General features: G+C 45.0%; 1 protein-coding gene across 2 annotated transcripts; it reads left to right on the top strand.

Annotated features, from left to right (window-relative positions):
• Positions 1-24,773: 24,773 nt before the first annotated feature.
• Positions 24,774-63,179, top strand: GLRA1 (glycine receptor alpha 1). Of its 2 annotated transcripts, none has more exons than XM_083871486.1 (9): positions 24,774-25,174; positions 40,257-40,387; positions 44,513-44,580; positions 53,230-53,453; positions 56,377-56,459; positions 57,130-57,267; positions 57,999-58,213; positions 59,413-59,559; positions 62,801-63,179. In XM_083871486.1, the coding sequence occupies exons 1-9, from the start codon at positions 25,119-25,121 to the stop codon at positions 63,089-63,091; spliced, it is 1,353 nt and encodes a 450-aa protein (XP_083727612.1). In that variant the 5' UTR covers positions 24,774-25,118; the 3' UTR covers positions 63,092-63,179. The 2 variants fall into 2 exon arrangements, with proteins under 2 accessions (XP_083727612.1, XP_083727611.1); XM_083871485.1 differs by having other exon boundaries at positions 62,777-63,179.
• The last annotated feature ends 8,732 nt before the right edge of the window (positions 63,180-71,911 follow it).

Here is a 71,911-nt window from a genome sequence, read left to right as displayed (position 1 = left end):
AGATTTTTCCCTTCTCAGGTGCATGGAACCTGGCTCAGGCTTTCAGCAGGCTTTAGCTACCTCAGGGACTGATTTCCTACCAATCCTAAAAGAAAAAAAGAAAGCAGTGCCTCTCAGAGAATGAGAGGGCTCATGTTTAAAACCCAATTTGTCTGCAGGCAGCTTTCATTGCTGACCCAGCACAGACCCTCCACTCAGGATTACCTGGATGCCACCCCAGGTGTGATTAACCCTGTGCCCTCAAAAAAGTTCACCAAAGCCTTTGTCAGACACGGGGCTGAGGGAGTTTTGTGCTGCTCTGTCATACACTCACCCTCCTTTTGTTCTGTCCCAATTTAATGGAGAGGTAAATGGCTCTCCCACAGTGGAAGATGTTTATTGATCAAATTTCTCTTTTTCCTATTCTTTTGTTTTGAAAGTTTCTTGCTAGAGTTACAGTCTGAAACTTTATTCTCTATTTCCTTTCAAGCAGGAGCACTGAATGAACCTGATTTTCAATATGAAAATTATAGCAGAAATGGCCTCAGTCCTCCTACATGGAGATGAAACGGTTTTGTCATTGTATCCAGGATTCCTTTGTTCCAGTAAGGAAGGAACAACAAGCTTAACTAAATGCATTAGTAATCACAAGATAGTTAAATATCAGTTGGGCATTCAAATAGAGAATGCAACAGAAGCCTAAATAATTGCTGAATTATAAGCATTACCTATTCTGATGCATCCATTAAAGTATTTACTCTTAAAAGGAGGCAATTTTCTTCTGGGAAACAGCCCCCGCTTTGTATTTTTCTGGGTTTTTTTTCTTCTCATTAGGGTTTCTATGGACTTTGGCCAAAACAATTTTCAAAGTTCTGGTTTTGAATTATTATTGCTCTTATGCTGCGTTTCATACATCTTGTTTCTCAAAACGACCCCTGTTAAAATAGCATTTGTTTTGCTTAAAATTTTGCAGAATATTTCACCAGAATCTAATTCTGACAATTCATGTAATTTTTAAATCCCAAAAAAACCCCAACCAGCGCAAATATTTTGGCATTTTAGGTGATTTTTAGAACGGAGAAGAGAAAAATTACTGGCCTGATATTGACCTCTTCTGTCTATCTGCCAGCACACCAGAAAATGCCAGTACACACATTGTCCCAAAACGCCCCTTTATCCACATGTCCAACCTGCCAGAGGACACTTTTCCTCATGAGAGGAGCTGTTTGTCTGCTCTGGGTGTCCCCAGGTAACCCCAGAGAGAATTTCCATCCTTGGGGTGGATTTGAGCAAGATGGAGTTGGAGCAGTGGTTTAACAGCTCCAGCCCATAAAGAAATCCCACACATCCCCTTTCATTTTTGTGCCTTAAATTACTTATTATCTTTTACTGCTTTTTGGTGAATTTGTAATTTGTGAGGATTTATTCCCATTTTAAAGTCATGTATAAATAACACCTTATCAGAAGGGGTTAATAAGGCAAAAAGATTCTTAAAAGAGTTGATAAAAGCTACACAAGATGTCGTGATTTCTGATGCACCATCAGCTGATCTAACCACTCATGTTCACTGCCTCTGAAATACCAAACAAACCATGAAATTAAAAATCCCCTGTGCCCTACCTTTTGTACACTGAAGAAATCAAAGGATGCCAACAGGGGCTTAATTCCTTACTGATAAATGAAAATTGCTTTTATTCAAAAATTCTTTTTGAAGGAAAAAAAAATCCTGTATTCGGTATGAGAAATAATAAAAAAAAAGGATAGCATGGATGTTGTGAGTTAGCTAAAAATATACTGGCTCATAAAAGGTACAAGCCTGGCATTGCTCCATCAAAAGTTAAATTTTTTTGTCCCAGGGAGAAAAAAAAAAATTAAATCTAAGAACATTTTGATCCCAAGGTTAGTTCTAAAGTAGTTTGAAATTTAAGCCATGTAATGGCAATAAATTTCCAAGGCTGTAAAGCATCTAAAATGGGAACTTGAAATATGACTAAATTTCCCATCACCTGGGTTGTCCAGCCCCTTTTTGTCATTGTGACTTCTCCACTTTCATCAGACTGCCCAGTTCTGTGTCCAGCCTGGTCCAGCCATGAAGAAAACACACTTCCACCCTCACACTGTTGTTGTTTCCCTGCAGGAGACCCCTGTGGTGATGGTTGTAGCCAAACCTGGCTAAATGTAGGGCTGACCTTTACTGAGGTGCATGAACTTGGGCAGGATGCTCAGGTAAACAAAAATAGCCTTTTTTTACACAGACATCTCCTCACTGGTATCTCCTTGAATCAAAGCAAATGGAAATTTTTATTTTTTAAAAAATTAATGAGGTAAATAATCTGAATCCTTTGTGTAAGGTGGTAACAAATGCAGGTCTCCAGCATCCATCTCCTGGTGTCCAGATAAAATCAGCTACAAACTGAACCTGCAGGTGCCCCTGAGTGCTCTGTGAGCTCCACCTTCCATGCCCCCACTGATGGCTGACAGGCAGAGTTTTATTTGACCACTCTAGCTCTAACTTCATCTCACTCACATCTTTGAATGAGGCAGGACTCATTAAATCCCTTAATTTCCTGAGTTCTGCTGTTTTTCAGGGCTGCTGCACCATTTTGAGCCTTCAGTGCCATGAGTCTGAGTCACAGGGGCCCATACGGTGTGACACACCTGAGTGACAGAGACCTGGCAAGGACAAGGCTTCAGAAACATCAGATCAGTTTGATTGGGAGGGAAAGAGAACACCACCAAGCTGGGAAAACGCAGGCAAGGAGCTCGGAGTTTGGCAGTACAATATGGAAGGGCAAAGCAAGCAGAATGGTGAAAATGATGTTGCACAGGTGCCAGGGAAAGAGAATTATCTTGCCCCGAGACAGCCCTTCCACAGCCCTGCGTTGTGTGGGGTTTAGCATGAACATTCAGCTCTTCTAAGAGCAGCTTCGGGATCTCCTAAGGAAGTTTAATGATACCAAAGGTCACTGAAAGGACTGCTCAGCACTTCCACACCCCTCAAGACTCCACAGCAAAATGCCCAGCTGACAAGGGAATAAAGTTATTACAAAATTTACTGTATTTTTTGACCATCATAGATATATAAATACCATGGAAATTTGTGTGAAGACATTGGCAACGTCTATCCCAGTTATAATTCCTGCTCCAAGTTCAGGAGATCTGTCATGCTGTCCATTTGACAAGTCTGCAGCTTGCTTGTAAACCAGGCTGTGTTTGTGATGTGCTTGTGGTTGGAACGCAAAACCATAAATCCCCTGTGCTGACCAGCTCAGCTGAACCCCAAAGTGAGTGGAAGTGCAGGCTCTCCACAGAGTCCACAAAGCCAAGGGCAGTATTTACTTGCATAAAAAGAATTAATACTGAAACAAACAAAGAAGTCTGGTTCAGCTATGTAGTGTTGAAATATTAATATTGTTGGCCGAGAGAGTACATGAACCTATTATTTTTCAAAGTGTGGCTGGATACAGTGAAGGCAAACATTGAATAAGTAACGAGAAAATCCAGTTCTTTAACTGGATTTTCTGCTGCCTGTAGCCAGACACACAGATAGTTTATTCCATTCTGCTTCTATAGCTGGAACGGATTTGGTATTAAAACTGCCTAACAGGTTTTTTAAGTATAGGGAAAATCTATTTTAAACCTAGATAATTTCATTTCCAGCATTGAAGGCTCATCTACTGAGCTGAGAACTAGGTGACATTCAATGGGAAGAGATTTGACTGTGGGATCTACAGAGAGTAAATTGTGGCATAATTATTCTGAATTAACTTAAAATAGTAATGTCAAGAGAGTTTGAATAGAGACCTTCAAACTAAACTGGTATCAAACAGAGTAGCTCCACATCACTGCCATCACAGACACGATTTTCCATGTACATCTTCCTCCCTGCACTCCTTGCACATAAAGCCTTGCAGAAAGTGATCTCTGCAAAGTATCCAAGATATAAGGAGTATTCGTCCTTCCATTCCCGTGGTTTTTGATAACTAAATTCCTTTAGAGGAGAGAAAATATCACCTGCAGAAAAGGAAAAGTAGAAATCTCATTATGCAATCAGTGAAAAGTCTCAGTGAGTGCAGCGGAGCCCTAACAATTGCATAGAGTTAAACACTGCTCAGCATCTCAGCAAGTGCTGGCACTAAATTGATTGGATGAGCCCTTTAATCTAAAAAGAATTAATGAAAGACAGGACTAGCACAACACTTAGGCACGGCTTAGCAGGTTATCAGAGATTTGAGCCACATCCTTTAGGTAGGCACTAAACCCCACAAGCATCAGACAATAACAGTGATGTTTTCTTTCATGCCCTGTGCTGCAGGTAAAGCACTGGGATTCAATTGCCCCTTCAACCTGTTTGAATTTACATTTCTGGACACCTCTCCAAGACACCAAATAAACCACAATCCCCCATGGCTCTTGCCCACCAGATGTGGTGTTTTGGCTGCTCAGAACCTGCAGGACTGCCCGACATTGGGGTGAAATGATGCTTATTCCCTTACTGAATATCAAATTACACATAAAGTACACCTACTGCAGCAGGAGTTCTGCCTTCATTCACACGCACAAACCCCTGCCTACAACTTCATTGCCAGCGAAATGTTCTGTGAAACAATTAAAGCAGGTTTGAACCCAGTCAGACGGAGGAAGGGATTAGACTTCAGTCACTCAAAACACTGGGAGAAGGGCCATAACTAAAAACTGCTTTTTAAAGTAATCTCCTACAACCATGAAGATAAATCCTCAAGTAATTACATAATGATCAAAGATGCGTTTCAATTTTTTTCCCTTTTCTTACAATGACAGTGAATAAAAGAGGGTTTTTGTCAAAAGTGGAATTTTGTAAATTTGCATAAGCCTGAAGAGTACGCAGCTCTTTGACCACAAGGATTTGGCATTTGCTACTACAGAACAGACTGAAGTGAATGTATGTCTACATTCACTTCCATACATTTTATTTTCATGGTTTTGCTGCAGGTCAGAGACAATCCCCCTCATGGCTGGACCTGCAGACTGTCTCTCTATGACCATTGGGGTGTTTGCATTTCAGCAGCAGACAAGACAGGCTGGGAAGTCGCAGAGAACTGAGATCCAGCCCAGCTGGAAGGTGGAGTTCACATCCCACCATCCTGCCTGGTCATTTCTGCTGCTCGCCCTTACTCGGGCTGGGAGCCCACAAAGGAATCTGAGCCAGTTTTAAGTCTCAGTAAACAACACAAAATGGCCATATGCTACTTTGAGAGGTACAAAGAGGATCTGTGGCCGCTGCTGTTTGAATGCAGGCCACCTCCATCCCTCATTTTCACCGTGACAGAGAGGTAAATGGAGTTCCTCCCTCCCTCACACAGGGAAATATAAAGCAGAAGATTACAGTTATTACAGCTGCCTCTTGTTTGAAACAAAGTTCAAAGGCTTGTCTTCTTTAATCAATCTTCCAGCAGAATAATAGGGCTGCAAATTTCACTTTCATGGAACTAAAGCACTCGGGCTGAATCAGTTTTTCCCCTCTGTTCCCCCTTCTCAAAGCAGAGCAGGAATGAAGGAGCTCAGATGGGGAAGGTAACTGAGCTGCTGACAGGAGCCACAGCTCGTTCTCCCAGGAAGGCAAAAGGCAGGAAGGTAATAAAACATCTTGGCTCCAATACCGTGTGCTGGCGAAGCACTTTGGGCAGTCAGATATAATGAATATTCAGCAATCTCTGGCTATTGTGGTAAAGCAAAGTGCCTCTGTCAGGGGAGTCGTTTCTGGGGCTGAGGTGAGAAAATAATAGATGTCCACTTGGCAGAGGTAGCCACAGACACCTTAACTCAGAGCCCACGGATCTCCCTGGGTAGGTCTGGCTGGAGATTATGAATAAGTCCATTAATGAGCCTGTTTCCACTGCAACAGAATGGGGAGGGAGCTTTTAGCAAGTGTGTTGCAAGTAACCCTTGGCGTTAAATTTTCAAGTGAAAAAGAAAAAAAAATTTAAATAAAAAGTAAGATAAAAAGGATAGGAACATTCACAAAAATCAGAGTAAGAGGAGAGACTCACCCAAATACATCATACTATTGAACAGCATCCACAAGCATGCACAGAAATGCCTTTTTTCCCCCCCCCAAAGATGCAGTCACAGGCACCAAAGAGCTCACAAATGCACAAACAAAAAGATTCAGAAGCAGTGCTGGAATGAAGGCAGCTAAATTGTGTAATTTCTTTCACCATGTTCACAATAGTCTGGATTTCTTCCAGTTCAGCATCACTAATGATACCATGGACTTTAAATGACCCCTCAAACACCAAGAATAATGGATAGCATGAGAACAAGTCAGAAGGAACAGTTTGAAAACTGTGTCAAATTTAAGGGCATATTTTAACAATCTTGGTCATTTACTGCAGTTTTAAAAAATCACACAAATGTAACAAAACACCAACAAAAACTAACACCTCTACAAATGTTAAGAACCAAATTTATTCTTTTGATTGTTATGATTTAATCCTCCATATTCATTTTATCCTTATTTTTATTAGGTACACAAGTGCCACCCCTCAAAAAAAAAAAGTCCTTATGTAGCTGTGAATGCCCCAAAGCACAGAGTGATGGCTCATACGTGAATGGAGACTGAAGAAAATCTGTTTATCTGTCTCTGAAGGGGCTGCAGTAGGAACTTGATTAGAAAATTACAACTGACACAGCATTTGGCAGAAGTTTCTAGCTCAGGGTCCTGTCTCTGGCAGCCAAAGCAGACAAGATATATCTAATTCTACAGAAAATCAAAATGTTTAGAGCTCAACCACCTTTTCCTCCTCTACACAATCACATCATCAGTGTAGATTTCCTGTCTCTCCACTCTGTCCCTGATCCCTTTTCATGGTGACCCCATGGCAGCCTTGCCTGTGCCACTGACAGGCTCCTGCTGTTGGAGCACCCTCTCTCATTTCTGGATTCCTGTCCTGAGCTACAAAACCTGTGTTTTCCAGAGGGTGACAAGCCCATTTGCCATGTGACATATCCTCTCTGGATGCTTGGCTCAGTAGGTGCAAGAGCAAAAATTAAAGTTGTCTGGTAACATTCATCTCTGCTGAAGTTCAGCACCCAATTCCTCTACTAGTTTGTGAAACCATCTCATAACATGAGGGTTTCAGCCTTGCTTGTTTTGCACTGAGTTTTTTCCTTGCTCTTCCTTTCTTTCTGTATAAATGAGCTCTTAACCCCGTTTTCCCTGAAGGAAATATAAGAAAGCACCGAGTCATGCTCTGCTTTCCTAGAGAAAGACATTTTCTGCATTATTCTCCTGTCAGTTTTCAAGCTTTGCACAGGAACTGGCCCAACATAAACGATTCTTTCATCAGCTCAGGTACATCCCCGGAGGCTGGGCTATTTCTAGAGTTAAAGATAGCCATTATCAATAAGAAACTTGTCTCCCTTCCCCCTCACTGTACTCTCAGAGCATATCTGGAAACAGCTCAGTGCTGCAGAGAGACATGGCTTCAGAGAGTAAACTGATTAGAAGCAAAAGGGGGTTTGTGTTAAATCGAGGGGAGGGAGGGGGTGGGGGCAGCTGTGGGATTCTCCTGGGACAACAGAGAGGGACAGTGCTGCAGCCAGCCCTGCAGCCGTGCCTCTGCAGAGTGCCAGGTGAGCTCCACAGTGCAGCAGCCCACCCTGCCCAGCAGCTCCCTGCACCACAGACACGTCTCCAAACACAAAGATGTGCCCACCACCACCCAAAGGGACTCCCATCAAATCTTTTTAATGTTGAGTGGCTGAGAGGTAGGGACAGAAAGCTTTGGTTTGCTTTTTCACTTGCTGAGCTATTGAGACATGCTGAGAAAGGAGGACTGCACTGCCAGTCCAAGGTGCTGGACTAACACTGGAGTTCAACAATGCCCATCTCTCCAACCTGGGAGTACCAAGGATGTGCAAAGAATGGCATTTTCTCTGCCCCAGCACCACCTGGGTAACACAGAGACTGTTCCACAGAAGTCTGTGCAGATCAATGTGACATCTGGTGAGAAGTTATCCCTGTCCCTTCCAAACATTCCATCAGGGCAACCTGATCTTGTGGGCAGCGTTCCTGGATGTGACAGGAGGGTTGGAACTGAGTGATCCTTAAGGTCCCTTCCAACCCAAACCATTCTGTGAGATACTGGAGCATCCAAGCACTGAGCAGAGCAGAAGAGAGCTGAGCTGGAGTATGACATTTACCATTTTTGCCATGTAAAAAGGGAAATTGTTCACTGTCTCTCACAGCACTCAGAGGGACATCAAATGGACTAGCAAGTGGCAGGTTCAAAGCAGACCAGAAGAGAAGCTTCACACAGCACTTTGTTAAGCTGTGGAACTGCTTGTCACAGGAGGTTCAGGATGCCAAATACTTACCAGGATTCAGAAAACACAAGGAGAAGTTCAGGGGTGAAAACTTCCATCAAGACAAAGATATTGTGTGGTTTAAGCAGCTGCTGAGCTGCAAACTGCTGGAAACCTTTGCCTTGTTCTTCCAACTCTCCCACGAGCATCCACTTCTGATACTGTTGAAGACCAGCATTTCATAGCTGGAGCTTTGTCTGGCTCAGAACAGCTACTGTGGGATCAGCCAAGGAACAGAAAGCACCAGAGCTCTGCAGGGGGTTTTGAGGGAATCTCAGACCAGCTGAGATTCAGAGCTGGCAGAGCTTTCAAACTGCCCTGCCCATGCTGCTGTGGGACTGAGGAAATCCAAACTTGTTGGGAGTAAACCTGCAAGGGATGGTTAGAAACCTCCACAGAAGGACAGTCTGAGTTAGATTTGCAAGATGAAGTTGACAACTGCACTCCAAGAGAGTGGAGGAGTACGGGAACAACACCAGATTAACTTTTTATTATATTTGCTTTAAATACATTTTAGGCATACACTGCTAAACTCAAGAAGACTTAAACTAAAGTAAGATGAATATACTCTGATCAATAACTTATATTGAAAAAAAAGAAAAGGTCACTTTTAAAGCCAGCTGTGGATGTCCACAGAGATGCTTACACTTTTTTGATGAAAGCATTTGGAGTTTGTGCTGTTTCCAAAGTCAGGGCCACATCCTGGCACGGAGAAGCCTCAAATCTCTCTGATGTTTCCTGTCTGCTCAGGGAGTTTGGAATTGCCAGCCCCAGCAAACACAGGGCTCAGGCTCGGAACTGACCACCTGCGGCTCAGGCACACATCTCCTGCCACTTGAAAGCAGCACACCAAAAGGCCTCTTTCAAAGAAACCCCTCAGGCTGCTGCGTTTGAAGAGGCAGAGACAAAAGCTTTTGCAACCAGAGCTTGCAGAGCCTCTCCTGGGCAGGCGACTAAGGGTAGATTTCCCCGGGGAACCCGTTTTTTCTCCCTTCTGCTCCAGTTTCTCCAAAGGACAACTTTGCTGGCAGCTCAGCCAGGACTCCTCAGCTGGGGCAGATGAAGCTGGAACGCCTGTTCTCTGCTTTGGGAGGCTCTGCCCCTCTCTTTGCTGCTCCACAACCAGAGGAGTTACTGCAGGGCACTAAGAACTCAAATCCAACAGAAAAAAATCCTCCCTGGAAAGCCTTTGTGTTATCCAAGAGCAGCTGAGCCTGAGCCTTGGGGTCACTCCACACAAGGCTCTTCTTCACTGAGGGTGCCCAGCTCTGACCTCTGCCAGCCTGTGAATGGTGCCCAGAGCTGCTGGGTCCATAGGATCCAAGGAAGACAAATATCCAACTCACCAGGTACAACCTAAATGTCAGCACACAAATGTGTCCGGGCATCCCACCTCTCATCTGTCACCCCCAAATCCCCTTAAACCATCTCCCTCACAGTGTTTCTGGTCCACAGGCAGCCTGCAAGCACAGCACAGGCTCTTTATGGGAGGAAAGAGCCTTGTGATCTTATTCTCTCGTTGGTGTAAATGTCACATCTCGACTTGAGTAATTACAAATAATTGGCTTTGAACAGGCCACGTTTCCTCTCTCAGCCCCTGCTTGTACCGCACTCCATCCTGTTTGGGCCCTAATTACGGAGAATAATAAATCCAGCTAGAGGTGCTTTTCTGAAGAGCAATTTGGTCTGATTTGTCCCAGCACTAATGAGTTTGTTAATAGAGGGATTTTCCCTCTCCCTCCCCTCTTCTAATCTGTTTCTTTAAATAGCACCACACACATGGTAACAATCCCCTGGCACAGCAGGTGATGCCTCTCCCTGACCCATATTCTCCTCTCCTCCCAGGCAAAGAGGAGCAGAGTATTGCACCTCCCAACCTTCTTCTTTCAAAGGAGGTAAAAAGCAAGCACGATTAATAACTCTTTGTTAACGAGCATCAGGAGGATCACCCACTTCACAAGCGTGGCAGGCAAAAACGCTGGGCTATTCCAGCCTGCCTGGTCAGAACCAGCACTGGGGCCTGGAAAATCAGTGTAGCTGGGGGAAAAAAAAAAAATCTGATCAAAATATCACTTTTTTTTTTTTTTTTTTTTTTTTTTTTCTTTTTTTTTTTTTTTTTTTTTTCTCACCAAACCGAAATTTTAAAGCATCTCATTTCTCTGCCCCAATGAAACCTTTCAAGTGCCCTACAGGAAATATGTTCTACCTCAGTCTCCCCAGAGAGAAGCAAAGGACAGGAAGGGGTAGATGTTCTCAAAAGATCAACAGGTTCTGCCTGGTCCTTGTTCAATAAAAGCCCTGCCAGGAAAAGGAAATGCAGATTTACTTTCCCCTCTCTCTGTGGAGACAAAAAAGAGTTGTACCTTCACTCCTAAGCAAACATTTCCTAATAACAAGGACTTTGTCTGCGACTTTTTGAAAAATCTCAGCCCCAGTTTTTGTTCCCAGAAAATTTAAACAGCATTTGCAGGGACAGATGTCAAACTTCAGTTACTATTAACCCAAACCTGAGAGGAATCCTATCTCATGGTACTGAGGGGAAATGGCTACATGGGTGGCTTTGCCTGCACAGTCCCTGCAAAGTGAACACCAGACCCTGGAATTCCAAAACACATTTTCTATTAAAAAAGAAATATTTTGTATCTTTCATCTTACAGTTGGGAGTCTTGTCAGAAACAATTCCCTAAATTTAACCCAAATTCATAAACAGTTCCAGTTCCCCTCAACTCAGAACATTCCTGGAGTATTTTTATGCCTGTTCTGGAGACATGTCATAGGTCTGTAGGTATTTCCATTCTTAGATCATTGACAGTCTGAATTTAACCTAAAGCATCAAGTCTGAGACAAGGAGAGAAGGTCCTTGATTTGATGTCTGGGGTACAGAGAGGTGCCAGTAATTCTGAAGATTCCAGTTCTGACTTCAAGCTCTGCATTTTTCCCCCCTAAGTGCCTTATTTGACAAAACTATTTTCTCAAATCTCTCTGCAGCCCATTTATTATCCTCTCTATTAATAAACCCTCCTTCCCTGATGAATCACTGCAATTTATCATTAAATTAGAAGATGAAATGGGTCTTTTTTTCTTTAAACAAGGAGATTAAGTACTATCAACAGGCAATTTCTTCATTATAGAACTCCATCTCCTCACCAAATGCAGGAGTATCTTTGTTTGAAGCAGCCCTAAAGGTGATGCAAGGAGAGAGGTTCAGTCAGAGCACTGACATCCTGCAATATAAATATGTGGATCAACCTAAAATTGACTGTGGGAGACAATGCATGTCATTATGACCATGATTCACCCTGGAGTTTTCTAATTGTACAACTATGAAAAGAAAAATGTTTAACTTGAACGTAGACGAGACTGCCAGGGACTGATATGACAAAGCACAGTCTAGACAACAAAACCCATCTGTGCATGCACAGCCCAGGGATTAATCACACCCCAAAAGGTCACTCAGGAGAAGAATTCAGCTAAATATGAAGCAAACTTCTGCTGCAAACCCATGCCTGCCTCTCACATCCTTTTTGTATCTGCAGGTCCTGGGAGCTGTCCCTGAAGTTTAGCACCATCACAAACACAGAATGTACCCTCAGCTCCTCTGTGGCCAGGTTTGAGCCTTGTGACCTTCTCTGCATCATTTCAGCCCCTGGACACATCTGTCTGTGAGATTAAAACTCCATTTACTGTGATGGCTTGGATTTGACCAGCTGTATGAGGGGAGTGGCAAAGCCTCGGTGTTTTCTGAGTTCTCTTTCTGTCCCTCAAGTGGTGCCAGCAAGAGGAAGATAAAAATGTGAGAGGGATGGAGGCCCAGCACACCCTGTGCTCCTCTCCAGGAAACCACTCCACTGCAAGAGCTGCCCTTGGCTGGTGGCTTTTGCTGCAAAAGTCAGCCTTGGGAAGGTGTAACAAAAGTCAGCCAGCACTAGGCACCACAGAAAACAAAAAAATCCAGTATCATTCCCTAACAATCTCCAGATCCAATCCTTTCACACACCTGGTGATTTGATCTCTATCTCCAGAATTACAGAAGTTATTTGATTTTATTCTTGGATGCTAAGGAGATAATCTGTCTTCTGCTCTCACAGGTCTGGCAGGGCAGAGAGAAAATGCAATTAGGATTTTATGCCACTGTCACCGTTTGTCTGTGATGAACTTTCTCCTGGAAGGAACACAGGCTTATCAAGGCAGAGCCAGCCCTGCCAAGCACCTCCCTGTGTGTCAGTGTGCTCCTCTCTCCAGATGTGATCTCTTCTGGAGCAGCACACTCTGCCTGGGCTATTCACAGCCCGTGTCAGCTTTATGCATTGAAGGAATCTATTAATTCCAAGTAGGGGCTCATTCTCAAAAGAGCTGCTGATGAAATAGAACTGATAAAATGGAGGTAATTTAAAGGTCAGATGAAATCCAGCTCATGTTCATCCTGCTTGTAATGGAACATCACCAAGAAGCTTCATCGCCAAAGGGGCATTTATATGTATTTTTATTTTTTAAGAGACATTTTTTATCTGTAACACAGACTCTAAACATCTGATAAGAAAACCTCCCACATTAATCTAACCAACAGCTGGCATCCTCGTGCCTGCCTGGGTGTCCCCTTCTGGAAATTAAATCTCCTATCATCTTTTTATCACACTTTGGAGGGAAGAAATGGGAGCCAAATGCAGCGCTCGGATGAGCAGCAGCAGCAAGGGCTGGAGCTGATAGGGCTGCATTAATTCAGGCGTGCAAGAGGAGTCACTGCTGCCCTCAGAACATCCCTCCCCCTTTGCTCTCCGCCCACAATGCCCAGTCACAAATTTCGGAGGTGAATCCTCAGAGAGGGGGAAGGTCCCTTTCCTTGGCCAGGCTGTGGGTGTGGAGGCACTCAGGACCCCGGGTGAGCAGGGATTTCTGAGCAATGAAATCCAGTCCACAATTCCTCATCTTTTACACACCCTGCCTGAACTCAGCCATGCCCAACGAGTGCATTGGGGGTACACAGAGGAACAGGGTCTGTCTGCAACGCATGAGGGTTCTTTGCTGGCAGCAAAATTCAATTGGTATTTGCTACAGATAAACCTTCCTTCACTGATAGATAAAACAGAGCTCATCTGGCTGCTCTGTTTCCTAGTGCAGAAAAAAAAATCTTGCAATGGGATGTCTCCTTCCCTCCAGTCTATTCTCTGCCTCCATCCTTCACATGCTCCTCCCCCAGTCCCTATAATTAATATTAAATGTTACAGTTTTGTCCTATTAACACAAATTGGCCTTTCCAGAGGCAGATTAAAGAGTTTCCACTGGGGATTTCTTCTCTCCTTTACAATTTGCCTTCTCTGATCAGTGCTGTCTATGTCTCTCACTAGCTCCTAAGGGGAAAGGAGTGGGAGGGAAAGAGAAGACAAACACTTATTAGCAACTCCTTTGAAGAGCTAGAGATTGGGAATTAAACTGATTATTAACTCCCATCATACCAACAAGGCAAGTTTCCCTTTTCTTCCTCCTTCTGCTCCTCCTCTGGGAATGGTAATTGGTAACCACACAAGTCGTGTGCATGAAGTTTCACCTCAATCATTTACAGGGCAGCATAAACCAACAGGCTCTCTCTTAATTTCTTTGGGGAAAGGGGGTTTTGGTGCTCAGTGATAAACACAAAATAGACATAGGCATGTAGACTTACATAGACATGCAAGTGTGAGGTGTTGGCATATTCCCAATTGCATGACCCTTCCAGTTTGGTGCTTGGAACAGGAAAGAAACACATGTGTTGGCCCTGAGGCAGCTCCAGTTCCCTTCCCAAATGGGTCCTCAATGATATTTTAGTCCTGAATCCTTAAGGGGCACACAGGGACAGACCTGACTCATCAGACTTGTGTCACTTGCACTCACCATCACCAGGGCTGGCAGAAATACCACACTAACTGCACCACACACAAACCCAGCCACCACCACAGCCAAACTTCTCCAAGCCCTCACTCTGAACACCTCTTCCACTCTTGGGCTTTTGTTGCTGAGGAGTCAAAATCTCTGGGCACCTCCAAATTTGGTAATCTGTCAAATACACTCCACACCCTCAGCAGATGTGCCTTTCCCAGAGATTCTTCATCCCCAGAGCAGCAGTTCCATGGGACAGGCTGGCCAGCTGATGCCACTGAGGGCTTTGGACATGAAGTCAAACATCTTTGAGCCTGTCAAGCCAAGTGGAAATGAGCACAAATGTTATCTTGCTTATTAAAACATTTCGTAAGTAAATGACTGTTTCTGGGGCTGTGGTGGTAAATGGATAACTGAGTTTAGTCACAACAACACTGAGAAAGCCTGGCCAGAGACAATTCACTGTGACAGCTCACCATACTAATTAAGAAACAGTACCATAATGAGATGTACAATCTATTAAATAAGATGCATGTTTACAGTGAATAAGCTATTTATAATCAAGTTGCATTTATTTAGTGTACAGCAAGCCTCTTATAAAATCTGAATGAAATGCAGAACTACCTGTAGACACATGGCATTTATTTAAAATGTTTCAGGATGCAGTAGCTTTTTCAGCAAAGAGAACTTAATCAGTCCCTGGAGCTTTCCCTTCCTTTGCTAGGACAAGGCTTGAGCAGCTGTATTGATTTCTAGCATCCAGCACTGCCACATGAGCCAGTTTATTGGGCCAACAAACTGTTTAACAGACAAAGTCCCAGAGGGGCCAGGTTTTATCCAGGAGTATAGGCACACCCTCTATGGATAGCTGGTGTAATGGAATTTATTAGACAATAAATACATCACATTGTCCAGTGCCAGGAGCAGAGCCTGTGTGTGTGACTGCCCACTGTAACACTGCCTTTTGTTTAGGACTTTGTCCACCTTCTGTTATGGCAATTCACACTGGATTCCTCCTTAGCCTTCCATCAAAATAGTGCAGACTTTGTGAGGAAAATGTTAAAAAAGCATCTTGTGTGTAATTTCTATTGGCACTAACCTGCTCCCAGTGATTCTGGGTGAAGAGGTAGATCCAGAGGGCTGGGAGATGTCTTACACTCTGTTACACTTCCCAGTGAGACCTGTCCACCTTCAGCCAACCTGTGGGTCCTTGGAAAGCCTCAGTTCCCATAAGTTCATAGAAGTGCTCAGAACTTTCTTCTCCCCTGCAACTGGACAACTGCTTGAGCACATCCTTGGGAGAGCAAAGAGTACCCCAGATGTAATAGACACAGCCATCAAGTTCTCATATGCAAGATTTTGGAGCTTTTTGGAATGCTGAGGCTTGGAAGAGACCTTTCCAGGATTCCCTGGGTTTTTGAGGAACATCAGCTAAATGAGAAGTGGCCCAGCTCCAGGACATGGAGATTATTTGAATGTGGGATAAAGATGAAATAATCACCCTGGCAGTTCACCTCTGGAAGCCCTGAAGTGGTTCAAATCTCAATGTCAGTTCCTTATCCAAAGAGTTGCCCAGAGGAATTCAATAAGTTGGACAGAGCTTCAATTCACAGACTTTAGAAAAGGAGTATTTTCCTGTTTAAAAGTCCAAGATCCATGAAGTTTTTCTAAAGAGATGGTTGTCACTTTTATGTGGGAGAAAGAGACTTTGGAAGTTCTTTGATATTCCTGGGAATGAATGTGAATATCCTCGAGGCAGGACACGTGGCACAGCTCAGAGTTGGAGGTACTTTCCCTGTGAGTCTCCAGAAAATGGCTTGGAGGTACAAAAATATAAGTATATATATGTATGTATGTATGTATATATATATATATATGCAAATGTAGTTTTATATATATGTTAAAATACTTTGGTGATCCCTTCACAGATAATTCAGCCACCTCTCAAATACCAAGAGAAGTACATCAGAATAGCTCATGCCTATGCAATAAAGCTCTTCAAATTTTATTTCAGTAACAAGGCTCTGGCTTTTTGATAGAGTTTTTCCACTTAAAATACTATGAGTACAAAGAGTGCAATATCAGAAATATCTCCAGTGTTTTTGTCCACACAGGAGTCAGGTGATTGTCTCCAAATTTCTGCTTAATATTAAATTAAACTGCTTCAAACCAAGGCTGTTCCTTCCTTTTCTCTCCTTATCACAGCCCACAATGTTAAACAAAATTCTCTACCAGTTGAAGGGACAGATTTTCCCATGGATAAGTCATCTGGGAGGAGAATGGCAGATTTATTTCCATGAGGAAAAGTCTCCTCTAGACCATGATGACATGACGAGTTAAAAAGCTGAGTTATATTTGCACTTCAACGTGCAGGCAGAAATGTGCAGGGACAGGTTTTGGTGTCTGCTATGTTCAGACAATGAGCCAAAGGAGACCACGACATCACAAGCTCCCCCAGCCCTCTTTGAAAGCTGCCCATTGCTTTGATTTACTGGTTTTTGTTTCCATACAGCAGCTTCATAGACTCGGTAATCAGGCAGCAAATGCAAAGTGAGGCCAGTCTGGTCATAGGCATGGAGATTTAATGAGAGGATTGTGATTCCCATGTCTCAGCCAAGCTGTTTCTCACCCCCCCGTGTTTCCATGTCGTCCCTGAAATCTAACAAAGCCTTTTCTCTTTGCACAGACTACATAAATCACTTCTGTTCAGTTCAATTGCCTTGGCAGAGAACAACTTTAATGGGGAGGGAAAGCTATAGAAGACAAAAATGCCAATGTGGTGCAACATGATGAACAGACTGGAGTTCCTTTTCTCTGATTTGTCCAAAGGAAAAATTCATGGTAACACTCTGAATTTTTACTACAAAGAATTGTATTGATGCGTGGGGTAAAAAAAAAGTCAGAGCTAGTTTATTTTTTTACAAAAAAAAAAAAAAATCTGTTCTATTTACACCCTGACTTTTTTTGCATTCATTCCTTTCAATAAATACAGGCCACTGATGCTTGCAGGGATTTGCAAAAGCTTTGCAATGTTGGGCTTGGCATATAAAGACAGCAACAGAGCAATGCAGAAAAACTTGCAAGCAGCAGCAGTCTGGTTTTGTGTCAGCTGAAGTGTGGACACCAAAGCTGTCTGCCTGGAGAGTCACTAGAACCCATCCTGATTTTAACATTTTGAAGAGGGAAGAGAACTTTGATTCTGGCAGAAAAAGCAATCTTGCAGTTAGGGCAGAAAGAATTGTGATCTAAGATTCTCCAACTGTGCACCTGTAAGAATACTCACTGTGCAAGAGGAAGTTAATCATCAGTATCTAGGAAAATCAAGGAATTCCATTCGTTAATGGTGGCAGTCTTTTACAGGAGGAGCTTTATCAAGTGCTATGATCAAGCAGAGCTTGATCACAGAGGAGCATCCCCTCCATTCACATTTGGCAGAGGATAAGTCAGTGTTGAGAGCTGCCAAACTCCCTTTGCTGAGCCCAATGAGTGGCCCATGCTAATCCCCTTCTCCAGCTGCTGAATCAGTTGCATCAGACAAAACGTTGGGATCAGAGCTCACTGAACAAACTTTGTAGCCCCTGGGGGTGGCGGGTGGGGGGAATTTTGTCCAAGCCCTGGGCAAACACTGAGCTGAGGGAGGCCATGAAAGAGGCCTTGTACCTGTCCAGGGTTTAGCTCAGCAAGCTGCAAAGAAATAGGTAGCCCAAGGCAATAACGAGCAACTTGGCAAATGCGTTAAATTCTCTGTTCTCTGTCTTTCACCTGAGGCATGAGATTCCGCACCTGAGGCAAGGATTTTAGGGGAGGTAAACATCTCAACTCACACAGCCCGGCTGAGATTTCCAAACGGCACCTTTCACCTCCCTCTAGGACTTTCAGAAACAGTTATCAGTAAATCTAGTGCCCAGGTGTCCTTACTAACCCAGCTCTACATCAGCCCTCTCTGCCTAAAATACAGGGGGAAAGCAAGATGCTTTTGTGAAAACCAAACAAGTAACCCAAGCCAGTGATGCTCAGGGACATTTCTGCAAGTCCACACGGCCACAGTTTTAAACAACAAAACCAAATAAAGCTGGGTAATAAATCCTTTGCCATTTGACCTCTCAAAATGCCTGCTTACCCCACTAGGGATGGCAGGATTGCTATGGATGGCAATGGAACAGCCAAAGCTGTCACTCCCATGCGAGCAAAATAATTACCTTGGTCAAATGGAGAGGACCTTGGTCAAATGGAGAGGAAGAATCACATTCTACTAGAGGGAAATCCCTACTGATGCGTGACACCTCAGCAGCGCTATCAATCCCAGAGGCACCTCAGATGGGTGAAAAGTCCTGTCTTTTACTAATGCCATGTGAATCCCAGCCTATCATCAACACTTTCAGCACTGAGGTCCTGAACCAGAGCGGTTCCATACATCACCCTCAAAGCCAAAAACCTTCATTAGAACGGATGGAGGATCAACTCCTTTGCAATGTTTAAAAGAGGAGGGATCCTACAAGGATTCTTGTTAGCCTTTAGATATCTGACATGTAAATATTTCTATTGCCAAAAGCTTAAAAAAATAAATAAATAAATGCAGATTATTTCTTTCACTCCAGAAGATAAATTTTGCTGCTTGGTCCTGTGTGTGAATTGGGGCATGTAAGAGGATGCTCCTATATCTAAGCATTTGGACACTGAGGGGCCACTTCAGCATCACTGTTGTTCCTCAATTTCCTTTCCAAGTCTGTCATTTGCAGTCAAACTTTTCCTCTAAAGGGTTCTACATTTGGTGTTTCCCACATACGCTCTATTGAATTCAATGTAAGTATTTGTTTCCATTTATTTCCCTCTTTATCCTCCTTTTTTTTTTTTTTTTTTTTTTTTGAGGTGTGGGGGGTTTTATTTAGTGATTATTGTTTTGCTTATTTTTATTCCAAGACAACAGGAATGAAGAGGGTAATGTGAATACCTCTAGGTCTGCCCTGTATCCTTCTATACCTCTGCAAAACATGGCACCTGCTCGCATCAAAATAAATAAAGAGTTTATTTCATTTAAAAGCAAGATAAAGGGTGGAAAAGTTCAATTTCCCACAGCACTTGAGGGCAGCTGGAGCAATGGGGTTCACAGCACTAAAAACTAAGAGAGTATTTCCAACAACTGCAGGATGCTCAACACCCAACAGGTTCTGACAAGACTGGCTGTAAAAGGAGCTTTGGCTTCTTTTTCATTTACACAGTAATGAAATTTTTTAAAAAGTCTTATTGGTCAAGATTTTTGAAAGAAATAGTGCTTCTGGATTTTCAGGAATCACCTGGTAATTGTTCTGTACAGGTCAGAAACAATTAACCTAAATCCTGCAAGCTTCTAGTGGGAGTATAATTTTATTTTAGGATTGCACTGTAATTCCAGCAGTGTGATTTCTGTAGGGCTACGAGGTCCTTGCTGCTTTCATACTGCAAGGCACTACATAAATTGTAACCATGACAAGGCTGCGATACTCAGCAGGACTACTCACAGCTCAAGTGTCATTATGTGACATATGAGACATGGAGATTTATTAATAACTCAGCACTCCTAGGGGGAAACAACCATCCATTCTTTTTTTATTTCCTCTTCCTCGGGGATTACTGCCTCAACCTGGGCATGGGAGGACAAACACACATTCAAACCATGTTGCAGTCAAGCAAGATCTCTGCTTGGCCTCCTGCAAACTTTAATGTGTCATGAAGTCATCCTAGCCCAGGGCTCCACTTCCCTTCCAAAGAGTGTGTGATCACGGGCTGGATGCCACCAGGCTCATGGGGCCCATGTTTCCAGTGATGAGAAATCAGTTCCTACCCTACTTGTCAAGAAATGAAGTGCCCAGGAGTGGGAAGGTCGAGGACAATCCATGGAACTGCTCTGTCTGCAGAGGAAGTTGTAGGGCTAAACCTCAAATATAGTTGGACCTGTAATTTTAAAAACATGTGGGGTAATAGGTGGCCAATCAGTGATGTTCGTTCTGAATTTCAGTCAAAAAGATCAAATCCCTCACCTCCATCCCTTGTAGCCTTCCAGTCTTGGGCTGTTGAATTTTCCATGCCAGACACCAGTGATTGTTTTCCAAAGAGCCAGTGCATATCAAAAGAGAATTTATCAAATTTTTCATCAGTGTTCAGTTATAAAAATATTTTTAGGCTATGGATACTTCCAAAAGTAGTGGAAGTGGACCTTTACATTAGTTCCTGTGAACTCTTTCATCTGTACATCTTTTAAGTAAAGAATCTTTTCTGCACTTTATAAATTATGAAGTTATTGCAGAAAGACTTTATGGTGTTATTTTATGAGCAACTACTTTCTAAAAAAAAAAGAAAATAGAATCCCAGGTTTTCAAGTTTCTAAGAAAATTGTATCTACTTGAACCATCTTGCATAGAAATAGCTTACTCGACATGGAAATTAGCTGAATAGGAAATTACTTTATAGAACCTTCTGTAAAATTCTGTGAACTTAACTCTAATTTAAAATTTGTTTTTCATTTGTTCAGTGTCAAAAAGGCAAGTAGTGCTGCTGTAGCAATTTGAATCTCTGCCTTGGGAAGCACAATCCAAGTTCTTGGGGCACTGTTTCCTCATTAGCCATTCTCCAAAGAACAAACTGACAATAATGGATTTAGTATTCCCAAGATAATGCTGAGTGTACTTTACTGCTGAGTTGGCCACCTCTTCACCAAAACTCCTGTCATTTATCTGGGGAAGGAAGGCAGTGTATGGTCAACTTGAAGGAGTTTATCACCATGATGAATTTATTATCAGGTTTTGAATTCTTAAAAGCAGGCAGAAAAGATCAGGACTTCTCTACCTGCTATAAAATCCAGAGATGGAAAACAGGTCAGGAATGGAATCACCTTGCAGTTGTGAATGAATCTTTGGGTTAATTCTTGGCATAGAGTGCATGGTCACCTCATGACAGAGTGATTTCCGAGGCCTTCTGTGTTCTCCTTGTCTTTAAGCAATTCTATCAACTATCAAAAACAAAATGATGCCACAGCCTATCAGGAAGAATTGTTTTCTTCACAGAGAAGAATTTCACGTGCATTGTTTGGAGGGAAGGGATCAGGAAGGAGCCACATAAAGGAAACCAGAGAAACAGATATTCCCTGGCTTTTATCAGTCCTCATGCACACCCTTCCCAGCAGATGTTCCCAAGTTTTAGTTCAGTGCTGAAAAACAAATTAAAACCATTATCTTTGTAGTTTCTTATATTGAAGAGAATCCATCATTCACAGCCCAGAGAGAAGATGACAAAGAATCTTCCCAGACAATTTCACCTACAACCGAGTTTTACAAGACTCATCTACTTTGAAACTAAAAACAAGAACAAGATGAACATGCAGCAGGTAATTCTAATTTTAAGAGCCTCATTTGACATAATGATAAGTTATCTTCAACTCCATAATTTGTACAAGTGCCACCAGAGAAAGACGAATGCCTTTCAAAACCATTTGGTCTCTGCTTGAAAAGCAGCAGATCTGGCAATTGAATCTTTCCCCTAAAAAAATAAATCAAAAACCACCGCAGCAAAACCAAGCAGAAAGCTAAAACCTGATCTAAGAGGAAGCCAAGACAGCCCCAGGGAGAGAAGTACCTGATGACAAGGGTGACTTAAAGTAACAGTGATAAAATTGACTACCAGCCGTTATTTGATCCCCACTAGTTTATCTGCCCTTAACTTCTTGGAGAACAGAACAAAATCTAAATATCTGGCATGGTACAGAACAAATGCAGGAAACCTCATCACAGGCATCTACAGATGAAAGAGCATCAGGAACTACAGAACACAGAAACTACAGATGGGCATCAGTGAGGCTGGTTTTGGAGACCATTCAACAGTAACAGCCAAGAAGACTCTTTATCCTATATACACACAGATTTATCTGCTTTTTTGATCTTAAGCACAGCCCTCCTGCTCCCCTGGACCAAGAGAATGCAAGGACAGCAAGTGGGGATGAGAGAAGACAAGCCCAGATACCTTTGGTGTAAAGATCAAACTTGCAAGCAAGGGAAATACCACAGGAGACATTCCTATCTCCTACAGAGTCCATTTCCATTTCTAAGGGAACAAGAAGGCTGACAGCCTCTACAATTAACCCACAGATGCCAAGAGATGATTCTGCTTCCCAGTAAAAAGAAACAGGGAAAGACCATTTCTTTCCTGCCGTGTGGGTCCTGTTAACACTCAGTCTGGAGCTCCTCCTCTGGTCTGTCAGCACACAGGGGCTGGAAAAGCACAGTGACAGAGGCTCATCCACGTGGGGATAAATGTCAGGAGAGAAGGGACAGCAAAGAGCCAGCAAGCAGCAGGCAGGAAATACTGCATGGAATCACGTCCCCAGGAATCTCCATGAGGTGAAATCAGAGCCTGTTATTAATCTATCCAGACACTGAGACCCAGGAGCTGGAGTAAATCCGATTAAATTCCCACTGTACCAGTGGCTAGAAGCCAAGCAGGTCTTTCTTTTCTTTTGTACGGTGACCCAAAGGATATTTCTCTCTGCTTCATTGCATAAACACACTGCTTTAAAATAAAACAAAACCAACAAATAAATAAATAAAAACAGGAAAAGGAAAAAAAAAAAAAAAAAAAAAAAAAAAAAAAAAAAAAAAAGCAGAAGATCAAAAACATCAGGTGAATTTTAGTATGGCAGTAAGGTCCTTAGAGATGCAACCCAAAGGGAGGAGAAAAACTTAGTTATTTCCTAGCCTGGAGTGCTGCAATAGTGGTGGAGAAGGCAGTCCTCCTCCACCCTTCAGCGTGGGATAGGAAGAGTCCTTGAACAGATTAAAGACAGCTAAACAGGGGTTAAAAGCAAATCTTTGCCGTGGGGAGTTTTGCAAAGCACAAGACAAGTAAACAAAACAGATCTTAAAGAAGAATAATCCCATTACAGCGGGACAATAGAGGAAAAAAATAATCCTGGATTATTTAGGAGAGTTAAGTTTTTCAATTCTCAGAAGTAGATGAGAAGCTGAGCTGAGTGACACAATGACAGAGTGACCAAGGAGCCCAATCCTCCCGCCCCAACCACCAGCTCAGTACCCTGCAAGCACAGCTGGAGCTGTGATAAGAAACTGCTGAATGCTCCTTACCTGCCCTGGCCTTGATGGCTCTGGTGTTTGTCAAAGCTTTTTGAAAAACCAAATGCAAAAGACAAAAAAAACCCCAAACAAACAAAAAGAAAAAAACAGCCAAAAAAAAAAAAAATCACCAAATCAAACAAAGAGAAAAAGGAAAAAAAAATCAAAGCTAAACAACAAAAGAAACACAACGCAGAGATGTTTCTTAAAAGCCAACAGCATCACATATCAGCTGCCAGCCAAGCAGATCTTCCAGGAGATGGAGATTTAAGGCACGTTTTGCTTGCCCTGTCAAGGGAGACGATTTCAGAGACTTCTTAAAAAGACAGCAATTCGGGTTAAAAAAATTTAAACAAACCAAAACGTATCAGCGCTTTAAAGGTTAACGGCCTCTGCTGAACAACATGCGTTTATCCAACCACATCCTAGAGTAGTTTTTTCAGCCCCGAGACCAATGAGCACAGCTAAGAGGAGGGCCTTGGAATGGTGGAGAGGCTGAGTTACCCCCTCCCCTCAGCCTTCCCTTTCTCCACCTCCCCCTCATTTTTTTTCCCTTCTTTTCTTTTTTTTTTTTTTTTTTTTTTTAGTTTAGTAAATTAATGCAGCAAGAAACTCTCAAGATCTGGCGAGTCCTAGCAAGGGAGAGAGGGGAGAGGGGAGATGAGATGCATTAGGAGGACACTGAGCCACTTTCTTTCCCAGCACAATGGAAGTGCTTCCCAAGAAACTTCCCCTTCGCTCCCCTCCACTCTAGCCCTGAGCGATGGGACACCTTCCCTACAGCAGCAATAACTTATTCGGGAGGAAAATAGCCCAGGAAGGAGGAATCAACAGCAGCCAAACGGCGGGCAGGAGAGCGACACAACCGGGACTGCAGCACGGCTCCACACTGACAAATTCCTGTGGATGTAATTAGGAAGACACGCCGGCCAGCAGCGGAGATTAAACCCTGGGTTGTTGAGGGTCGTCTTCCCCCCCGCTCCCACCTCACCGCCAGCACCCTGATGGCAAACCTACACCCGCTGCGTCCGCCCCTGTCGCCAGCCTGATGTCCGGAGCGACATCCCGCTGAAGGGAGGGTTCCGTGCGGGCAGCCCGGAGCCCCGGCCCCGAGCAGCACTGCAGTGGCGGCGCGGGGGGCCGGCGGAGGAGGGACGAGAGGAGACAGCGGCGGAGAGGAGCGGAGCTGTCCGCGGTGCTGAGCGGAGCTGTCCGCGGCGCCGAGCGGAGCTGTCCGCGGTGCTGAGCGGAGCTGTCCGCGGCGCCGAGCGGAGCTGTCCGCGGTGCTGAGCGGAGCTGCCCGCGGTGCTGAGCGGAGCTGTCCGCGGCGCCGAGCGGAGCTGCCCGCGGTGCTGAGCGGAGCTGTCCGCGGTGCTGAGCGGAGCTGTCCGCGGCGCCGAGCGGAGCTGCCCGCGGTGCTGAGCGGAGCTGTCCGCGGTGCTGAGCGGAGCTGTCCGCGGCGCCGAGCGGAGCTGCCCGCGGTGCTGAGCGGAGCTGTCCGCGGTGCTGAGCGGAGCTGCCCGCGGTGCCGAGCGGAGCTGTCCGCGGTGCCGAGCGGAGCTGTCCGCGGTGCTGAGCGGAGCTGTCCGCGGCGCCGAGCGGAGCTGCCCGCGGTGCTGAGCGGAGCTGCCCGCGGTGCTGAGCGGGGCGCGCCGGGCGCTGTCCGTGGTGCTGAGCACGGCTGCCCGCCCCGTGCCCCGGCCGTGCCGGGGTTGTTTTGCTCTCCCCACTGCTTCTCCCCAAGTGCCCGGGTACTTTATTGGCCAACCCCACCGGCCCACCCCTCACGGAGTACAAAAAAAAAAAAAAAAAAAGACAACAACAACAGCGAGAGCTGGAAAAATGTGCAACGTCAACGCGCTCGGAGTCTACGTGTGGGAGACGATCGTTTTCTTCAGGTAAGGCTGGGCTGGACGCGAGGAGCGCGGCCGGGCTGGGCACCCTGCACACCCCAGCTCGGGGCTGACGGCAGCTCTCCCCTGCCCCGAGCTGCCCTTTGCCTCCCCTCGCTGTCCCGGGCTTGCTCTTGCACTGCCCCGGGCTCGGGACGTTCCGCGGCTCGGGGAGTTACTCCGTTTAATTAGCACCGCAATCTCGCTAACCGCAGTGCTGAAAACACCGACCCCGGCTGCTTGCAAAGTGACAGCTAGTGGCGGCTGGCAATGCTGCACTTGAATTTGCCGGGGTAAATATTCCCACCTCGCCCCCTCCCCATCCTCAGACTGCAGGTGAGTTCCGTGGGATGCTGTCAGTGCCTCCCTCTGAGGGCTCACCCTCTGTCCTTAGCTGGTTGTGCTTAAAATCACCGAAAGCAAAGAGCTATCTCCTTCCTTCCCAACTTTTTTCCTTTCATGTTGTTTTGAATATTCTTTCTTTGCAGAATCTAAATGAAAGCCAAAGGGGATGGGGGAGCTTTTTCCAGTTGTGCCCATTATCCCCCAGCTGTATTTTGGCTCTGGTTTAGATGTGTTCAGTTTCTCACTAAGGCTGAGATAGAAGGAACAGCTTTAATCTTAAAGAATTGCATCTTGTCCATCTATCCTTCAGTGCTTTTATTAAATGGACAAAAAGATTGGATGGTAGAAGCTTCTATATTTCAATGAAAAATGCAGGCTGCTGTAGCAAGTGAGAGACACTAGATATAGGCAATTGGAGAAAATAACCCTGTTTCATGACCTGAACTTGCTCATCAGTCTCAGCCTTCAATTCAGTTGTGTGGCTCTTACTTCTGTGTTTAGTCAAAGTCTCATCTTGTACTTTAATGTGAAAACACAGACATCATTTGCATAAAATCATTGACATAATACTTATTATTTTATGAATTGCTGTAGCAGACCTGCGAATACTGGCCAGACTTTGAGCTTGCATTCTCTTTCCTTTTGTACACAGGAGTCTTTCTAGGTATAAGAAATGGAATACACCCACTTTTTCCTGTAATTCTACAGAAATTCAGAGACAGTAAGCTTGTGTCATGAACTCAAAGCAGTAAATGTTTATGTTAGGTGAAAGAAGAGTTCTAGAAATAACTAATATCGGCAGTCTCTGAGAAGCAGTGCCCAACAGCCAACACTTCAGAGCCATCCTTTCTCATCCTAGACACAAGTGTATTGCAGCCCTGCACGACACAGTGGGATGGGCTGACAGGGAGCAAATGGATGTGCAATAAACTCCTAGTTCAACAGTGGGGAAGTATTGGGTTAAAAAAACAAACAAGACTAAACAACACAAACACCAGGAAGCAAAATGAAAAACACACAACTGAAAAAGAAGGACTATTTCCAGGCTTGCATTTGCTATGTCGCTGGTACTGAAGCCTCTGTCTGGGTCTCCTCTGAAGTGCCAGAACAGTGAAATTGATGCACACTCGTCCTCAGATCCTGCTCACAATTGTGAGCACACCACACGTGTGAGCACCGACAGGTTCCCAGCACATCAATCACAGCCATGGGCATTCAAACCCTGGTAAACCAGTCACTTCAGATTCTAGTGTACACAGACATATGTGGTATTACATCATATTGCATCCAAAATGTATTTCTAGAACTTTAATTTCCCCAAAATCAACATTTAAGAATATTTGAAAATGTTTTCATTCAATTACAGAGAAAGGATGAAATCAAATTGGTTTATATACTGCAATCATTTTTGAAATACATTATAAAAAATACTCCACAAAAAAATCAGTAATTCCTGCTCAGAACTGACTATATGCAATGTTTTTATTTTTTTTTTTTTTCCTCCTTCTTTGTGTTATGTGTTCAGTTTATTACAGGCCAAAAATCTACCAGCCTTTCTAGTCTAGGAATAGCTTTGCTATTTCAGTTTCAGTAAGAGAAATTTATTAATTAACAGTCATTCATAAATTTAGTGTGCCAATTACTCCTGCACTCAGCCATACATGATGTTTAACAAACCCAAAGCTGATAATCCAATAATCCATAAGAGAAATATGCATTGCTTTGAATTACAAAGTGCACCATGCTTTATTGTCAGTCTGTCAAAAATATTCTGGAAAGAGAATCCATTATATGTTAGCACATATAATACACAAATATTTTAAAAAATAAATAAATCTAACATTCCAAGGAAAATTATATACAGCCAATATAGAAATTAAGGCTAGATTTATTGCTTAACAAAAATGTCCTCCACCAGCCTTTTAAAAAACAAGACCCCGTGGGAAAGAGTAACAGCTGGTGTGTGAATGCAAACATTATGGTATTGCCAATATAATATTTGTTTCTGTTCCAGTTGGGATGTTTTAGAAGGAATTTGTGATATGTGGCTTATTCTGACATGCCTTTCTTCATGGAAGAGCATTTCCCATCCTGCTACCTGCCTCTCAGACTGCAGTCACTTAGCTGTGACTCAGGCTTTTACTGGGAACCTGGGCAGAGGCAGGGATGGGAACTGGGTAGGGATGGGGGAGGAAGACAGTTTGTTTGACCAAGCTTTCCTTGCAGGTATCTAGGTAAAGCAAAGTGCTAGTTCTTTAAAATAAATTGGACAGTTTGGGGCAATATTGGACATCGGGATTTCCAGATGTCCTGCTAATATCTGTAGAGACATTTATAATCAATCATTCTCCCAAAGTCTAACTACACACCCTGAATGTTCAGTTGTGAATTCCCTCATGCAGAACAAAATGGTCCCTTATCCTGTGATGATCTTGCCTGGACTTTCTGTGGTACCATTAAATTTTAATAGCTGTAATGGTTCAGAAACCCCACTGTGTAAGCTGGAGGTAGGAATGTTCCTTATCAAATTAGGAGAGAAAAGATGCCCTAGAACTGACACCTTACCCAAATGGACACTGTCCTGTGAGGCTTTGAAAACCTCTGGGCCTGATTTTAGTCCTAATATCAGGAATCAGCAGCACAACTTTGTGACTCAAGATCAGGGCTGGCCCCTCATGAACAACAACCTGTCAGCTATCAGGAGTGATTCAAGGCAACTGCTCCAAGTGAGTCACAGGCTAAAAGTTGCTGCCAGCCTCAGTCCCTATTGGATTGCTCCAACTGGCGTGTTTATATTCCCTCCTGTCAGTAACAGAGCTCTTCATTGCCAGTTTTTAAAACAACAAGAAGGTGCCCCTGTGAACAGCCTCAAGTTTGTGGGGAGGGAAAAAAAAAAAAAAAAAACAACAAACATGAACAAACCTTCTCCTAAAACTCTCCTGGCAAGTAAACGGGATGGTTGGAGAGCTGCTGGTTTAATCTCCTTGAAAATACCACGAGAGAAAAGGCAGGGGAAGAATGAGAATAACCTGCATTCTAAGGCTCCTGCTATAGCTCTGCAGGGAGAGGTGACATTACAGAGTGAAATCCTAACCAGAGACTTCCAGAGCCACAAGATAAACAGTGTAACAGATATTCTCAATAGTCACAGATTATTTTCCCTGTGCTGACTGAAATCTACTAGAAGTTGTGCCTTATGACCTGTTGTGCCTCTGCAAGAGTCTCTCATTTCCATGAAATAAAAATGCTTTAGAAAAGTCTTGGACCAGATGGTTCTGAGGATACTCTTTAGCTGCTATGGTCTGCAACCTTTAATAACCCCATTAGAGACCCTGCTAAAAGGGTTACAGAGCCAAGGTTTTAAAATGCGATGATGTAGACAATTCTAGAAACCCTTATAAATCATTCTGTAAAGAAAGATTAATTTGGTGTCATTGCATGAAAAGCACAAAATTTCTGGGACCCTGCCTTCTGCAGGAACTTTGATCCATCCATCCTGACTCTTGCATTTAAGACAAATCAACACAAACTACACAAAACATTTTCTAACAGCCCAGTCTTAACCTTCTTCTCAGCCAAAGAGCTGCCTTAAACAACTCCAGACCTGCTCTGTGGATAGTTCAGAGCAAAAGACAGGCTCCACAAATGTCTGTGAAAAAACCCTCATATTCTTTCCCCCCCCAGCCTTAGGTTGGGTACAAAGAGCAGGAAAACCCTAAATAACCAACTTGCTTATCAAAACCACTGCAACGAATGTTGCAGTTTCTGAGGTGGACTAATAAAACACCCTTGGTCTCTGAGGCACTGATGCTGTGCAGATTTTAGGTAATGTGGGCTGGCAGTCCACCGTGGCTTGCTCTGAACATTACCCCAGAGTGCAGCAAACCCCACTGGCAGAACAGAGATTTATTTTTCAAATACCAGAGAGGAGCTGCTTCTGAAAATGAGATTGAGATGTGGAGGGAATGGTCAGACCCAGCCCTTACATGCAAAGGCACTACAGAAACTTCCTTCAAAAACAAGAATTTAGGCATGGGAATTCTCATTCTCCTTCTCCCGTAAGAGATTTTAGAGACCCTTAGGTATGGAGCAAGTCAGCAACCCTCTGCCTCAGAGTGCCCCAGGTTTAACAGCACAGCAAAAGGCTCAGGAATTCACTCTGCTGCTGACCAAGTGATTCCAGCCAGAAAGGAAACAAACAGCACAGGGCAGCTCCCCCTGGTCCTGGGCAAACACATCCCCTGTGAGCTGGAGAAATTCATCTCACCAAACCCTCATGAGCTGACCTGGATAGAAAAGGATCTCAACATCTGAATTAAGAAGTTAATCAACGTCCAAAATTAAATTACTTTATTATCCCAGCCCCGAGCAGCAATCATTCATCTGCAATAGGAAACCAGCTGACGGGCCTGTTCTCATTTCACACCAGCATGCAGGTTAAAAGGACTCTCCAAATTCCAGTGTCAAGAACAAGATGTCAGACCACCTAATGAACATAATTGCTATTTAGGTACTGATGAAAGACAAGGGTGTTAAAAAAGAAATCATGCTTTCAAAATCACACAAATTCACAACATTTAATTATGTTAAGTCACATCACCTATTCTCACTTGCTTATTTTCTATAACCTGGAGCTTTTCTGAGATCTCAAAGTGATCAATGTTAAGACAACAGATAGGCTGTTTACAAATTATGATTTCCATTTGATTTATTTGCCAGTATCAGCTCTCACTGTTGTGGCACATTAAATCAGAGTTTCACTATTTCCAGTAAATTACCCTTTTGCTCTCATTACCTGGCATGTTTCTACTGACCTTTATCTATCAGCAAGAGCACAAATCATTGGGTTTTTTATGAACTATGGTTTCACTTGTACACCTCATACCTTCCAAAAGAAAGGATTCATCATAAGCTTTCAAAAGCTAAAAATGTCATTCCAGCACACACTCCTCACCACAGTTTGATTCAATTTTTTGATGGATGAAGAAAGTCATTCCAAGAACTTTTGATAACTTTAGTTTGGGGGGGGAAAAAATCCAACCAAATGACAAAAACCCAAGCCAGCAACACACCAAAAGCCAACATCAGCTTGGGATACATGAAGCAAAAAGGAAGGAGTGAGAGAAGCAGGAATTCCTCCTCCATGGCACTGGAAGGATCATTAGCAGCCATGACCAGAAAACTCAACACCTGACTGTCTGGCTGCTGACTTCCAGACCTACTTGAACAGCCCAGGAAAGAGCAACTTTTGCACTGCACCCAGCTTAATAAACTATTGCTAATTCAACAGGTCAGTGCCCTTTAAAGAGACAAAAAAATTCAAGGATTTCTTTTCTCTCACCCTTCCCCCAAAGTATCCAAACCATTTACATTTGTGTTTACAAAGGCAGACAGAACTGAAGCCATTTCCCTCCAGAGGAGTTGGTTTGCATTGGGATTTCTTTGCCAAGATTGGTGCAAAATGTTACAGTTCCCTTCCCCTTTTGGGAAAGTGCTGATACAGTCCAGCTGATCTGGTGCTATCGATCACATACACACCCCAAGCTGCTCTTAAATCTCTCTGATGCTTCAAGAGACTAATGCACAAAAACTGAAGAAAATACAGAAATACAATATTCGTACTCCCTTCAGCAAGGCCACAGCCCAGAGGGGGCCTGTAGAGAGCAGAAATAGATGGAGGCAGCTGCACCCATTGCCCGCAGGAGCTGAGCTTTTCCCATTATGCAGACAATTAGTCCATCCATACAAGGCACCTGAGCTGCTGATTTGGGGACTGCACCACGTCTGGCTGTACAGGGGCACCATTGGCATCCTGTAAATACATCTCTGCTGGGTATGAGTGCCAGCAAGAAGAGCAGGAGAAATCTTAATTTACCAAGCCCTACAAAATTTAGATTTTTTGAGGAGAGCAAAACAAAAGAAAGCACTGAAGCACCCCTGCTTTCCTTTTGATTTCTCCTTCTTCACTCTTCCATGGAGGCTCACAACCTGCTAGGGAAAAAAAAATTAAAAAAGGAAGAAAAGGGAAAAAAAAAAAAAAAAAAAAAAATAGACAAAAACGCAAGTGCCTTAGCAGACAGCCAGGGAACCTTGTCGTGTTTATCAGTGCCTCATTGTGGGGTGGGAGAAGAGGGAACAGAGCACCAGGGGGTTGCCAAGCCCAGGAGTGTCGCATGGCTGGAACAGCAGGGCTTGCAGTGCCATCAATCATCCCCGGGCTGCCTTCAGAGCAGAGCTGCCGACAGCAGCTCCCCTCGCCCTGCCAGCGGCGCCTGCCACCACTCGCCCAGAATGCAAATCCCGTCCCCCGGCCCCGGCAGGGCCGGAGCAAACACACAAATCAATTAAACAGCAGCGCAAGTGGGATCGGGGGTGGATCTCGCCACTGCCACGCAGCAAAAGGCAGCTGAGCCAGGAATCCTGCAGGAAATCCAAACAAAATCATGGCTTGGTCACCTTTACTTGATTTCTTCTGATTTTGTTTTTATTCTTTTATTTCAGCTGATGCCAGTAAAAAGATGCATTGTATAAAGCCTCGAGCAGAGCCCCTTCCTCCCCTCGTTTATGGGGGAGTTACAAAACCTGAAAGCTTGCAAGGGCCAGCTGTTATCAGCACCCTTTATAAAAGCTCTAGCCCTAAATGTCCTTGCTGGTGCCCACGGCACCTGTGCAATGTTGGTTCAGTCCCCATTACAGCAGGATAACACCACAGGATAATACCACAGTTATTAGCTCAGTGAGGAGTGGAGAACCTCTGGCTTGCTGGGTGAGGGAACCTTTCCTTATAAGAATGTGAAGACAGGCTGTGGACAAAATAAGTGACTTTCTGAGGGGTATGTTTACAATCCTGTCTCCATTTGCTCCCAGTTCTTTCACCCTCTGGAAGAATTGCTGACCAGGGCAATAGTTGCTGGCACACCCACACACAACACAGAATTCTTCCCCCCACCAGGTCTCCCAAGATCTCATTTAGAACCCAAAATGTGTGTATCCCACCTCTGCCACCACCCCATGGGCCTGGGAATTGCAAGCATTGTCCAGCTTCCAGCCCCATCCATCACACCCTGACAGAGCTGTGGATTTTGAAACCATCTCCCTGCAGTGGGGCTGACAAAGCAGCAGCCTCATCAAACACAGCTTGCTCTCCCTGCACCAGGGCTGAAAAGGTGGAGTTTGGCTTCTTCAGTTCCCTGACAAAACAAAGTCAGAGGGCACTTGGAGTGAGAAGGAGAAAATCCCCCCTGGGCAGCAGACCCAGGGCTTTAGCCACACATTCCAGAAGTTACAGTTCATTACTGCTCAGGGATAAACTGATGAATTACACCAGGAATCACAGAAGGCACAGAGGGAACATTCAAATCCAGCAGCGTATTTGCATTGCAATGACAACAATCAATTCCATCAGAAAACATCAACATGAGCCCTCTCATCACACAGCTCCTTTTGCACAGCACAAAATTCATCAGACAGCCCCAGTTTTACCACAGGACCACAGTTTTGTACGTAGGTTACACAGGTTAGCTCAGGAGACATCTTCAAAGGATCTGCAGCAAAAAAAGTTCCCGTTTCAGAAGATAAAATCCACCACCACTCAGAACTACATGTCACATCTCTTAAAAGAATTCTATTTGTATCACTTCTGATTTAACAAAAAAGAAGTTACAACACCCTTGCCCGATCTTAATGAGCAGCATAAATCCTTAAACTAAAACTAATTTTTAAAAAGCTGCTGTAGTGAGCTATTTGAACTGCTGAAAACGCACCCCAGAGCTGCAGAGCTATAGATAGAAGAGCAGCCACGACTTCTCGTAATTCTCTGACACTTGTCTGGTCTGTGATCTAAAACCCTCTGACGTCAATTGAGGTTCCCATTGCAGCTCTCCATCCAAACACCAAATCAGGAGCATATCAGCAAAGAGAATATTCTTACCTAGATGATGAAGTTTCATCTTGTTAAGACGTTTTCCCCTCTTTATTTACTGCCTTCAGGAGGGCTGTTTATACACAGCTTTGAATATCTGACTAGCCCTCCTGACTTTAAAAGGAATATTCAGGGTGTGTGTGTGAAGCTACAGACACATGCTTTTGTCTTTGCAAAGATGTTTTCCCCTTTGTTTTTCAAGAAAAAAAACAAAAAGCAATTATGATTTTATTTTGTTCATAAGCCTCTCAGTATAGGCACAGGTAAGAGTCAATGCTGGTGTGTGCTGGATTTGTCTCACAAGTGCGTAAAACCTCAGCTTTGACTTCTCTGTTCTTTGAACTGTTTTCAAACCTATCTCAGAGGCTTAGGGTCATACATCACCAGAAAGTCACTGCATGGGCTCCAAGGGCTGTAGATGCTTCTGGAAGAGGGAATAGTTGAGAAAGTCACAAGAGACAATGTCTGTGGCTCAAAAATTAATTTAACAAACACTTTTTAGAATGCAATAAGCAAGAGTCACCACACAACAACAATCCTTGTGAGGAGCAGAGACCCAGCAGAAAACTGAACGTTATTCCCATATAATTTATTGGTCTCCCTGTGCTATTCCCAACTATATAAAACATGCAGATTTCTCCTCCCCCCCAGCCAATTGTGTAGTCATTTATTATTTTCTTACTGCTCCATCCAGGCAGCGTCAGCAAATGTTCCAAGTGCTGGTGTCTTTCCATAGAGTTAATCAGTGTAATTGGGATGGTTTATAGTTCTGGACAGAGTGTTTTGCCATATGGCAGAGGAGCCATGGGCTGCAGGAACGTGGCAGCAGAGCACAGAGACACCAGAATGCTGCAGTCTGAGGAGATTTTTCTCACTCCAGTAAAGTTGTTACAGCTTTCCCTGGATGGGAATGATCACAGAGGGTTAATTCCCTGAGGTTCATGAAAAAGTGCCTCCCAGCTCCTCTCCTCATGTACAGCCACAGGGACCAGTGACAGGATGGGTTGTGCAGGACCTTTGAGAGTGTTTTGGGATAGTTTGGGTTAAAACTTTAACTGATTACATCCTGTGACTACTGCAATGCAGCTACTTCTGGTGCAAGAGCTAGAACTGGTTTAAAGAGCTCACAGCAACAGAGCACAGCCTTCCAGGACAGAAACATTTAACAAGTCTACTCTTTCTTTCTTGTCCCCATCCTCCTGCCACTAATGGAGATAAATAATAGCTCATTGCCCATTTATTTCTCAGAGTGAAATCTCTCCACAGCTTCTCAATTTCTGTATTTCTCCAGTCTCACTGGACACATCTACTTTCCCATCCTGTTCCCATATTCAGGCCCTGCTCCCTGCCTCTCCTGCATAAACACTCAGCTGAATTAAGAAAACAACCATGTCCAAATTTCCTTCCCGCCTGTGAGAATTAACTTTAAAATTCACCCCTGAGTACACCCCACACACCAGCCAGCAGCTGAGCATGACCAAGGGATTGAGATCACTCCTGTTCAATCAGCACAACTGTAACACTCACAGCTCCTTCTACTCAGCACCAGGATAGGCCAAAAATTCAGCACTGGGGCTCTCTTCTTCCACACACCTCCACTATTCCATCTCCTTTCCACCTCTAATGCTGCAGACCAGAAATTCAGACAAGGTGATGGAGAAAAACAGGCAGGCAATGAGTTTCATCCTATTTAATTGAATTGCATATCAATATTGATTGTGCTATTAATTTTGATAGTAAATCTAATCATTAAAATAAAAAGTCTGCTTGCAGTCTCTGCCAAGCCTTCCCAGCAAGGGTCTGGCAGCATTCCCCTCCAGAAAACATGTTGGTATGCAGTCAGAAATAAATGTCTGGGTGCAGAGTTTAGGGCTGCCCCTTTTTATTTTTGCCAGGACAATCTGTTCTTCCTGCTGCAGAGGAGAAGAGAGAGACAGGCAGCCCCAGCGTCCTTTGAATCCAGGCTGGGCTCTGCTGAGCTCCAGGAGCTTCTCAGGGGCCTCTGTGCCCAGAAAGAGGATTCAGTAAGGGGAAGCAGAGTTCCCCTGGGCTGCACTTGTTCATCATGGACAGCACGATACCTTTCTGTGCTATCTGATGTTCTCTGTGCACCTCTCAGAGCCTGCTGGAGTCAATAAAACGAAGCTGATGAATTCTCCCATGTCCCCAAGCCCCAGCACAGCCCCAGCCTGGCTCTGGAGGTAATGGGGGAAGCAGTTATTCCCCACACCTCAGCCTGCCTCAGCCCTGATGGATATTTCCCTCCCCTGGGACATCTGCTGAAAGAACTTGTCACATTTGAAGGACAAATGTGTGAGGCAGCTCACCTGAATGCTATTCCCAGCACATCCCTGACAGGGCTTCTGGTTTGCTGTGTTTCAAAAATAAAAAGAAAAAACCCCAAACAAACCACTTCAGAAACCTTTGCTGAGGAGCACAGAACCAGGGTAGGGGGTGAGGTATCTTCTGTCTCCCCAGCCTGCAGAGGTCCCACTTCAGTGGCACCACTTTGCCTTCAGAGGCACCTGAGCCTTCCACACTTTGCAGAAAGATATTTCCTCTGTAAACACTTGTTTTGCAACAGTTTGTTTCTGCTGCCAGACATAATTTTTTACACTCAGAATTAATGATTAACAATTGAATTATTTGACAAGGGAATAGAGGCCCTGTGCTAATTAAATTCCTTCATCACTCCTCTTTGAAAAGAAAAAAAAAGAGAAGAAAAATATATTTCTCAGTATCAGCATTCAGCCAGAACAGGGCATTTTGTGATGTTGGACTTAATTAGATGGACAATCATGGCCACAGCCAAAAAAAAAAAAAAAAAAAAAAAAAAAAAAATAGAGAAAGTATGAAAATATTGCCCAAGGATCATGAAAATGGGAGGAGGAAGAGAAGGAAACAGCCAACTGGGGAGCCAGGAATCAAGTGAACAGACACAATCCAGACAGCAGAAGAGCCACTTTCTAAACCAAATAATTGTTTACAAGAATATATCATCTGTTTAGCTGAAACAAAAGGATGGAGACAGAATAAACAGTGCCTGTACAAGCTGAGAAAAACCAGCAATAGGTGTCCTGCAAAGCTTGAGTGCTCTGTTTTAAGCTCAGCAATCCTGAGCTGCTGGGCTGCTCATCTCCAGCACTTTCACATGCTGCTCGTGGGCTGGACCTCCCGGGGGCTCGCCGGTGTCTGCTTACACGCCAGCATTAATATCACCAAAGATTATACTAGTTCATCGACCCTTTGAAGAGATCCTTCCCATTGTAGCTGCTGTGATGATTGCCTGATGGCACTTTCTCAGCCAGATCCACTAGGGATTACAGCAGCATAAATAAGATAAGCCTCTGTCTGACTGCTATTAAAATGCTCCGAGATGCTGGGCTCAGACAACTCTTACACCAGTGCAAACTCCATCCTCCGTGGGTTTGTTACAGCCTCTGCCTCCCTTTGTTTATTCACAGAATAAATCTTCTCTCCCAGAAACACAACAACCCACACTAAATTTCCAATTCTCTTCCATTGCCAATAATTTTCAAATCACTTGGCAATTTCCCTCTCCCCGTCTCTGCCGAGCCAGGAGATGAACAGTCCTGAGGGACTTTCGAGGGTGTTCTGGAAGGACTGAGGGACGGAGAAAATCCCAGAAATCTCCAAAGGCAGCACATAAAGCACTAGTCCAGACACTCCTGGAAGGCAGAGGAAGCTGGCAGATTTTTTGGGTGCTGCCCTAACTAAGCTGCTATTGCAAAGCTCAGCTGTCATAACCAGAGTGAAGATTTTGGGGCTCTGTTAGAACCCGTCCACCTAAAGCAATGGGGTGGATCAGGCTCTCTGCAGCTCCCAGTGGTTTTTCCTGACATTGTTTCTAATATAGAGAGTAGACTCAGCTGCCTGCTTGTAGAAAGGCTTTGCTGCTCCCTATGCACTGCTTTCTTGCCTTTTCTTGTTACATCCAGGGGGAGTCGAGTTTTAGGAAAGCATCTCGTAACCAAACAGAAACTGGAGGGAACTCAGAACTCACCATTCCCACGTCAACACCAAGCAGCAGCCAGGCAGATTTTAAAACATGCATCAACACACGGAAACCTGGTGTGATGGTTTCAGCACATCCCCAAAGGTGCTCCCAGGGACTGGTCATAGGGATGGGCATGAAGCTGCAGAAAGCAGTGGGGCTGGGAGAGGGTGGTGCTCTCCCAGAGGTTTCTGAGCCTCAGTTATCCAAATATTTATTCCCCTGCAGGAAGCGAGCCCATCAAATTAATTTATTTGTAACTTTGATGCAGAAAGGACGAGAAAATGGCACCCAAGAAATACAGACTCACTCATTGGAAGTGGGGTGAATATATTGAGTAGAGGCTTTCACTCTGAATTTACAGGAAAGATGGGCACCGATTTCTGTGCTTTTCCACCTCATTTTTTAAAACAAATGCCAGGGGAATTGCAGTTTCTAATTATCTTTTTCCACTTAAAGATTATTAGATGCTTATTAGGTTTGTATTGCCTCTCCCCTCCCACACACATTTTCCATTTACATATACTTCATCCAGTCTACAGTTAATGAGAAGAAATCAGTGTATTGCACTGTCTGGCATCTTGCTGAAGTGGCAGAAGTCTTTGGTTACCAAGTCATTTGCTGCTTAATTGAAATCTTTTCTCTGGACTCATTGCCATGCAGACACTCCATTGGAATGCAGTAGTCAAGCCCAATATTGATTGTCCTCCCACTTCCAGCTTTCTTCTGCATTTGCAAATCAATTGCACCCTGTTGCTTTCCTTCTAAAAACAAATTAAATTTAAAAAGTCACCCATTCCACAACCCCGTCTACCCCTAAAACACATTGGTTCTGCTTTGCATATTTTCTTGGGGCAGAAATGGGGACAAGACAAGAAAGGGGACATGGTTGTAGCAAGACCAAGATCCACACCTTGTCAGGTCACCACCGAGAAAGAAGTGCACCAGCCTGTTCAGACATGGTCCAGTGTAGGGGTGGATTGGGAGTGCACAAAGGAGTGAATAAAATCCTGGTTTGGGGCTCTCTCACTGGAAGTGATCTGGAATTAATCTCTCCTCTTCACTGCAAATTAAACTATTTTTAACAGTTAAAAATCCAGCAATCAGAGAACTCTGTTGCAACTTGCAAAAGGAGCCAGACTGCAGTTGTGAGTTTGCAGGATTGAAAACCAAGACTTGGCAAGCCATTGCTGCTGACACTAGAAAAGAAAGTCAATGCAATGCAGGTTACCAGACTCCTGATTTTGAAATTATCCACCCAAGCACTGTTGAAACTCATTTGATTTTTTAAAAAAGTTCTGAGGAATCAAATGGTGCAAAATGCTCTTATCAAGACTTTGTCAAGATAACATGTCTCTTTGGGGTTTCAGCTCAAACTTGCATTGGAAGAGCTCATCTTAAGGGGTGGAATCACGTTAATGCCCTGCATAGTTACAGTCCTAAATTCTTCCCAAAAGATCTTGTGTCAGTACATAGCACTACTCCTGCAGGTTTGACAGCTGCAGAACTTCCCGAGGTGAGGCCCTCACTGTTAGAGGGCTCTGGTGTCATTTGTGAGGACATGAGTAGCCAAATAGCTCGTGCCTGTTGTAAACACCCTTAGACTTCCCAGCTGCTCTGTCAGGGGCTCCTCACCGTTCCCACTCAGCCTTTGTACTTAAAAAAATTCAAGAGTTTTGCAGAGTGTGAAGGAATGGCCTCACTTCCTCCTGAGCCCCTTCCTTTGGCTCATTGTACATTTTGCATTGCAATGCTGCCTGCGGGCTTTACCCAGCACCAGGCACCTGAACCCACAGGCTCACCCTGAGCACACGGCATAGGTGATTTGGGGGATTTTCTGGATAATCTAGGCAATTTTACTCAACACCTGCAGCCTGGGAACAGACTAGTGTTCAAGTAGAAACCGTACAAGCAGAGGGATGGTACTGAATAGTGTCTGTTCCTGTCTAGGAAGTCAAACCTTCCTGTAAAGCTGAGAATGAGCACCTAATACCAAGGGTCACCTGCTCCTGTGTGATGACAGCAACAGACTTTCTAAGCCCAAATCATCACCCTGCAGATCTTGCAGATTCCCATCCATATTGCCAGCCACAGGTTTCTGACTTCTGCAGATAAATTTGTGATTTCACTCTCTCTGCTCCAGAGTCCATACAGGTCCCAGAAAGATTCCATTTCCTTTCATCTTCAACCCAACATGAGTAAAATTTCAGCATCACACTCCAAACACTCCAGTTCTGTGCTGAACTCAGACCCTGCATTGCAGGTACCAATAGCAAAGGCTGGGCTGATCAGCAAAACCTCCCCTCTCCCCTCCAGCCCCAAAGGCTCTGCACGAGCTGTGCCATCATGTGGTGCACATTTAAACCTCCAACTCCAGATTTCTCTGATCCTACCTGCCTTTTGGAAAATCACATCGTCAGAGTACTGAATATGCTCCTTGCTATTTGCCCTGTAATTAAGCAGTAATTGCTGCCCAAGGCTAATCTCAGAGTGTATTTTACCTGTGGAGCTCAGCGCCAGAGTTCACATTTGTAATTTAGTGGCACACCAAGAAGCTATACCTAAACTCACAAAAGGATTTTCACTGCTCATCATCTCTCTTCTACTCTGGTGGCAGCTGGGATTCTGTATTTGGAGATGTTTGGGCTGGGCAAACAAATTAGCTGAGACCAGCCTCATTAGGAATTCACATGGGTACCCATCCTGCCTCAGCAGGAATAAGATGCTGACTGCTCTGTTTCTGGACCCCAAGCCCTCCCCAGCATGGGAGACACACTGAAACCTCCTCTTTATTTCTCCTTGCACAGCCTGGCAGCCTCCAAGGAAGCTGAAGCAGCAGCTCGATCTGCCCCCAAACCCATGTCTCCTTCTGACTTCTTGGATAAGCTGATGGGGCGAACTTCAGGATACGATGCCAGGATCAGACCAAATTTTAAAGGTATGCAAAAAGACCAGCTTTTTTTTTTTTTTTTTTTTTTTTTTTTTTTTTTTTTTTTTTTTTTGGGACTGAAAACTTAATGGAATCCTCATTAATATCTTCCTAATGCTATAGGAAATGTGAGTATTTATGTTCTTACAAAGTATGTACTATAATGATACTCGGCACACGGATCCTTGTAGATGTCTGGGAAAAACATCAACAAATGTCTGCTCAGAGTGGAAACAACCTTGTAAGAATTTCACATGCCATAAATATAGGCCCCCCCAATCCCTGCTCCAATATAGGGATCAAGGACCCTCTGAAACCAAGCAGGGACTGGCAGGGAGCTGAACATATTTAGAGGTTATGATAAAATCCCCAACTTTCCTTTCCCCTGAAGTCGCTGCCCACAGCACCTATGGCAGGAAATGTCCCCCCCTTACAGCCACTGCAGCCAAAGCAGCCTCTCCCATCAGCTCCAAAGAAATTCCACGAGATGTCAGGGGCAGCCTGAACCCATCCCTGTCCCCCACAGTAAAGGGGCTCTTAAGCCCAACACTGCTCTATTTTTCCCCACCCAGTTTTCCAGCCTACCCCATATTCCATGGCAGCCAAGCAGCACTGAATCAAGCCCTGGCAGAGCAACAAAAAGGGATTTCCCTTTTCTCCTCAAAACACCTCTTCTAGCAAGTGAGCTGTGGGGTTTTGTGATGGGGATTTTGGATGGCTTTTCCAGCCTGGTCTGATGGAAAATGTCCTTGCACATGGCAGAGAAGATGGAACTAGAGGGTCTCTAAGACCCTTCCCATTCAAACCATTCTATGATTTTTTTGTTTTTCTCTCTTTTTAACTGAGCTCATTTTCCCAAATCCCGCCCAGAGATAAAGCAAGGCCTGCCCCTCTCAGCCATTTCCAAAGCTCTATTTTGTTCACTTCTTTTGTTTCCTGCAACCAGTTCTCTCTCCCCTGGAGCCACTGGCAGGGCTGACAGGACTCCCAGGGCCCATTAATCACTGGTGACAGCACCTGGCACCCAGCTTTGAACAATAAACTCTGTGCTGGGCTTTTAAACCCCAAGAAAGGTGGGAATCCTGTGTCCCAGTAACCAGCCAGTCAACAGAGGACACTGCTCTTCTTATCCAAATACCAAGGAGTTAAAATACCACCGTGTAAACCTGCATACCTTTAAATTATGCACATTCACAAATTAAACTTTAATATTTAATGAAATGTATACATCCACTTCCTGCTGAAGGCAGCTGTATTGCATTTTTATTTGAGATAATTTAATTTCAGTTTTATTTCAATGAACTACACCTTCCCCTCAGGGCAGTTTTGCTGGCTTAGCCTCCCACACATAAATCAGGCTCCAATTTATATGGGAAGCATAGGAGATGTTTCACAAAGCTTGGGGTTGTAGCTCTCAAAGCACATCATTTAAATTAACTGCAGTAACTCATAAGGACGTTTTAATTGCTTAGATCTAAATGCAAATAATACCGAAGATCCATATCAGATTGATTTTTGGGGAGGGGAAGATTAACAAAAAGAAGATTGCAGCTTTTCTGTAAATGCTGTAAAGTCTGGACTTAGCTGTAGATTCACATTCTGAGAACAAATAAGTAGGATTTGGGTTTTGATTTAATTTGGAGGATGAAGTCAGGAACTCGAGCGGGGACAGAGAGGAACCTGACAGGCTTTGGGCAGGGGACCTCTCACCCAGGCTGTGCCCTTATCCCTGCTGCTGGAAAACTCCATTCCTTCACAGCTGCATCCCAGCACAGAAGAGGAATATTTCAGTGGCAGGCAGGGAATTTTCTAGAGCCTCTCACAGGCTAAAAAATACCAAAAATCCCCACCAAACCCTGCAGAAAGCTCATGGCTCACCAGACACACTGAGAAGAGCTCAGTGCCTCAACAAGAGCTGGGCTGCCCCAAGGAGCCTTCACATGCACAGGGCCAAACCCGCCCCACACCCAGGTTGATGTCAGCACTGGATCAGGGGATCCAAAATATTCCATACCTGTCAGAGTCACAAGTGTGTGCAGTCATCCAGGAGATCAGCTCAGTGTGTCCCTTGGGGAGGGGAATCACATGTTCAAGGACCTTTTATGTGGTTCATGAATGGATCCAGAACAGGAAAACAATGCCCTTGAGCTCAACAGAAGGGATTAAACTAGTTCTAAAGCCTGATAACTGTGTGCTTTCAGCTTATGGATAAACTTCTGGATAAGAGGGGCTGGTGAAGGCTGGGCGAGGAAGAAAAGATATAATTTTTGTGTCTGATAGCTCAGCCCATGCCAATGTTTAACAGTCTGGAGAAAGCTGCACAGACTGAACAGTGTGAGATGCTGCTGAGCTGGCAGTGCCTGTCTGGGGGCTGGTTACACAGCAGCCTGTTCAGATTGCCTGGGACTCACACCAAGAAAACCCCAGCAGAGAACATCACTGCAGGGGACAGGCACAAACTTTCAGAGCAGGCCAAAGCAGGAGAGGAGGAAAGAGAAATGAAAAGGAGAAAACCAAGCTCCAAATGTTCCTCAGTAATCAGGAAAATCCATTAATTTCCACACAGGAGGAAGTTTGCACTGATTAGAGGCACAAGGCTCTCGTTAAAGCCATTCCTCTCCCCCCAGTATTTCGTGCTGCAGCAACTGCCTGACTGCAGATGTGACCTTAACAGGAACATCACTCCCCCAGCAGGCTGAGCCACCAGGCAGTGTTTGAAATGCAGACACCATCCCTTACTCCATAAAACATGGGGGAATAATCTGAAAATCCACAGTCTCCACTTTCACAGACCTTATCTTCCCAGAAGCTCCTGTCATGGGGATGATAAGAGATTAACTCTGGTGTAAAAGGGGACCTTGGTCCCCGGGGCAGTGTCTGCTCTCTGCCTGGGCTGCCTTTGCCCACCACATCCTGGGCAGTGCCCACAGCTGCTTTTGGCAGCCCCCAGAGCAGAGACCCCTTTTTCTTTAACCTACTACAAAAAAATTCTCTCATTATGTGTGGGCAAACATCAGGTTTACCAGGTATGTCCTGGTTCCAAAGTATTCCCCAGCTTTTTGCTTTGTGCTGAACTGCAGCTCTTGGCGTCTCCCTCTGTGTAAATGCAGTATTTCCACCTCAGATTTTCCAGGCAATGATGTGAAACTCTTCCAGTCACACCTTTGGGCACCAGTACCACACAAACAGACTGACCCCCATGCCCCCAAACCACAATCTTTTCATCCCTTAACCCTCACTCCTTTCCTTTGGTGACCCCTTAACTTCTCCAGTATTAGCAGGGTGAGCAAAGCTTTGTTCTGAAAGCAAATCAAGCCCAGGAGAGGCCCAGCCCAGACACCAGGATTACCTTCTGCCCAAACAGGACAGCCAGAGAATTCCTGCTGGCTCCTACCCACCTTTGAGCCCTAACAGACACAGACTGGGTCAGGATCATCACCTGGGCTTTGGGGTTTACAGGCAATTCTGCTTGGAAACACCAACAAAAGATACACAGCTACTGTAACATCTGAAAAGGAGATCTCAGGGCATTGGAAGGGTCTTTGGGATTTACTCTGCTGTGCAGCCAGGCCCTCCCTGCTGTTTGAGGATGCAGAGGGTCAGCAGGCAGTGTCAGCTCCCCAACACCACCATCATCATGTGGGGTATTTGCTGCTTGAGCCAGCCTGATCCCTACAGCTGTACTGCCTTTGATGGGAGCACATCACCCTAGCCCAGGAACAGTGAGTATTTCACAGGTATAGCTCTGAACAAAAGTCAGTTGTCTCTCAGCTCCTTTCTGGGGTACTTTGCTGTCACGTTCAAGGTGAGATTGCCACCCATATAGCCAGGTGAGGATACCTAGAGTCCATCCTGGCTGGCTCTGATCAATTCCTGTTCATCTGCACAGTTCTCAGCAGAGCTCTACAAACACTCTGCAAACAGGGGCACAGAGGCAGAGCACCAGCACAGTCTGGTGACACTCTGGTGTCAGAACCAAGACTAGATCTGTCTGAGTCACCCAGGCCTTGCTCTCCTCCTCACCCCTCAGTCCCTCCATCCTCACAGCAGGGTTTATTTAACTCCACAGAGTGGAAATCCTTTGTTCCACGAGCACACAGTGAACTGCTGTTCCAATCTGTGTTTGTCATGCAGGCCCACCAGTGAACGTCAGCTGCAACATTTTCATCAACAGCTTTGGTTCGATTGCAGAAACAACTATGGTAAGTAAAAATCACAGCACAGCTGCTCAGCTACTGGCTCAGCCTCACTGCACTCCCAGAAAATGCAGCATCACCCTTCCCCTCAGAGTGGCCAAGGAAAAACACTCAGTGCTCCCAAGCTCACTCAAAGTTTGAGTAAATTAATGGTCAATACACAAGACTCATTTCATGTAGCTGAAGATCTCACAGTCTCCATCTGCATCTCATAAAAACACTCCATGGGCAAAGGACAAGGGTCAGAAACGAAAACAAATAATCTTTTTTCTGAAGATTTGCCCAAGGCTCCAAGCTCAGCAACAGTTACAGATACTTTGTGTTTAAGTGGGCATAAATCCAAAATTAATCTGGATCCAAAGAGAAGGGAAATCAGCTGAACTCGAATTCAGCTTGCACCAGGACTTCAGATTCCCAGAGATTAAGAGAATTATTATATTAAAGATCAAGATGATTGTTTTCTTGGAGACATATTTCTGGTAGACAATGATTTTTAGTAGAAAATCAAAACCAATATTTCTGAGTTAAGGCTCACTTCATACAAAATTAGTGAGCATGGCTAAAGGCTGTATCTAATTGGCAAGGCACTAGGAGCAGAGGATCACTAGAACAGGAGATAATTGCTCCATCTGAAAACTATTAAAGATTGGTTGTGACATAACCAGTGAACAGCAAAGGAAAACTCTGGAGGTACTGTGCCTTACTGCTGTGCTAATTAAAGATAATCCAGAAATATGGTGTTTAATTACCCTCTGGTAATTCTTTTTCTAGAAAAATGCTGAATGAAGAATGCAAGGCTCCAGCTTCAGGCGTTTTGTGCATTCAGGCAGGAAGTTTTAGGCTTTGCATATAGATCACACCCCTTGACTTGAACAAATTACTTGGCGTGCACACCACTGTCAGAGGAGAGCCACAGCCATCCAGCTCAGGTTATAAGTCTCTTCTGACACTACATCATTCTGCTGGAAATATTTGAGTTGGGACAGTTCAGTTCTGCTAGTGGAGGAGAAAACAAAAGCTGTTATTCTGTCCAAGCACAAGGAAATATATTTCCTATCTGGTCTGCAGAATTTGTCAGAGCTCACAGGTGAGGAGTGTAGCGTGGATTCCTTGGTATATAAAGCAAAAGAGGAAGAACTGCCACCAAAATACACATCTATTCCTAATTTACTGATTATTGGTTACCTCCCTTGGCATTACAGGCAAGAAATGCTGTTCCCACACACCAATCCAGAGTGTGAGGGAGCAAGACAAGCCCACAAAGGATCTGTGCAATGTACCGAGCACATTCCATTGACATGTTTTTCAGTGCATCTGTCCCACACTGCAAGATGCACTGGAGCAGCCAAAGATGCCACATGATCCCTGTAAGCAGGATGCTCCATAAAATTAGCACAGACTAACACAAGAGAGATGCAGTTCACCTCCAAGCCACGCTGCAGGGACTTGCTATCATCTCCAGATGCCACTCACTTCATAGCCAGTCTTCCATGGCAAAAAAAAAAAAATTCCCCTGGGAGCCCAAGAACACCCTGTGGGCACATTGCTCTGTCTGGAAACACCCGAGGCAGCTCTGACAAGCCAGCCCAGATGTCAGGCTGACGCAGCACACAGCCTGAGCTAATGCTCCTGTGTGGGAGCTGCTTGTAAACACCAACAGCAACACAAGAAACACAGGTACTGGAGCAGCTGAAAGGGAGATCTCAGCCAGCTGGAGGGGTGCTGGGGATTTGTAACCTGGGATTTGCTCTGCAGAGCAGCCAGTCCCTCCCCACTCTGAGGATGCAGCAGGACAGACCGGCAGTGTCAGCTTCCCAGCATAGTTTCTGGGAAGAACAGACTGTCCTGTCTTGAAGGGCTCTTGAGACAAACCTGACCATTTTGAATCTAAACCTGTAGAACAAGTGGTCAAACATCAGAGGAAGGGGTGGCAGCTTGCAAAATTGAGAAGGGCAAATCAGTGTTTTACCATATAGAAAGCCATAGCCTATCACTGACCTCTGGGACTGATGGTGGCAAAACTCCCCCAGCTGCTTCACTGGCCAAAAAGAGAAAGAAAATTATGTTTTAAACCCCCATTTTAGGCACTCTAAGCCTGGTCAGGTTAAGGTCTGAGTACCACATCACCTTATATTTCATTACTATTACATCATTACCTGCAGGAGAAGTCACAGGGTTTTATGGGTACCCCACAAGCAGTTAGAGAAGGCTTTAAAATATCTCCTTAGTGGGCTGATATTTCCTACAGAAAATATCACTGCTCCCTTCTAAGTTTACACTGCCTGGATATCACAAAATCAGTGTAAACCATGAGCTCACCATGCAGAGGATTAGAGAAATTAGAGGGTGAGTGCTCACTTATGGCTTGAGGCCTCCTGGAAGGTAGAGAAAGAGGAGAAAATATAGAAAAACAGAAAAAACCCACAGGCATTTGATGCAGACAGCTGGGTCCACAAACCTCAGAAGGAAAGAAAATGTGTTGCAGCCCAGAGTGGGCAGAGAGTTGCTATCTGCCCCACAAAGGTTCAAAACGAACAAGGCAAGAAATGGAGACTTGAAAACTGCTGCAAGGTTAGGGGGAATTAAAAAAAAAATAAAAAAAAAAATAAAAAAAAAAAAGGTAAAGTCATCCACCAAATCGAATTCCTAAGGCAGAGCTGATTTAGAGCAAGGGAAGTAACTCCTTTAAGCATCCTGCAGAGCTGGAGACCCAACATAAAAGCCTCTAGAGGTGCACATAATTGATTGGACATTTATGTTGGATTGCATAGAGCTTTATTCAGCCTGGAGCTCTCAGGACAAGGGAGGCTGAGGCTGGGAACACATCCCTGTGAGCCCAGGGAGCTCCAAAGGGAAGGAGAGGACCAACCCCAACAGCAGATGAGTGCAGACACTCCTGTCCCAAAGCACCACTGCAGTAATGCATCCAGCAGCAAGGGATTCCCAAGGACAAGTGCAAAGTGCAGCCACTCTCTCCAATTATTTTTATGGCAAACACCAAACAAACTCCCAAACACAAGCTCTTAAATCCCTTTTTTGCTGTTCAAAAGTATAAACTACTCCCCAGCCGCACCAGATTGTGAAACCCATAGCAAATACAGAAATTCCTCATTCCAAAAAAACAGAAGTGAAGCACCTTGGGAACAGGTCTTGGGTTTTAAGTGAAAAAACTGCATCAACTTTGGCTTTTCTTTAGGGCATGAGGCAAGTGATAGGATTATCTGAGCATTCCATTAGCAAATTCCCTTCTATAACAGCAAACTTGAAATTAAGTGATGCTCTTGCTCACTCTTCCAGTGGCAGCTTTATGGCCTTCCACTGGCTTAGGCAGCTGGCAGCATTTTGTACACAGTGGAAGCATGAGGAGAAGAAGGAATATATTTTATATCAAATATATTTGATATTTTTATATCATCACCTAGCAATGCTAGCAGCTGGACTCAGGATGAGCTTTTCTAGACTCTTCTTTTAAAAAGGACCCACACACAGCAAAGAAGAGATTGAAAAAGAGAGAAAAATCACAGAAGAGCCAGGACAGCCTCCCTTAGACACAGTGTAAATATGCAAATTCATTTTTGCTGTTTTCATGCCATAGTTATCTCATCTGAAAAGAGCAAAGCAAATGTGACCTTCCAGCCAGCTGCAGCACAGCCACAACTGGGCTCCCAGCATCTCCTGAGGACAGGAGAAGCTGGAGGCTGCAACTGTCCAAATGTTAAGTGCTTGTTCAGAGACATCTCCACATGAGATTTCCAACGAGAGAACAAAGCATCCTGCAAAACAGACCAAGAAATTAAACCAAGACCCACAAACCCCAGTACAGCAGAGATTCTGATGGGGTCACACATTTAATACTGGTCCCACTCACTCCAAAATCAGCAAAAGATGAGAGTTTCAATGCACAAAGCCCATAGAAGAAGTTAAGTTTTAAACAAAATCTCCTGCAGTCAGTCATTCTTGAACCCAACCATCAGTCCCACAGAGATGATAAGCACCTAACAAGTCACGCAACACAAAATGAAAAGGTTTTCACAACAACCCACAATCTGCTGCCATCTCAGTGTTAGACATATAGAACTCCAGCTGTCTGTGATTGGAGTTTGTCTGTGCTCTAATGGATAAGGGAGGAAGAAAAGAAAAAAATATAAAGAAGCCATTAAATAGGACTGTGCAACTCAAATACAAGGACACAAAACCCCCTCAAGACCTCACTACTAAATACCTACATTTGCAATTCTAGATGCTGGACATAACTCACATCCCAGCAGCTCTACTGGCTCAGGAAGTTGTATATAACCCACTTTTTGTAGGAAGACACGGAAAAACTTTCTGCTTTGGGTTCCAGCATAAAAATCTCCACACTTATTAAGGGGTATTCCTCCCACCCCTCACCAGATGCCTGCCCTTCTCTGATACAGAATTCCCTCCCCTTGCTTGTGGTTTCACACAGACTTCAAATTGGCCACTTGGCTATTAACCCCTCCTAGGGCTGCTCCTGGTGTGCTTGGATTTTTTACAGGCTGTTGTAGTGCTCCTTGGCAAGGCAGGTTGCCTTCAAAATGTTTGTTCATTCCCATTCTAGAGAATTAACTCAATGCTAGTTAAGCCCCTCATGCTCTGCTGCCCAGGTCGGGTCCCAAAATCCCCTTCTGAAGGAGATCAGTCTCTACCCTGTTTTATCCATCAGTAAAATGTTCAAAGGGGAAATCTCTCTGAAAAACTGTTCAGTGCAGAGGCTGCTCTGACAGGACCCCTGAGTCAGGAGGGAAAACCTATTGAGTGTCCTGAGAGGTTCCTGCCTCCAGCCTCCTCTGCTTCCAGCAGAAGATGTCAAGGCTATGGGATCCTGGGAAGGGAAAGTCTCAAATGATCTTCTGTTTCCTTGTCTCCTTGCGAGGTCACTAAGCAGAATTTCATTTCAGCATTATCAAATTGAACTACTTTGATCACTCCAGTTATTCTCTTCCTGCCTTGTGTCATTTCCCTCTCGGGAGTGAAATGCCTTTGTGCCAAATTGCAAAGCTCCTGAATGCCTTCACTGCACAGAGCTGCTGCTCCCCTCTCCCAAGCCAGAGGAGCAGGCTGCACAAGATAATCAATGCCTGGATGTGATAGGCACACAAATGAGGAACATGAGGAATGTGAAGGATACAGAGAAAGACTTTTTTATTTTTTTGGCCAAGTTTGCAGCCCCAGTCAAACCTCCTTTTTCTTTGCTTTAAAGTTCACATCAGAAATTGGCCAGTGCTGTCCATCATTTAGGAATAACTTCTTGGGGATGCTAATTAAGATCTCCTATAGCAGCATCCAGGAGAAATGCTGCATATCTCCAGGTAGCCAAGGAATGAGTGTTGCTTGGCTCATCACCTCCAGCCTGACTGCAATGCTGAGGACAAAGCTTTCAGCACAGAGGATCTTCAGCCAGTACAGAGCACTGAAACCCTTCTCTTAGCCTGTGTCACAGCACAGACATACCCTGACTGCTCTCCATGCCTTCTGCTGGCTCCCCAGGCAGTGTCATGTCCAGTTTGCAGTCACAGTGCTTGGTTCTACATTTATATTCAATAAGACTGGACACAAGAAACCTAAAACACTGCTCAGAACCTTCAACATTGCAGTGCAATGACATAAGGGCAAAGGCATCTGGGAGAAAACCATGTTTTCAGTGAGGACCAGGCCAGGACTGTGGAGTAAACTCCCTGAGTACGAAGATCTGCATAAATGCACACACAGAGGTAAAATATTAATGCCCTGAAATGGCAAAGGCAGAGAATTGCATTCAGTGCATGTATCATATTTCTTTGTCCTTGCCTTTTTTGTATCATAACATAAATGCCTTGTTTTCTGTATTCCAAAACAAAAACTATCCAAAGCAAACACTTGTCTCCAAAGGAGGGACACAGATTAACATAAACCGGAGTCACTCCCCACCCTGCTGCACATCCCTGGGGTGGAGGTGGTGCAGTTTCTCACACCACACATTCACCATTTGCCCCTGGACTGTTCTCAGCAGCACATGAGGACAGGACACTGTGGCTCTAGAGGCCTTCTCACAGCCATCCACTGTGAGAAGTTAATTTTCATTTGGCCCACGAGCATTTAATTAAGATGCCTCTTCATGGTAACAAAGACTATGGCTATCGTTCTTCCTTTGGTCTCTCATGCCTACTATGGTGGCAACATAAACCATCCAACACCTCCTGTCTCACCCTTTCCTGTCCTTTTGGCAAGTTTTGGAGCTGAAACAGTGAATTTACTCCACCAACAAAGCTTACCCACAGTAACTCAGGCTGTTGTAGGGAATTTGGCTCCATTCCCTCGCCCCTTCTACTACTCCATCAGGCTGAGCACACTTCTGGGCAGCTACCACTGAAGTTTCTTCCAAACATGAGTTTAATTTGTGTTGTACATGACAGAAGTCCCAAACTGGAGCTGACCTGCCACCATCTAGCTTATTTGTCGCTGAATAAGCAAAACAACCTTTTGCTTTCTACCTATTAGGTCAGTGACATTGATTTCCCCTGACTGCAACACACAGAAAAGGGAGAATTGAAAATATACACGTAGTTCTGGGAGCTGCTGCCTGCTGTGGAAAGTGGGAATTCATGGTTCCTTTCCTGTTCCAGGCTTGTGTGATGGGCTGGGCCTGTGCTGAGACCCTGGTCCCCAGCTGTCCCCAGCAATTCACATTTCCTCCAGACACATTATCCAGGGTCGACAGAGATGAATAATTAAGTCAGAGGGATGCACTAGGACTTGTGAAGGTGACACTTGGAATATTAGCAGAAGGAAAGAGTGTTGCAACTCTTTTTTGTGTTCAGAGGTCTGCTCCTTTTAGCATCAAGTCTGTGGTTCATTTGCTGTTGTCACAATCATTAATGTCATTAGCAGCTCCTGTGCTCCAAGGATGCAGATGGCACCAAGTGGCCTTAAACAGACTCTAGACCATGTGCTTGGTTAGGAAATGCCTTGTCCAAAGCACAGGGCACCCAACACAATCCTCTCCCAATCCCTCAGTGCCACTGGACACCACAGGAGTTGTGTCCTCCTGGACAAGAGGCTGCAGGTTCACAGTCAGGTGAGCTCTTGGGGCAGCAGCATCAGAAAGTCTTTCCTGTACAGGCACCAACTCCAGAGCTCTGTGTCCCCAGATGGACAGAACAGACCTGATGGCAGAGTGGGGGGAGCTTCTCACCTGCCTGCAGCAGGTATCAGACACCAGCAAGCACGTCAGACATCCTCCATTAACTGCCTCCTAATAAAAGTCTTCAAAGTACATTTGTGTCAGAAAGGCAGCAAAGAAACCCTTAATCATGAGAACAACTATTCATGTGGGCCTGGGCAGTGGAATTGGTTTATTATGTGTTGCTCTTCAGACAGTCTGCCTCTATGCTTAGAAAATGTCAATTAATTTATGGTTGTGGAGATTTCATCCATCTCCTGAGAGCTGACACATCCTCTCCCCACTTCAATTTGTTGGCTCACTTTCTTATGTGAAAGTCAGAAGAAAAGGAGGATGAAGATGACCCTGGGAAGCTGTTGGTCAGACAGGGAGAAGAGAAACTGCTCCTAATTTTCCAACAGTGTCTGGACTCAGCCTCAGCAGCCAGCCTCGACCTGGGGAACTTAGGGGAGCTGTAAGACTCACGGTTATGAAGCAAGTATAACTTTGCATAGTGCTGAGGGACTACCTTCAATTAAGGAAAATGGTCATCCTATAAAATCTGTTGCCTTTATGGCCCTTTGACATTAAAGACGGGAACCCAGAACACTCAGGAATACAAGAGCAGATTTCAAGCATATCCTTCTCCTGTTCATAAACTCTAACCAAGGGCAGCTGCTCCCATCAGCTCACCTGAGTTATCCTTATATCAGCAGACACATAGGGAATTTCTCTTTCATGCACAGCCTACCTCACTGTACATTTTCCTTTCCCAGTGCTGGGGAAACCAGAGATAGTCACAATATGGGGCAGTTCAGCACTGAAAGGAAGCTGCTTTTGGTTTCTTTCCCCACTTTAATGTTCCTCTGGAACATCCTCCTGCTGACAGTGGCCATTCTGACCTGCACAACTGCTCATTGCCCCTGCAGCCCCAGGGTCCAGACAGAGAGGTCCTGACACAGAGATCCTGACACTTCCCACACAGCTGACAACTGCTGTGACAGAGGGATGCAGGGACAGGCAGCTGCTCATGCTAATGCATAGCTGTAAGCTATGAAGCTAAAAATTAATAACAGTTCCTTGAGGAATAAAATCAAAAACATTTGGCATAGCTTGGGAACCGTAGGCCTGTGCTGCTGTTCGTGACACAAAAGAACAACGTCACATCAGGTTCAGAAGGGTGAGCAGAGAAAGAGGAAGTTTATTATGTTTTGGGGTTTAAATAGGGTTTGGAATTTGATCAAGGATTGGGAGATGAGAGGAACACCCCTCTGACCCCAGTGGTCAAACCAGCAGTCCATCACAAAGAGGAATGAAAACAATCTACTTTTGTTTATGTTACATGAATGAGAAACTCCAGTAGAAAATATGTAAACAATGATCAGAGGGCTGAAAATCAGGGCAACACAGCCTGGACATGGTCTGGCTCATTTTAGGGCTATTTCAGTGTGTGCTCCCCAGCTGCCCTGAGCTCTGACTGTGTGTGTGTGCAGGATTACAGGGTGAACATCTTCCTGAGGCAGCAGTGGAACGACCCCCGGCTGGCCTACAACGAGTACCCCGACGACTCCCTGGACCTGGACCCCTCCATGCTGGACTCCATCTGGAAGCCAGATTTGTTCTTTGCCAACGAGAAAGGGGCTCATTTCCATGAGATTACCACGGACAACAAGCTGCTGAGGATCTCCCGGAACGGCAACGTCCTCTACAGCATTAGGTGAGGTGACCCCACCAAGGTGGGGTGGGGGGTTTTTTATCTCCCTTTCTTCTGTTAGAGCCAGAATTGATGCACAAGGGACACAGTTTTCTCGTGTATGAGTTGTTTATTAATTCTTATCCATAGCACAGTCCCACAAGTTGTGAGTTCCAGCCAACAAGGTAGAAAATGGCTCCATCTCTAACTCTTTCCATGGTCTTTTAAGCACTAATTATCCAATAATGAGATTACACCTATATTATTATACTTTTAACCCAGTAAGTATTTATACTTATTTAATAAATAATTAATATTTGCTAAAGTAATTACTTAAAAGTATTTATACTTTTAACCACCCAAGGTCTGCAATGTGGACCTTTTCACCCACTTAGAAAAAACCACCCAAAACCATGAAAAAGAAGGTAAAAGAAGAACTTAGCTAATGCCCTAAATCCTCCATATTGCCCCATATATACTGCTATATACTAAAACCTTAAATCCTAAGTTTTCCAGCCTGTAATATCACACAGTTCTATTCAAACTACACACATAATCCCAGTGCTATCATCCAACCTTGGAAGCCTGTTCCACAGCCTCTGGTCAAATGTGGTGCTTGCTAGAGGGTCAATGTCTTTTAGCACAGAAAGCCTGAAATTCTCAGTTTCCAGGGTTCCAGCAGTGGGGAAGGGCACAGCTGAACACCCTTGTTCAAGCCTAAACTCTGAGCATGCAGTTGGAAAAGAGAAATTCAGGCTTTTTTAAGATGGGAGATCATACAATTAGCAGTATTGAAGTAATGTGCCTGGAAGGGACCTCTGCTAAAACATATTGAGACAGAGGCTTGGTCTGAGATGGAATTTAACTCATTTTCATCTCTTTCAGTTCAAGGACTTCTCCTCCTTGCTAGTAGATTCCTTAATGTGTAAAATTACTTCAGGTATCTTGTGTTAGTACAAGCCTAAAACCAGCTGTGCTGTGTGAAAACCAGTAGAAGCTCAGGAATATTCTGTTTTTGAAGCTGCAGCATTTCGTGACCAAAAAACCAAAGTAAAAATCAAGGGAAGTGCTAAGCAGAGCCCCATGGCTTTGTCTCAGCCTAGTTTTTCCCAGTTATCCCTTTATTGCTGGAACCAAGACTCCATCAGCAAACAACTAATTGCACTGAATTTCCCACAGGAAATCAACCTTAGCCCCCAGCCTCACTTCCAACTCCATTCACATTTTATTTTAAACCAATGAAATTAAGATCCAACTTCACGGGCTTAGACAGGAAAAGTTTATATTGAAGAGTTTTTCACCTCATGTACAATGTAAATTTGGCTATGGAACACACACCCATCTCACACTGCAGCTCCCAGTGGCAGCTGTGGGAAGGAAAAGCAGTGTGGAGCTGTAAAATGGGAAATAAAAAGCTTAATGCTGCAAAGTAGATGGCCTCCATCAAACACCAAAGTGCTTCCAGCCCAAGGACCAGCTTCCTGATGGCCAAAACAATAAAAGAAGTGCCACATGTGTTGGCTGAATGGGGAAACCTCATGTTTCTTAATTTTAAAAACCAGGCAGGGAGCAAAACTGACAGCAGAAACTTGGTAGTGAGCACGTCACAGAGTCCTGTTCCAGGAGGGTCTGCAGGGCACAGAGGGGGAATGCAAACCCAGCCTGAGGTTGCTCTGTCAAACAGCAATGACTCAGCAGGGAACATGGAAAAACCACCATGTTCAAGGCAAAAACTTGAAAATATTTCAGTTTTTGCTTAAAAAGAAAACTTTCCTATCTCACTCATCTCCAAATGAAAATACAGGTTTCTCTGCAAGTACATTTTCCTGTGAAAATCAAAAAGAAAGAGGACATTCCTTTAGAAGACCACACTGTAAATGTAAAGAGTTTCCAGAAGGAGAAATAGTCTTTCCTATTAAAAAAAAAAATCTCAGTAAGGTGTTCTGCCATTTTCTAATCAGTTCTTTGCTGCTACTACTATTTGCAATAATCAAACTCTAGGCAAGGCATTTACAAGGTGGACTTTGTCACATCTCCTGTCCCAACATGCCTCTAAACTCAAGCTGAAAATTTCTAACAATATAAGATTTTAAATTAAAGTATCTTTCCCTCTTGATAAGTTTCTTGTAGGTTTGGTGATAGAAAAATTCAATTTCTGTCCCCTGGGTAATTCTGCTATTTCTACATCAAGGCAAAAAGCTGAAAACCCTAAACACTTCAGGGAACAGCATTTTCAACATTATCAAACCAAATAACTCAAGTCTAACTATCTGGAGCAAATAATTTAGTATCAGCTTGTTGAACCAGCCAAACATTTTAAGCATAGATCATGGTACAGAGCAACACAGCAATATAACACAGAAAATGCAGCCTGCACCTAGTGGAAAATTGAGACAGAAATAGAGGTCTCAAGGGCTCTGCAGGAATTCAGGAAGATACAGGAGTTCATACTGGCTTAGCACAAGGCAGAAAATCCCACTGAAGTCTTTCTTTCCCCATACACAAACATATGATCTTGATCAAACTTCTTTTTCTGCTAAAGTGTGGGGGTTTTTTATGACACAGAAATGTTCTGTTCAGAGATTTATGAGCAGTGCCAGCCTCTAGAATTGCAGCTGGGAGTTCCAGAGGGTGGGCTTGGGCTTTCTGCTAATCCAGCCTGCTGTGAACCTGAGGCAGACAGGAAATCCCAGGCAGCAGAACTGTTTGGTGAGGGAGCTCTTTGTTACACAGAGTCCCAAACAGCACTGCAATGAATTACCATCTGCAGCAGGCCCTGCTGGGAATGGTGTCACAGACCCAGATGTTCAATATTTCTGCTGCTCTCCAGCACCAGAGGGAGAGCACAGGCAGGGAGGTGATGGATGAGCAGCTCGCTATGTCTGAGGGGCTCAGCCCCCAGCAGTGCCCACTGTTTGGCATTCCCTGTGCTCTCCTCTCTCCTCAGGATCACGCTGACTCTGGCCTGCCCCATGGACCTGAAGAACTTCCCCATGGACGTACAGACCTGCATCATGCAGTTAGAAAGCTGTGAGTCCTGTGTGCATCCCCATTTTGGAGAGGAGACAACATCTTTTCCCTGCTGCTCTCCCCTGCCATCTCCTTTCCCAGCTGGAACTCATTCCCAGATCAGCCTTCACTGGAGGTTTTGCTGGAGAACCTCTTGCTTAGGATTTTCCATTCATTCAGAGCATGTGACATTTGCTAGAGAAGCCAAACCTCAATAGATCCCATGAGAGGAGCCCTGGCTTGCTTGTGTTTACATTGGCCTTTCACTTTGCAGGAGAGAAGTGAAAGTGCTTTCAGCTGCAAGTGGGATTTTTTCTCTCTGGATGAACATCTGCCACTTGTACATGTTGCTTATCCCAAAGGAGAGAAAGATGATGAGCTTCTTCCAGAGAAAGAGGTCAAGTTGGAAACAGTACAAAACAGTTCAGCCATCCAAATTCAAGGAAAAAAAAATATTATTTGTTGCAGAAAATCCATTTCAGCTCCAGTGGAGGTCGCTGCCCTGGCTCTTAACACATGAACAAGCAGTTTTGCCTCAACCCAAATCCCACTCATGACACAGTGTCAAGGAAGGCCAGGATGTGCCCCTGTCTCCAAGCTCTCTCCTGCAACACTATCCCTTTCCACATCGTCCCTTTCCACACCAGTATTTAATGTGATTCACATGACATTTGTCCCTTCCTCTCAACAGTTGGCTACACAATGAATGACCTCATATTTGAGTGGCAAGAAAAAGGAGCAGTGCAAGTTGCTGATGGGCTGACGTTGCCTCAGTTTATCCTCAAAGAAGAAAAAGACTTGAGATACTGCACGAAGCACTACAACACAGGTCAGTGCTGTTAACCCTTAACTGAGTGGGTCAGTAGAGGGGAATTCTGTGCATTTTCCAGAGTCTCTTGCTCTGTCTGATGGCACTCTGGCCTTGTCCCATACTTCCAGAGATAACAGACATGTAGAAACATATATAGCAAATGAAAAGCTAATGGACATAAATGTGCAAAACCCTCTTGTCCCCACTAACAACTGCATCAATTCAAGGGTGTTTGGTTAGGATCTCCTCTCCTAGAACCTTCTTTTGTCCTTGAAATTTAAGTGACAAAGGACATACTGCCTAAGGGCTTTCCTTTCTGTGTTAATGTTCATAGAATCCTAGAATGGTTTGGGTTGGAAGGGATTTAAAGACCATATTGCTCCAACCCCCTGCCATGGGCAGGGACACTTCACTGGACCAGGTTTCTCCAAGCCCTGTCCATGAACACTTCCAGGGGTGGGGCAGCCACAGCTTCTCTGGGCAACCTGTGCCAGGGCCTCCCCACCCTCACGAGGAAGAATTTCTTCCTAAACATCTAATCTAAACCTTATCTCTTTCAGTTTAAAGCCATTCCCCTTTGTCCTATCACTACATAGTCTGTTGTCCTGGCCCAGGACAACAGCTGTTCATTTCCTCCCCTAACAAGATCTGGTTTAGGCAATGCAAGGAAAATCCCCAGACACTGGCTGAAAACAGGAGGCTCATTGTGCCCTACCAATAACCTTTCATGTCTCTCCCATCCTCCCCAGGCAAGTTCACCTGCATAGAAGCTCGTTTCCACCTGGAGAGGCAGATGGGCTATTACTTGATCCAGATGTACATCCCCAGCCTTCTCATTGTCATCCTGTCCTGGATCTCCTTCTGGATCAACATGGATGCTGCACCTGCTCGAGTGGGCCTGGGGATCACCACCGTGCTCACCATGACCACGCAGAGCTCTGGCTCCCGAGCATCACTGCCCAAGGTAGGGAACACCCTTGTCTTCACCAGGGAAATCATGCTCCTTTTGAGGACAGCACCTAAGTGAATCCCTACACAGATCCTCCTGCTGCCTTTGCACAATTCCAGTTTAAGGGCAAACTGAACAAATTCCAATCCTGTCCTGAAAAAGAATTAAATTCTCTGTGACTAGCAGCAAAACTTCTCCTAGGATTCAGCACTCACAGCTCCCAGTAACCAAGAGCTCTGTACTTTACAAACCCCTGTGACAGCCGCACATGGATGTGCACTCTACATTTTAGCTTTTTAGTCACTTGACCGTCCTATTTTTATAGTAGTACTTAGTGTTATAAATGAAACAGCCAGATTTGAAAAATAAAATAAAAAACCAAAGTTTATTTTTGCGTAACAATAAATTTGGAAAGCCACAATAAAAAGACTACCCTGACTCTGGGATCGAAACCAGGTGAACATAGGGACAGGCCTCTGTCCTTCTCCATTCACAAATCTCATCACCAAGTGTCTAGTTTTTATACGTTTTATTTTCCCCGAGGCTAGATCTTTTGTCCACTATTCTGGGATGATGTATTCTTGAGTTTTTCTTTTGAGGCAGTCTCCCTCCTGAATAGGTTTCTGGGCAGAATCGGTGAGTTGATTATTTTTTCCCGGGAAGTCTGCATTGGGTGGGTCGAGTCCTTGAGTCTTATCTGGTTTTGCTCATCCTTGATTAATTGTTGTCAATGTCCCATCTCCAGGGCCCAGAACTTTTTTTTCAGGTGTTGATTTCCATTATTCTCTTGCTGGAGACACTCAACCTGGAATGCAAGCCTAGTATTCCCAAGACTGATGCTTTTTTATTATTTTATTAATATTTTATTTCAGCACAAATTATCAAATGCAGTACATTCATTCCCTATAACACTTAGTAAAATAGTATAAAGTATTATAATATAAAGAATTTCCCTTCATGAAGGGCTTCTGGTATGGTAGATTACCATTTTCCTTGCATCTAAACAATCACAGTCAAGGCCTGAATAAATTAAAAGCTGTGGAATTATTGCTACTTAAGAGCCCATGAGGAGTTTCAGTGACTTGATAACACATTCACGTTAAATGAGCGATATTCTGGTATCCAAGAACACATGTCAGCCATGTAAAACATCAAGCAAAAATGCATTTGAGTAAGGAAGCCACCCCATTTCTGTCTCTTTCTCTGGCTCCTAGGTGTCCTATGTGAAGGCCATAGACATCTGGATGGCTGTGTGCTTGCTGTTTGTGTTCTCTGCACTCCTGGAATACGCCGCCGTCAACTTCGTGTCGCGGCAGCACAAAGAGCTGCTCAGGTTCAGGAGGAAGAGGAGGCATCATAAGGTAACACAGAAAGCATGAAGCACACAGCTGAAATCTGTCCCAGCAGAACACCATGGTCAACTGAACCAGGCCACAAGCCCCCAGGGAAGTCCCCAGTATCTGGTCAGACGTTAAGGAGGCTCACACACCAAAACCAAGGGCTGCCTCAATGAACTGAGTCTGTTCTAACAGCCTGCTGACCCCAGGGGCCCAGCAAGCTGGGTTTTCTAGCTAGCCAAGCAGTCTCAGCCAAAAGGGTTGTTCTCAACAGGACATTTTTCACACAGCAGTGTTCTGGTGTGAGTTCTCCTCCCCAGAAGCTGCAGCCAGGGCTGGGGGGAGGCAGGCAGGGGGTGTGAGGGGTGTCTGTCTGAGAGCAGGACCCCCAGCATGACAGTCTGTGCAGCCCAGAGGTAAGTGACACCTCTTTTGTCTCTGCCATCTCTGTGTTCAAAAGCATCTGCTTCTCAGACTGACTGCAAATTCCTCCTGGAAGGAAAGAGCTTTATTCTTAGCCTTAGCCTGCTCCATGCTTACCTGCCATGGCTGATCCCAATCCCAATCTGAGCTTGCATGCAGCTCCAACAGTTCCCCAGCCTGGGCTCCAACAGCTTTTAGGCTGAGGTGCCACAGCAAAGATTTCACCTCACAGACCACATTAGAAAGAAACAAAAAAGTGTCTGTGATCACAAGGCCAAAGGCAGTTAAAAATTGTCCCTATTTAACTGGTAGAATCAGGAAAGGGGTTAGGAAATTTTCAGCACCAGAGACTGCCCTCGGGAGAGCATTAAAAACCATTACATTTGCTAATGAGAGGAAAAACAAAGATAATTTTGCTGACGAAAATCTCAAGCAAGCCCATAGGTGACCACCAAGGTCTGCCTTAAATATACCTCATAGGTATTTGTCTACTTTCCATGATCCATCCCATCCAGAAACCCACCCCCATTCCAATGTTTCACTGTCACAGCCATTAAAAGTCTTTCCCAAGGCCTAGCCTGTCCTGCAGTGATTCACGGTGATTCATGTTTGCAGAACTGCAACCATTCCAGGAGGAAGTGGGGGCTGAGGAGCAGGAATTCCTGTATTTTTCTAGTTTTGTCTCTCTCTGCTTTAGTCATCCTATCTGCAAAACAGGAGGTAATTGTTCATTTGTGCTCAACCCAGTCAGGACCAGGGATGAAAACTGTTGGACAAATGCAAGGGAAAAGAAGTAATAGATGAAACCCTCAGCACAAATTGATTTTGTCTGACCAAAGCATGGCTCTGCCATCCCAAAATCAACAAAGCTTTGATACAGAAGACGCTGAATAGAGCTAACCTCTGGGTGCCTCCATAGTGCATTTATCTCTTCATCTGCATTCAGGCATCCTGTTTATGAATCTGAGCTGTTGTATGCAGATCAGTCTGTTGATAAAACAATAAGAAGGGAAAAAAAGCCACTAATACACAGATGAGTTTAAGAGATATTTGCCAGAGCTGTTCCACTGAACACAAGGCTGTTAGCACAGTCTCTGCCCAATCTCACAGATTAACTGGAGCAAATCGTAAACAAAAACACTTGCAGAAGCTAAATGAACAAGGTTCGCAGGCTCATCAGAAAACTAAGCTGACTGCTAATATGCAAATGGGTTAATGCAACTGCCAAAAGCACTAATTGCTCTGTCCTGATGTCCTGACTTGTCTGGGTAGCTCTGACTGGTTTAGGCATGACACATCAGGCCAAAAAAATGTGAGATGTTGCAGCAGTATGGACCAGTCTGGTCAACAAGACACCATCATCAGTGTGATGTACACATGGAGTACACTTGGAAACACTTCCCAGTGTGGCTGGTGATGTCTTTGCCTTTCCCCTTTGACATGGCACCTTGAAAAAGGCACTATTGTCTTCTCTAACCCCAGTTCAGCACTCATCAAAACAAAGCCACGGTGGCCAAAGCAAAGTCACAGCCAGTGGCCCCTCAGCAATGAAAGGATAAAAAAATCCAATAAATTAAGGGCTGAGTGGTTTAGGTTAAGCCAGACATGTGCCAGTATTTATTTGTGCAGTGGGAAAAGAGCAGAGGCAGTTCTACCTGAACCCCTGCATTACAGACATGATGAGAAGGTCCATAAGCTCTGGGTATCACAGAAAGGCAGAACTTAATTTTATTTGAGTAGTTTTGTTTTGCTCAGATATGGCAGTGTCCTCTGTGCCCTGCTCCTCCATCCCACACAGCTGCCCATGGGATGCCGGGGCCATCCAGAAAAGACACTTTTCAAAGGACAGGGGAAGGGGCAGCAGGGCACAGTGGGCAGGCAGCTACAAGGAGGGGGCTGCAGGTCAGTGTTAGGGGACACAGCATGGGTCAGCCTCTGTTAATGATTAATTAGTGCCACTGGTCTACAATTAGCCTTGATGACCTGTAGTCAAGAGGCTTCAGATTCTGACTCTGCCTCTGCAACTCACTGTTTGAATTACTTGGGCCAAACTTAGTTTTCCCTGCCATTTACATCCCTGTGTTCAATTAAATAGGGCTAAATCATTCTGGGATTCCAGAAAAGTTTTCACCAAAAATAACCCAAAAACCAGCAACACCATTTGCCTTTAGATCAGAACACAAATTATATTTTTTTTCAAAAATTGGCATTACCACAAGCAGCCATGTCTTAGCATTGACCCACAGAAGGGCTCTTAGTTCCTCACCTAAAAGTTGGCTGGTGGGGACGGCTGTGGGGTGCCGTGGGCAGGCGAGTGAGGGCTGGTTGCACGTTGCCTGCAGAGCTCTTTTCCTGGACAGCTCCTGGCTCCTGCACATCCATGTAACTCTGTAGGAAGCAGCTGCTTTGGCTACGGGAGTTACATGGAGCCCACTCCTTCTGGGCAAGCTGAAACTGCACAGGCAAAGCAAAGAAGGTGCTGATAGGAGGTGGGGGGGATAGGGAGAGGCAGAAGCAAAACAGGGGATGCAATTGGAAAAATGAAAGCAGTGTCACAAACCCTCCAATATGTCAAAGACCTCAACGGGGTGGAAGTCATTCCTGTTCTCCACGGGGTGCCTGGATCCCCTGATTTGCATCTGTGCATCACACAGCTGGCACCCCTCTATAAGGCTGGTCTCCCAAGAGCAGGGGGTTTGCCCAAGGGTGCTGAGGCCGGGGCAGGGTGGGATGGGAGCACCTTTCCCATGCAGAGCAGGACGCCGCCAGCGGAGAGCCTTATAGTGAGGGTGCACTGTCTATATCTCATTTTAAGTAGAGTCCCATGCTCAATCTGTTCCAGGAGGACGAAGCTGGTGAAGGCAGGTTCAACTTCACTGCCTATGGGATGGGGCCAGCCTGCCTGCAAGCCAAGGACGGCATCTCTGTCAAGGGAGCCAACAACAACAACACGGCCAACCCGGTGCCGCCGCCGTCGCGCTCTCCCGAGGAGATGAGGAAACTCTTCATCCAGAGGGCCAAGAAGATCGACAAGATCTCCCGCATTGGCTTCCCCATGGCCTTCCTCATCTTCAACATTTTCTACTGGATCATCTACAAGATTGTCCGCAGAGAGGATGTGCACAACCAGTGAGGGGAGGGGAGCAGCCGGGAGGGGAGCGAGCAATCCTTTATATATGTGCAATAGCAATGCAGCAATGCATGAATTTAAGAATGCGGCAATATCTACTAAAAAAAAAGAAAAAAAAAAATGGGGAGGGGGGCTGGGAGGGACTTTTAATCATATGGACTGAGGGTGACTGGCACAGGGAGGAGAAAAGAAGCTCTTGATCTGGGGAGCACAGGGTGGGAGTTAGTTTTACAGCATAGGAAGGTGTGGATTGCTCCAGCAATCCAAGCAGTGTAATATAGTAATATATATTCATGCTTAATTATAATGCAAAAAGAAAACAAAACAAAACAAAAAAAAAGACCAACAAAAAAAATTCCTTTTTTTAGCCTATTAACAGCTTAGATTCTCAAGTCACTGGAATGATTCATGATTCCATGTGCAGAAACTACTGCAATTATGCTTTATCTGACTTTTGCTATAGAAAGGCCATTCCAGTCAAGCACGTGGGGGGGGAAAAGCCCTAACAAAAGGGGAAAAACACCTCAAGAAAATAATTTTGTGCTTCTCTAGGTTTTGCACTTTGAAAACTGGATAGATGGGGAAACTTAAGAAAGAGGCTGTGGATTGCTGCTTATTTTATATATTTACTTTTTTTAGTCACGAGTTTGCCGATCAAACACTTTGTGACTTTTGCATAGAGGAAAGTAAATACATTATCTCTGTCATCCCCACCAGAGAGCATCCAAAGGAAACCCGAGAAGGACATCAGGGCCTTCATCAGAAATCACAGGTACCTTCTGTCCTTTTAAATAACCTGGCAGGATTCAACTTCCAGGAGGCAGAAATATTATTCAGAACACTAGAAACGATGAAGGATTTTTAAAATAGTTTTTATTTGTTTGTTCTTTTTTTTTTTTCCAAACCCCTTTCTGCCATGTTTGTTTACAATGGGGGAATGGAAGCAATTGTATTTAAAATATAGAGAAAACAGGCATCTTGATGCCTTGTTTTGACAGGACCGGGCGTGTGGCAATACTGTCAGTGAGGGGGGTGGGGGGCAGGTGTGTATAGAGAGAGCAGCTTTTATTTTCTGACATTTCATAGCAGTTATATTAATATTGAAGCTGGGCCAATGGACCCAAAATTCTATTTTTGTATCTATTTTGGTGCTGCATTTACCTTTAACATGGATGGGAAGATGGAGCAGGCTTGTCCCTCTCTGCTGCCTGGCAGAGATATGGGGGAGGCTGGCACAGCTTGGTGGGGATGGGGAAAGGGGGGAGGGAGGTGGGAAGGGGTGAGCAAAGGGGTTTCTCTTTGCCCAATGGTAGCACAGGTTGGCATTGGTGTTTGGGGTGGGGACAAATGTGCCAAACGCCTCTAGGGTGTTACTTGAAAGCCTGGCTTGGGGCCTGTGGGCAAGCCAAGGGCTTGATGTCCCACTTGTCCCTCTGGGCCCCTGGGTGTGAGCTGGCTGCAGCACCCAGGGTGACTCTGTTGTGTTTGTTTGCACTTTAGGGAGAGAGGTGAAAGAGAGAGCACGAAGGAAGAGACAATCAGTCTGCACTGAAGCACTTGGGGTCAGGTCTGGGTTAGGCACCAAAAGAAGGCAGAGAGAAAAGTGGTACCCACAGGGTGCATCCACTCTCCTCCCTCTCCTGCTCAGGATGGGAGCAGAGCTGACCTGGGCTGTGGATTTGCTGTTTGCTGTGGGAGCAGACAGGCTCCCTCCTGCAGAGGCTGGAATAGCTCACAGCAAAGTGCCCTGGGGCACTGCCAGGTCCAGGCTGGCCCAGGTCAGCAGCATCCAAGCTTGGGATGGGAGGTCCCAGCCAGCACAGAAAGAAGCAGGGGAGAGGAGAGGAGAGCCTGGGACCTGCCAGCTGTTCTACACATGGATGATGTCAGGGGGAGAAACAGAGAAAACACCAGGCCCTGCTGGGGCTGGGTAGAGGGACATCCATATCCAAGGCTGCCAATTCAGCACCTTTCACCAGCACTAAACACACTTTAGTTTAAGAGGAAAAAAAAAATATATATATATATAGAAAGAAACAAAGGACAAGAATAGCGAGATGGGAAAATGCAGAAAAAAAGATTAAAACCACAGTGGTTACTGTGTGGACTAGGACAAATGTTTTGGCAAAGGCCACCCAGTTTTATGAGTCCTTTTGTACTGCTCAGACAGGGAGAGGTCACATGGTCATGCAGTGGGAGCATGAACCAGCACATCAGCCCCTTCCCTCCACTGGAGCAGCAGAAAACCTGTGGGCTGAGGGTTCCTCCTTCCCCTGGCAGATGGTGCTTTCCCAAGAAGGGAGATCTCAAGCAGAGGCGTTATTTGATGCTGGGACAATGTCCCAAGCCTTGGCTGGAGCCCAAGTCTGCTGCTGGCTCTGGGTTTTTTTGCTGAATTATTGAACTCTCCCTGTGTGTGCCAGGGCCGCCTGCGCCAGCTGCGGTTCACAATTGCTCCAAACGGTGTGTCCTTGTCTGAGATGAAAGGCAAATCCAGGGAATTTCCCTCCCTGCCCGGCAGCACAGCAGAGGCTTGGCAACCCACATACCACAGCTCCTTCCTCATGCAGGTGAATGACCTCAAATTGCTGTCATTTGGGTAAAAATATCCTGTCCCAGTGCCTGGACCTTGCACTTTGGAGTGGGGCAGTCTGGCCGTGGTTCACACACCTTCCACCCCCCAGGGCACAGCAGGGCTGCAGGTTTCCTTCCTAAAGGAGCTGTCTGTGGGTCAACAAACCTCATGCACCACTTTGCCACCTAGCTGAGTTTTGGTCCTACGTCAGACCCAAACACTGAGGGCAGGAGCAGGGCAAGGAGGGGGAAGACATTTCCACCTCACTTCATTCTGCTTGAGCTGTACATGGAACAATCCCATGTCCATCCTAAACCTCCTGGGTGCAGATGCAGTTATGTCACAGCTACTGCTTCACTAGAGCTCCAGTGCCACTTCTGGGCACAGAATAAGGCTGGGGGAAGGCATGTAGGGACTAAAAATCATCAGAAAGTTGATGACGGGCAGTTTCTTGCCCATAGGGAAGCACTTGAGCTGCAGTGGAGCCCATGGAAGTTTAGGGGCTGAAATAAGAATGACACCCTTACCAGCCTGTCTTGGCTTCCAGTTCAGCTTTGCCCAGCTCTGGGCACATTTGATGCCCACCATAAGCAGTGTTATTTTCTCTTCCTTAAGCAGTCAGTTTCCATTTGGGCCATTTTGAGCTCCAGGGCTGCCTGCAGTGAGCAGCACTCATATCCCAACAGGAAGCACACGGGAATCTCGGTGAAGGTGTGACTGCTGAGATAACTGTCCCAGGGGTGTCCTGCCAGAGAGTTTCACCACCTAGACAAGACTTTAGACTGTCCTAGAGCCCCTGGCAGGTCTGGGTAGTTTTCAAAATCAAAGTTTTTTCTCCATCTGTACCAGATTGTGTTTAGTCTCTGTATTGCAAAAGAACTCGTTTTGATAGCTTATCTCATCCTTAAAGTAGGCTGCTTTAATGGTGCCAGCAATTATATATTTATTAGTAAGAATGCACAGGGTTTTATATTGCAGGGTAACTTCCAGGCATACTGATGGAATTTAACTCCATAATTCTTATCTCTTCTTAAGAATGAGGCTCAGAAAAAAAAGTCTGAATAAAACAGCAGTTGTCTGGCAGTAAAGAGAGAAAACTGGGTCCTAATTCACTTGGCTTCTTTGGAAAAAGACAGCTTCATCCCAAATATTATTTCCAGAGGTTGCTTGAGATATAATGGTTTGTGAGCAGAAATTCTTTTTTCTTACACATAAATGTAATTGTCCAGAATAAAAAAAACCTACCATCTTACAATATTTTAATCATGTAGAAAAGTTTCTCCCACTTTAATACCTGCTCTGTCTGGGATCCTAGTGCCATGGAAATCAGAGAGGTGCTGAAGAGGGTCCAGGACAGAGCAGTGAGCACATGGGCTGCTGCAAACCGCAGAGCTCAGCCCTGGCCTTGGCCAGGCACCAGCTGCCTGAGAACACTCAGGTCATTCCCTCCATGGCTCTGGTGGTGCCCTAATTCTCCTGTCCTAGAAGCCTTTGCTGTCCAGCAGCCTGGGAGACTGCTCCTAAAATCATCAAACAATTTCAAACTCTGAATATTCTCACACCCTCCAATGTGAGAACTTTTCTTGGCTTTGTTTTTACCAGACTTTTCTGGAAGCTTTTTCTTATTCTTCTGAAGATCTTTCATTTTAAAGCAAAGCCAAGACAATTCAAATTACACTGTTGGCTGCCCTTTATCTTGACTGTGATTTAAAGACTTTGCTTCATTTCCCAGTGCTGGTAGAAAAAAGGTTAGAAAAATTTACAATGTATCTTTATTGCAAGAAAGGAACATACAAAAGGAGAAAAGGCTGTTTCCAGTGGTGCCATATTTTTCACAGATTGTATACAATCATATTTTTGTACTGTACTACCATTACTTAATAAAACATAGTTCTATCCCTGTGCCAAAGACAGACAATCTCTTTCAATATCCCATTTTTACTCCAAAACCCTGATACTGGCAGCAATGGACAGTGCAATGTGGACCCGGGTACCTCAAAGCCCAATCCTGCTGAGTTCATCTCAGCAAAGGAATTATCTGATCCATTCCCAGCTTGGAAGCACCCACACGTTCCTGTCTTCTTCTCAAAAGAGGTGGATGGAAGGGGCATCTTGTGCTGCTGCTGCATCAATAGATTTCCATGATTTGCATGGAGAGAGTGTACTAGTTAAGTAGAAAATTGAGATACTTGATTGTTCTTCAGGATGCTAGGATGAGCACCAAAGCAGAAGCTAGTAGTCATTAATTTCAGCATTTTAAATTACTTCAGGTTCTTTAAGTCTTCCCATTCCCTTCTCTCTTCCTCCTTAACAATTATTTCTTAAGGGCAGTTGCACATCTCTTGCTCAAATGAACCTACACGAGTCTCTCACTTCATTCGAGTCTAATGCACTTTTCTATGTTCATCTCCCTTTTCTTCATTCATGCGGGGCTCAGTTCCCCAGCACTGCAAACATTGAAGGACCTGGGATCTGTGTCTTGGGAAATCCAGGGCAAAATACGGCACTAAAACCATTCCCCAAGGCAGGCACAGTGACAGCTCCCAGGGAAGTGCTCTCACAGCCAACCAGGCATGGAGAGGACTCCTGGGGAATGCCAAGGTGGCCACTAAGGGCATTTTTGACTGAGCTCTGTGAAAGCAAAGCAGCATGAATTAGAGGGAATTCAGTGTCTGGCTGTTATTCCTACAGAGCTCCCTGTTTTACATTGATCCAGCTATAGAGCAGCTGCTTATAGGAAATCAGATCCTTGCACTCTCAGTCTCCTACTGTGGTAAGGAGCAGAGAAATCAGCTGCTGTGAGCCAGGCAGGATGGAAGGAGCTGTTGCACTTGGAGCAGAGCATCCACTCGTTTCTGCTCCAGCTCTGTCTGCAGGTGTTTGCAGGGGGTGAGACATTCTCCTCTGAGAGCTGCTGGGATCAGCAGCCCTGGGTGCTGCCCTCGGGTGATTCCAGGCTGCAGGAGCACTGAAGGGCACAGCCCAGCTTAGAGGCAGCAGAGTCAGCATGACAATCCCAGCCTGAGAGCCCCCAGGCCCAGGAACAATGACCTCCCTGTTTGCAGCTTTCCTGGTTCAGCTCTTCCCTCACCCAATGACACTGTCCCAGCATCACTCTGCCTGCTGCTGTAACATTGCAAAGGACACAAACCACAGGGCAGGAAACAAGAAGAGGGATTGTTTCAGCCCCCAGCAGAGGAAATTATTGGTTAAATTGTCAAATGAAGATCCTGGCAAAGAGTGGCAGAGAAGGAGAAGGAAAAGCATGAGGAGAGGTTCAGTTTGCATGCCACATCACTCCTGCCATCCAAGGCCAACAGGGCCAACAAGCACAGTGCAAGGCAGCAGGAATTATATTATTGTATTAAAATAAGACCATCAAGTCTGGCAAAGTTAAACTGCAGTCCTTGTGCACTTCACTGCCAGGTTTCTGAGCAGAAATGATAAGGGACTCTTGGGTTTGTGATATTCCTGCTCCAGGGTCTGTCAGCCAGTGCTGAAGCCCATCCTGGGTCAGGACTGGGTCCTGGAGCTGGGTCAGCTGTGGTTTGACCCAGACCATGCACAGGGAACAGACGGAACAGATCCAGCACAGGCTGATGTTGCCACTCTAGGGAAAGGCAGGGGGATTCCTGTGTGGGGGCTTAACAATCCCTGCAGCACTCAGAGCATTGCTGCCTCAAAAAGCACAAGGGAGAGGGAGCAGCAGCTCCCTGACAGGAGAGGGGACACAAACCCTGTCCCCAGACTGAGGGTCGAGTATGTCAGTGCTTCCAGTACAAAATCATCCATGTTTTCCTGGGCAGAGGATGATACCAGCATAAATAAGCCATCAGCACAGCTTGAATTTAGCTTTTATTTACAGATTTGCCACTCGAATTGCGTAAGTAGCTTAAGTCAAACAAGGACATCCTTCTCACCTATCCAGGAAACTGGGGCATGAGGTATCATCAGTAACCATGTGCCCAGGCTGTGAGCATGGCACTGCTGTGGCAGATGAGGCAAGTTTGGTATAAGCAGGGGCAGGTAGAGCTGCCAGGTCTGAGGCACACAGAGCTCACAGGTAGTTTTTGCTGCTAAGGCTTTTGGGAAGCTGGGCCCAGGACTGTTAGCACTGTAGCAAGCCAAAATCCCAACCCCCTTCCCCAGAGGGTCTGTGGGAGGACATCTGCCTTATCCAGGCACTTGGTGATACTGCAGCACTGCTGGGTTACCTGCCTGACAAAAACATGACTCAGGCTTTAGGCTGCAAACCAGCTGAGCCAGATGGCCTGGGTTAAACACACCACAGAATTTGGGCACTAAATTACAGGTCCAGGTTGAAGCCTGAACCACCTTTGCAGTGATGACACCATCACAGTCACAATTACAGTGGAGGCCTGGAAACTGCTTAAAGCAGCATTGCCCTGTCAGAACCCTGCAGATATCAGCAGGGCACGACCTGCAACAACAACAGAATTGGGGCCTGGGCTCCAATGTTTCTTGATTGACACCTAATCCCCAAACACTGACCTTTATTGAAGGAAAACTATGCAATATTGAGGATTGTGCCACGGGCGGTGCCTTAGCCACCTCTCCTGGGTATGCACTGACACATTTTCACAAGTATCCTTACCACAGCCACTTGTGCTGGGGTGAGGAACCAATGAGTTCCCGAGGAGCAGGGCCACAGCAGAGCTTGAGCTGTGCCACAACCCTGTTGTGGTTCTCAGCCAGGTCTGCTCTGCTGAGGCTGCACTGTTGGAATGTAGAAGAGTCCTAAGAGTTCATCTCCCCAGCCAAGAGCAGAGTGAAGGCAGGGATCTGAAAAGAGAAAGGAAGAGCAGATCAAGGATTATGTGAGGCAGAGGAACCTGTAGTACTCACTCCTGGCTGTTGTTAAGTGCAGTCACTGCAACCAATATGGTCTTCCTGGGAGTCAAGGGTTAAAATACTGCTGCTTATTCCTTGAGGGGATGGAAAAGGTTCAGGAGGCTGGACTTGTCCCATGGAAGAGACATGGGCATGTGTCACCTCTAAAAACAGGGCTTGAGAAACCAGCAAGGAAAGGAAGTGGAGAGGGGGCAACTTCTGTTATGTAAGAATAATGATGGGAATGCATCTTGCTGCATGCCAAGGTGTGGGGCACAAGTACATCCTTCACAGGCAGGAGTGTAACTACCCTGGCAAGTCCTTGGTCAGATGCATGCCTCCACTTGCCATCAATCCCACTTTTGATCAGGATAACTAGAATAATTTTAAAAAAATCATTAATGAGTTAGGCTGTTGTTACATCGTCTCTTTACCATTTCAAGTGACTGTGGCCAGTCCCTTTGGTCACAGCAGTAGAGCTCAGCTGTACAAGAGATGCTCAGCTAGAGGCTGACCCAACAAAATCTTAGCACAAAGGAGAAGTTCCTTTGCTTTGTGCTTATCTAGGCGAGGGAAACAACTAAACCAAGGCTTTGAAACACTCTGCTCTGCTTACACTGAATTTGTACTTTCCTTTCTATTTCAATCTTCCCATATCTCCCATGTTTTTGCCCAAAATTGTCATTCTTCCAGTTCCAGGGTTGGATCAGAAGAGAAAATAGGCTCTTCTCATCAAAGAGAAAATAAGCGTGGGCCAAGCTGACAAATCCCTAAGTTAACCTACTCAGAGTGGAAAACTGTAAAAACAGCACCTCCACACCCAGGCTGATGTCCCAGCCCATCCACAGCCCTCCAGCCCTGATCAATGCCACTTAACCTCACAGGGCATTTAAAATACACATTTCAGAACCGTAATTGGTACATCCATCCTTAAATCAGGTCACAAGAGCAGGTTAATCTGGGGATCTGTCAGCTTTGGCAGTGTTCAAATTGTAACTTTTGGGAAACAAACATGAAGATCCAAACAGTGATGTTATGTGAGAAATTGAGAGGCAGGTAAGCAATTAACCTTCCCCTCACTGGGAAGAGTGACCTGTTGTGCTTGAACTCTGCCTCTGAGCTCCTCCTCACTGTACAACCAGCCTGGTGCTCCCTGTGAGCCGGGCAGGGGGTCAGGGGACAGTGGCAGCTCCAGAGGTACACGAGGCACAAAGGCCAAGGGACTGACCTCACCACACGCATGTGGGATAAATGATCTGAAAAATGCACCACCTGGATGGAGCCTCTCAAGCCTACTGTGAAATGGAATTCCCACATAAAAAGAAAAGCTTGTGTGGTTCCCAAGTCTGGTCATGACATATTGACAGCACTAATCATGGCCAGAGCTCACCTCTTCT

This window comes from Zosterops lateralis (assembly GCF_965231275.1).
Source record: "Zosterops lateralis genome assembly, chromosome: 14".
In the NCBI taxonomy this organism is placed as follows: Eukaryota; Metazoa; Chordata; class Aves; order Passeriformes; family Zosteropidae; genus Zosterops; species Zosterops lateralis.
This window is presented reverse-complemented; position numbering and strand designations above follow the sequence as displayed.

Coding starts and splice junctions, on each gene's coding strand:
- GLRA1 (XM_083871485.1), top strand. CDS start 25,119: ATGTGCAACGTCAACGCGCTCGGAGTCTACGTGTGGGAGACGATCGTT. Junction 25,175..40,256: donor GAGACGATCGTTTTCTTCAG/GTAAGGCTGGGC, acceptor CTCCTTGCACAG/CCTGGCAGCCTCCAAGGAAG. Junction 58,214..59,412: donor CCCGAGCATCACTGCCCAAG/GTAGGGAACACC, acceptor TCTGGCTCCTAG/GTGTCCTATGTGAAGGCCAT.